The following is a 72089-nucleotide window of genomic DNA, read 5'->3' as shown; positions in this document are numbered from 1 at the left end:
AATAACTAGGTTTTGATCAAGATTGGGTTGAGGGATTATTCAATGCACACACTTTTATAATTTTAATTTTTCGTTGAGAGGTATTTAACTCTCAATGCTCTCTAATCTCTAGTTAAATGCTCCCATCCAATGTCTTTCTTATTCTAGGTCTTGTGTCCATTAGAGTCTCGTAGCCTCGTGAATCTTGTATATAAATGACACTCATTTTGCTAAAAGACTACTATGTGTCGCACGATCCTACAATAAAAAGGTGGACAATAATTGAATGACACTGCTACTTTTAAAGAATTTATAATAGAGGATTGTTTTTACTAGGCATTTGTTCCTTTGCACAACTTTGAGTTGCATAACAATGTGTTCTCGTTTCAATTTACAATTGCACTCATCAGCATCATGTATCTTCCCTTATTATTAATGTTGATATTTTGGCTTGCTGGAGTGTTCCTTTTTCTTGTTTTAAAGTTTGGAAAGTTTCCAATTATGAATAATTTATGGGATTTGAAATTTTCTTTGCATTCATTTAACTTGATCATTAATTCACTTTATCTTCTATGTGATAAATATTATTTATTTTCTGATGGAATAGCTGAAAAATAGCATCAGAGGTAAGGGCATGCATTGAGGAGTTACAGAAAAAATTTGTTTCCCTCTGACAAAATATCTGATTGAGATACAATTTTTGTAATTGATTAGTATAATTATTGACTTATTGTGGCAGTGAGGGGTAAAAGATATCAATTTTAGCTGTGCTTCATTCCTATTCCATTATGTTTGCTATTGTATCTGAGTATAATAGGCTTCTTCCATCGGTTTGCAGTTACGGCCTGAGCATGTTGATTGAACATAGCTGTGAGGATAGGGCTTCTGCAGTTGCAACTCTATAGGCTTGACTGCTTATTTAGGAAACAAAAAAAAAAAAATGAAAACTATTTTCCGCAGGTTTATCTCTTACACTGAAAAATTTCATCAGTAAGCATTTGTATAATTATCTATTGTTAATTGATTTTTTCTCTGTTCTTCATTTGCAGTGGGAACCTAAGACAATTAAACAGTGTGATGAGGCTTATTTTAACTACTTTTGTGGGGATTGTCTTTGGTTTCTTCTTAGGAGTATCTTTTCCTACACTCTCCTTGACAAAGGCATGTGGTGATCTACCTGAATATTTTATTCTTTATTCAGGTTTCAACTTCCATATACTTTTGTAACAACCTTTTATTTATATAGTGTTAAGACTGTTAACTTTATTTGTAACAGATGAACCTTCCTGCTCCTCTTTTTCCCTCAATTGATCTGACTTACATTGAAGATAAATATTCTGGCCTTTCAACACAAGCCCTGTTGAATGTTTGGTCTACTTTAAAAGGGAGAAAGGTTGGCCCATCACATGATCAGAATGACACAGCGGTATGTATTTATCATGATATGTCAGGACATATGCCCTATTGCTACAATTCTAGGAGTGTCACTAATTAACTATTGATGTAAACGTCACTCTACCAGCTTTAGAGAGTGATGACTTTGCTTCCAGTTCTGAAGAATGGAGCCCCTAGATTTATTATTGTTGCTAAAAATATTCACAAAATCTTAAAACTAATCTATTAGGGTCCAGATATCAAACTCCCAATGCAGGGGTAAAGCCCCCCCCCCCCCCCCGGCTTTCCCGGAACCAAAATTATTGTAAATACAGCAATAATTATAAAAACCTTGTTAATACCGTCACCTCCTCCTCGGTACTATCATCACTAGTTCACTATTCCTCCTCTTTCCCATCCTCTTCCTTTCCACTTCTGCAATGCCCCTCTCCACTTATTACCCCTTCCATCTCCATTGTGAGTGGCATCGCTTCCCCCTCCATTTCCCCCTTTTTGTCACCACAACCAGCCAACCACCAGGACACCCCTTCACCGTTGTTATCTTCGACCTTGACTCTCTCAGTTGCTACCGTGGAACCACTTGTCTTTGGTTAAATGCAACACCAAAGAAAAAAAACATAAAAAAAAATCTTTTTTTACCACCACAACCACCAGCCTAATCAGACCTAAATAGACAAATTGATCACTAATGTTCTAAATTGAGGAAGGTTGGAAGAGATTTTAGATAAAGTATTTTTTAGTGGTTGTTTATTGTTGTGCTGTGTTTAGTGTTTTTGATGGTTGTTGTATGACCGGTTACCTAATCATGATAATTTAAGCTACTGTCTATGATATGATTAGAACGATGTGAGTGGTTAAGCCAGTAATCAAAATGATACTAGCATTGAGGTCCACCCTATAATATGAGTGGTTAAACCTATAAACAATGTGATAATAGCATGAGCACCATCCTATGATATCATTAGTTAATCCTATAATCAAAGTGATACTAGCATTGAACACTATCCTATGATATGATCCCTGATGAGCCTCCTAGGATCCCATTTCAACAGTGGATATTCTAAGTTTATATCATATCATTCTTTTAACCTATCTTTGATGTAACATATGTTAGAGAAATTGCTTAAAGACAATGTTACAAGGTACGCGATTCGATTCGAAACGTGGTACGGAAACGGATACGCGGTACGCTACCCATGATGAACCCGGTACAATTGGGTACGAAATAAATAAAATAATAAAATATATGGGTGATTTTTATTAATAAGAATTTGATTTGGAAAATAATATAATATATATATATATATATATATATATATATATATATATATATATATATATATATATATATATATAATAAAAAGCCCACTTGGAATTTGACCCTAGCTGCCACCCTATGTAGTACAAATAAATAAATAATAGATATAAATAAAGACATCACTATAGACTTACTTTACCGGCTTAATAGTACTACCGTGTAAAAGAGGAGAGAGGAGAAAGAAAAAACTACTTAGATAAGTATAAAATCAGAAGAGAGAGAAACGCAAAGGAAATATCAGAAAAAACCATTGAACCCCTTCAGAGTCGCCTAGTTGCTACCAGAGTCGCCTCCTTCAGCGATCCTGATCGCGAACCGCAGCGACTCAAGTCACGTTTGTTCCGCGTTCCGATACGCGCGACTCAGTTCGCGATTCGTGGCTACGTACTGCGAACCTTGTAACACTGCTTAAGGATTTAAAAACATAAGATTCATATGCATTAGGATACAACTATCCATTACTATGATATTAGTGCCTTATTGACATAGTTGTTTGTCTGGTTGCTTATCACCTCTAGGCTTTCCTCAGATTGACAGGAACTTGCTGTATAATAATCTCATTATTACCATACCTCAAGCATTAAAGAAATTGATAAGTACTACACGTGAAATTATGAAATAAAATAGGGAAAAGGATAGATTCTATCAAGCTGCTAAACAACTATCTGAAATAAATCTATTAGTTCCAGGTCCTGGTATTTTATTTAATAGCCTTTCAACCACAATGTCCTTTAGATAATTTAGCTGCCCCAAATGCTAGTTGTATATGATGTACGTCCTTTGGTTTTTAATTTTTAATTGCACTATTTTTGTTGGGCACAAAGATTACAATAGGAATTAAATAACAAAAATGTCCATGGGATTACAAGCAAAGGAAAGAGAGTTAAAGTGAAGCAACAAGGGTAAATATCAAAACTAAAGGTAGGATGGATATTTGGTGTGTGAAGACTGTGAACACAAACAAAAGGTGTATGAAAGCATAAACAAATTAGAAATAGTGAAATTAATATGCAACTTCCTAAAAAGGAAAATGGTGTGTTTTAAAAAAGATGGTGGAAATATTAATTATAAACACCTCTAACTTTGTTCAGAATTCCCTCCAAAATTTCATCCAAAGTGTTGTCTGCACAGTTAGAGTTGGTGAAAAACTTCTTCCTTTTCTTATTTGCCAGCTAGAACAGCAATCTACTACTTGCTATTGTTAAAGGAACCTTTTAAACACTGCAACTATTTTGTCAGCTGTATTGGGTCTAGAGGTTTGCATAAGTATGGCTGCTCTTGGAAGTGTGAAAGACCATATTTTTTTTTTTATCAATATTGTTATGCTATTGTTCTATGTAGTTTAGTCCACCATTTTTTTCTGTGGTGTTGGCTAATATGGCTGTATTACCTAGGCTGTATGATTCACCTCAAGTACTCATTTTGGACAGAAAATTGCAAAATTTTCATAGAATGGCTTAGTTTGGCTTGTGGACAGTGCTTTTGCACGGAAATAGTATCCAAGACCAAGTAAATTAGGCTGTAAACTGGCTGCATCATTTGCCTTAATGTGGAAGTTCTCAATTGCTAAACAATTATATTCAAGTACAGCCCTGGCTGTATGCTGATGCTATTATCTAATTGTCATGAGATTGCAGGTTTGGTTGCCGACAAATCCACGAGGTGCTGAAAGACTACCCCCAGGAATTGTGGTTTCTGAGACTGATTTCTATCAACGTAGGCTCTGGGGTCTGCCTGAGGAGGTTTGTCTTCTATCTTGTGGAGTTACACATTTTGGTAGAAGTATAATTCCCAGGTAATTACGTGTATAAAAATACATGATTAAAAGCTATCTTTTCTTATAATATTTTTTGATTAATGTGTGTTAAAAAAGGCACTATTGGGGTTGAGCATGGTGTATTTGAGTCATCGAGTAATCAGAACTGATGTGATTGGTGTATGTGGTCCGTATGAAAATTTGTTTTTTGTTTATTGTGATGTTAAGCACTTACATGTGTTGATTGAGTGGAAGCGTTTCCTTGAGAAATGGTTAGTCAATATTAGAAAATTTGTCAAAAACCACATTTTATGTGAGAAACCACCTTATAAAAAGAATGGCAAGAAGAAACCCATGTACTTTTTTTTTTTTTTGAACTAGTCCTTTGTTTGTATTCCCCGATGTTGACTGCTTTTCAATTCCCATCCCACTCTCCTTAGCCAGGTGGTTTCCTCAAACTCTGCGCCTACATCACCTCCTCCTCTTATGGTCTTACCTCACAAATTTTCTCCTCTCCTCTCTCTAACTCCCAATGGCGACATTTTCCAGTCATGACAATGTATATGGTCATCCAAATTTAAACTCCTTTCTGAGTTGTTTTCCCTTCAATGAAATTAGTCTATTTTCAGTTCAACCTATTTAAGTTGATGTCAACTAATTTCAGAAATAATTAGATTAAACTAGTTGATTAAGTTTAGCACAAGCTTCAGCTGGCTTTTTCCAAGCTGAGGAAGGGCTTGACCGCTTGAGTTTTCTTGATGGCTAGCGAAAATTCATGCTTGCTATATTTCGTTAGCTCTCTCTCTGAAATAGAAGTCATCTTCTTATTTGCGATTATCTATTGTTGAATATCTTTATTTTCGGTGATTTAAAAAATTATGAAAATTTCATATTTGGAAAATACATGTTAATATAAATCTAATGACATCTCATTATATATATATATATATATATATATATATATATATATATTTTTCCCTAAAGATTAGTGTACAATTAAGTCAAAATTTGGTCAAATTTGGAAATGAAATCAGATAAATCAAATTAGATCATGTGAACTGAACATAGCCTTATTCCCTCCATATTACTTCCCAAAGGGTACTCACATAACCTATGATTGTCGCCAACAACAGCCAAAGTTTGGCAACAAAACTAAAATTAATAAAGGACAAATTCTATAAATGGTCCAACTTTAATTGAGCTAGTCCATCAAGTATCACCCAGTTTACATATCATGATTACGATCAAAAGCAACGGCATTCTTAAACCTCGAATCAAAATACAACCTAGAAAATGTATCATATTCTATTTTAGTTACTTTTTTGTTAAATCTTATGGGTTGGGTTGTTGCCTCGTTGCTTGCATTTGTTGTTCGACCACCACCTTTTTATTTTTCCATCTCTTTAAACTAACTTCAATCTTCTTCATCTCCTTATAGAATATTATCTCTCAAATCACATATTTTCACTTTTTTTTTTTTTGGAGGTTAAGGGTTTTCAAATTTCAAGATTTTTACAATTGTTAATTAGAGTTTAGTGCAGCATTTAGGTTAAGAGATTTTTTTAAATAAAACCCAAAAATTCTTGTGCGAAATTATTGAAGAATAAAGAGTTGCATAGGTGACTGAAATATGGAGGGAGAAGGCAAAATAAAGGATGAAAATGGATGGAAGTTCTGTCAAGTGCTTCCCATGGGCGTGGTCAAAGGTTGAAAGTAGAATTGGTTGGAATTTGAGCAATAGTTTAATGTGAATTGTCTATTATTTGTTTTTATATAAATGGGGTTCTTGCCAATTATATTTATAAGGTGATTTTATTTCTCACAAAAAGTCATCTATAAAAGGTGGTATCTGACAAATTTCCTTAATATAATGAATCATATAGCTTGTATATGTTGCCCATGAAGACTGAAAAGTCGTACTATTGGAAACATCAACATATCATCATTTGTATGTTGTAATCCATTAATGGTCCTAAGTCAGCAGAAGACAATTTGGAGTATTATCCTAGACTAATGATTTCATGGTATTTTATTTAGGAAAAATTGCAAAATATAATACAACCTTTGGCCCGTTCTTTTTTAATAATACAACCTTTGGATTATACATTAATATTATAACTTTTTACATTAATAATACAACCTTTGGATTATACGATTGACTTAAATAAAAAATTTATTTTTACTTTTTTTTTTTCTCTTCTTCCCCCAAACACCACCAGTGATCCACCTATTCCCACCACCGCTTCACCACTCCGGTTTCCATCCTCACCACCATAACCACCTCCTCCCCTTCCTGACCACTGCTGCCAACCCCTACCACCAGGTCGAAAGTCCCATACACCCCATCAAGGCACCAACCAGTACCTATTCCACCAGTCCCTATTCCACCAAACCCTTCTGCAGCCCTGATTCCACCCTTTCCCGATCACCGCAGCGAACCCCCACCACCAAAAACTCACACAAACCCCACCAACGAGCCTGAACTCCCCACCCCACCTAACCAGAGCTCCCTTCCCCTTCACAAACAACAGCGAACTACAAACTACAACCTTGCTGCCGTCCCTCTCCTTGCACCAACATGCAAGCCCCACCGCATCACCAATACCCTAATTGTGCATCAAATCACAACCAACGCCTCCAATTACCACCAATCCGCCGCCCCCAATAAGCAATTTGCCACCAATTTCAACATTTTCGCTCTCCACCGTTGATTTTGTTGAGATTCATGATTGATGGTGATGATGGGCATAATGCGCAAAGCTAATTAAAGAACAGAGCAACCATAACAAAGAAGACACCAACGAGTAGGGTCTTGGAGGAGAGTAAGGGTCGGGGATGGTCGGAGATTGGCTCGGGGTGAGGAACGTGGTCTGGTCACCGGCGACTTGCGGGGCAACTGGGCAAGGGCTGAACATGAAAGGGGGCTGGGGGTTTTATTTATTTTTTAAAAATAAAATTAATCAAAACTTATTTTTTTAAATAAAAAAATTAATGTTTAGACAAATTATATAATGACACGTGTCAAAGGTAACCTGTTCATCTGGTTACAAGTATAAAGCCTATTTAAAATGAACAAGCCCCAAAGGTTGTAATGTTAATGTATAATCTAAAGGTTGTATTATTAAAAAAGAACGGGCCAAAGGTTATATTATTTTTTGCAATTTTTCCTTTTATTTATTTCAGCTTCATTTGTAGTGGATTTAAGTACAGGCATGCCCTTGCTTGGGAATCCTTGTCATTTCTCATTTTCTAATGCACTTCATGGATTTGGTCGCATGCATAAACTCCAACATTGGTAGCGACTAATTGATGTTCTGATAATTTTTCAATAGATCCACTCCTTTTGAATGATTATTTAGTTGTCCTGGCTTCCTAATTTCCTGAAGGAACTGTCACAACAATTAATAATTAAATCATTGGTCTGTTATGCTTTTTGAGACATCCATTGACTGAAGAAATTTTGCAGGACCTGACGAGTAAACCTAAATATCTTGTTACTTTTACCGTTGGCTATGATCAAAGAGCCAATGTAGATGCATGCATGAAGAAGGTTAGGCTACTCTTTCACACTTTGTTTGGATAGAAGGAAATGGGAGGAAAGGAAGGGAGGGAAGAGAAAAAGAGATGGACCATCTCCCTTATTTGGATAAAGGATTCGGGGAAGGAAGAGGAAGGGGAGGGAGAGGTCCATTTACCCTCCCTCTATAATAAGCATAATCCCTCCAAAATTGGATAGATTTGGAAGGAAAATGGAACTCGCCTTTTTCCTCCACTTGTCTTTCCCTCCCCTTCCTTTCTCTTGTCTTTCGCTATTCAAACAAAGCGTTAATCTAACCTACTATACCTCTTATACCCATCTCCTGCGCTAAATATGGTACTGCAGTTTTCAGAGAACTTTACTATTATCCTCTTTCATTATGATGGGAGGACAACTGAATGGGATGAGTTTGAGTGGTCAAAGCGAGCTATCCATGTCAGCACTCGCAAGCAAACTAAATGGTAAGCATTTTACTTTTGACACTGACCATTTCAAGAAGTATAGGGTGCTATTTAGTGATTCATCAGAAGCAATTCTACAATTGTGATTGAAACTGTGCTTTTGTTGTAATGACTGATATATTCTATTTTTCTAAGGGGAATTACGGATTATACTATTTTAAGGTATGCCTTTTCTCAGTTGTCCACCTCGGTACATTGAGTATGTTGCTAACTTACTGTGCAAATGGTGTCATTTTAAAATCAATTGATGATACCTTCTTATATACTGGCTTTTGAACTTTGTATTTTTAAATGCTGAAATATGCTTACCTTTTACCTCCTATGAGAAGTATTTTTAACCATTATAATAGAACCTTTATCATGCTCACCTTCCTCCTGAAAACTAGACCTGTTTGAAGCAATAATATGCTTACCTTTGCCTTTGCTGAGAAATCATAATTGAAAGATACGATGGTTATATTGCTATGACAGCTGTATTATTTCCCTTCATTATTACTAGCTGTATCTGTTAGCATGGCTGGTCTTTTGGGATTTGAAAATTTTGGAGTCCTAGCTAGGGGAATGAGGTTGGGTATATCCCATTCAAGTAGAGGAGAGAAAGGGAATGATTGAAGGCTTATAATTAATTGGTCCCTTTCATTGAATGTAATCTACTAACATCAGTAAACCCAAAGACTTACCTTCTATAAGCTATACTTTTATAACATTTCTTATTTATTATCTTTTTATTCCTTCCCTTTTTTGCTGTTGTAGGTGGTATGCTAAAAGGTTTCTGCATCCAGATGTGGTAGCTGCTTACGATTACATATTTATTTGGGATGAAGACCTTGGGGTCGAACACTTTGATGCTGAGAAGTGAGCTCTTTGACAATATTATTTTACTCAATTATATGCTATTTAGGTGGACTATATCTGTAAGTTGCCATTCGCTATGCTGTAGATACATTGAATTGGCAAAGAAGTATGGATTGGAGATTTCACAGCCTGGGTTAGAGCCTGACAAAGGCCTAACATGGCAAATGACGAAGAGAAGAGGTGACAGTGAGGTTCACAAGTAAGAATTGTTTAAACTTATCCTTCTCCTGGCCATCTATTATATGTTAAGATTATTTTGTTGACTTAGTGGCTTATACTCTATGTGCTGCATATACAGAGTGACTGAAGAAAAGCCTGGATGGTGCCCTGATCCTGTGTTGCCACCTTGTGCTGCGTATGTAATATAATATAGTTATATATTCTTGGCTTTATTCGGATTATTACTGGTTCTTAATTTTTACAAGACCCTGATTCTCTTATGACCAGGTTCATTGAAATCATGGCACCTGTTTTTACCAGAAATGCTTGGCGCTGTGTTTGGAATATGATTCAGGTATCTGTTTAGTAATCTGCGGATTTTTATTTTCTATTTTCTATGATCATAAATTTATTGTGGTGTACTTTCAGAATGACTTGGTGCATGGATGGGGCCTTGACTTTGCTTTGCGGAAGTGTGTTGAGGTCTTCTGATTATTTTCGCATCTTTTTTTCCCATACTACATTAATTCAATTTCGTCATTTGATCCTATATCTTTCTCTCCAGCCGGCTCACAAGAAGATTGGAGTCATAGATTCGCAGTGGATAGTGCATCAAGGGATTCCATCTCTCGGTAACCAGGCAAGTTGTAGGCTTCTTTTTTGCCTTGTTTGAATTATCTTGTTGCATTAATCATTAATTGTTTCCTTTATGCTATTTTGGACAGGGTGAAGGCAATAATGGAAAGGCACCATGGGTAGGGGTAAGTTCTTGTTGTCTTTTTACTCTACAGTCTCATGCAAGCATCTCACTTCAAGGCATGCTGAATGCACATGAACGCTAGTGCATGAAGATTCATATATTTGTTTTGTGTTAAAAGTCGATACAAGTACATTAGTTTTACCTCTCATGTGCCAGGTTAAGGAAAGGTGCAGAAGAGAATGGACAATGTTCCAAGATCGTGTTGCTGTAGCTGAAAAAGATTATTATGAGTCATTGGGATTCCCCATCAATAACACAGCTCGATATCCCACATTGATGTAGATGCAAACGTTTTAGCTTGTTTTGCTTGATCCTTCGTGAGAAGAATGGTGCTTAGGATTTGTAGATTTATCTTTGCAACATTGCAAGTGATAAAGCGATTAACTTATTAGGGTTGCAATATGTCCCTAGAAAAGTTTTAACTGTCAAGGAAGGTTTCGAATGTAAAAAAATTAGAAAAAAATTTATTTAGTTGAACCAAGATTACATACAGAAGTCTTTCACACAAAAAAAAAAAAAAAAAAAAGATTACATACAGAAGGAATAGGGAAGGATTGTGTTTAGGATATTTTTTTTGTGTACGCATTGAGGTTTTTGTACTCAATTTAAATAAAACGAACCATGTACCTCTAAGGTTTGCAAAAGTTTACCGATTAGTATACAAGTAATGATTAAAAAATGAATTAGATTAGTATTCATTTGTTTTTTTACTCCTTTATTTTTAAAAAAAAGTTAATTAACAAAGCCAATCAGAAGGTGACACGTGGTAGTCACCTTCTAAAAGTGGTTATGAATTTTACAAACCAGTTAAGGGGTTATTTTGAGCAAATGAGGGTTAAATGTGGGATTGTTTTTTAGATTTTGAAAATATGGGATTGTTTTTGAGAAGAAGAGGCAAAGGTGGGATTAGTTTCAATTTTTCCATTCATTAAATCAATAGGGTATTTTGTTAACAAAATTTAGGTAGTTTGTGTTATGGATTTAAAAGTAGCCTTTTGGTCATTGCATTGAACGAGTTATTTTCTATGATTATTTTTTGAGGTGTGTTTTTAAGAAAATTAAACACCTCATTTTGTTATTTAAATTATGCAAGTTACGGAATACTTAGAGTCTTTAACTATTTAACATTATATGTTCTATATTTAATTTAATGGGAATGTGCAAGAAATAATGTTGATTACGTATAATGAATTCACATTATTGATAATTATAATATAATAAAAAAAGAATAAAAAAAAGTTAAATGGTAACTGTAACATGTGACGCTATTTTTGTGTGATATTTGTGTTATTATATGCTAAGTATAGATCGTTTAAATCAATACCCTATGTTTGGTTTATAAAAATGGTTGTTAATCACTCTCTCCGTGAGTAGTTCTTACACCAAGATTCTTTTAAACACGCCTCACACGCGCGAGTAACAAACCCCAAAAACTAGAGTTCAAGCCCCTAGGTTTTACAAATCAGCTTTTCTCCTGTGTGCCATGAGGCGGACCGCCGGCGATTGGAGTAAGAGGTCTTCCTTCTCGATTGTCGGTGAGTCTTTCTCTTACAAGGTCCGACTAGTTGTGAAAGGCCCCAATTTTCATGATACGGTTATTAACCGACTTTGTTAACAACCTCCGGTTGATACACACGTAGAACAACTTGTTTTCCACCTTGCTTGTGGTGGTGGTTCAAATTCACGACTAATCCGCCGTTTTCGTCTCCTCTTGTCCTGCTATTGGTAATCTGGCGCTGGAGGGTTTTTTCTTGGTGGTAGTGATGAGTGACATTCATGTCAATCTTAGGGTAATGTTTTTGCTTTGTTTTAGTTTGTGTTAGGCTGTTTATAGTTGTTTTGTTCAAATAATGCGTGCATTCATATCTCGATTTGTTTTTTTTATAAAATAACGTATGTGCTGAATTCTTGCCTTTATTGCGTGTTTGCACCGTTGCCCTACCTTATTGCTTCCCTTGGTGTTTGTGCTTAGGTACTTGAAGTCAAGAATTGCAAAGAAGAATCCAAGCAATTAAAAGAGATGATACGAAGAAAGCGAGGTGCGCTGGAGCGCAAAGTCGCAAACCTATGTGCAGGCGCACACAGAGGGCACAAATGAAGAAAGAAGGCAAAACCTTCGCGCGGGATGTGCGCTGGTCGTGCATGGGCGTACACCCAGCAGCACAAGTCGCGCATACCCACACAAGCGCGGGCGCGCGCCAAACCTCAGTTCGACTTATTTTAGCGGCTCTATAATTACCCGAGGCTTGGCTTTGTACGGATCAACTATTCTTTTAAGATCATTTTCTCTAGTTTTTAGGTTAGCTTCTCTATCTAGGTTTAGCTTAGTATTAGAGTAGTTTAGAGGGAGAAAGTGAGGGTTTCACCATTGATGAGCTTGGATTTTGAAGAGGAAGATTGATCATCTTGTCTGTAGACATTCATTATCAATTAATGAGCAATACTTACTTTTTCTTCTCTATTTTTATTGCTTTATTTTAATTTTTTCTTTGTTGATTGCTTGTTAATCATGTTGATGCTTATCTTGTTAATTTGTTGAGTAATCTTGTTATTAGCATGATTAGTGAGTAGTTCCAAAACTAAGGGGATGGTTGTGGTATAGTTGGATCTTATGCATGTTTTAGAGTTTGTAATTAACTTGTTTGTGATTAAAATGCTTTGTTTTCCAGGTATTAACAATTATTGCATTTGAGGGGCCCGTCATTTGTTGTAGTTCGGTGGATTGAACTAGGTTATGGCGATAGCGTGATCTAGAAATGTCCATTGAATGATTGTCTTGAATTTTTCCCCGATTCACATGACTTATGACGATAGTGTAAGCTAGGGATGAGTTGGGAAAGTAATTGACCTCGATAGGTGGTTAGGTTGTGCTTTTAAATCATTGACATGAGTTGCTTACTTTGCATTTCGATTCAATTCTATGCTTTGTTTATGGTTGAGTGAATGCTATGCCTAACCATTTCCTTAGAGTTTTAGCTCTTGTCTTAGTCTAGTCTAGTTTTGTATTGTTAATTCTCGTTTCTTACTTCTTGTTGGCCTAGTTTAGTTATTGGTAATGATTGTGGTGATTAGTCGTTCTCCGTGGATCAACCCTTGACTTGCCACATACTAGACTCTTGTTTAGTGTTAGATTTAGGTACTATAAATATTTGTTTGATTGAAGGTGTTTTAGAATTTAATGACCTAAAATAACCTTTATCAAAATGGCTCTGTTGCCGGGGAGTACTTCTAATATCGTGTTATTACCTTATTGAGTCTAGGCCTTTGTGTATAATTTTCATTTGGTTTGCTTTCTTTTTGTTTTTCTTTTGCTTGTGTATAGAGTTTGAGCTTTGTTGTTCGGTTGTTATTTGTTTGTCTTCATTGAGTCATGGATCAATTTGTCCAAAATTCACGTCTTGTTCTTCTTTGCCTCAATTTGAATATGAACCCTTTTGGGTTTACTTTAAAGGGCTGTTTGGTTGGGGGTAATCAGGAAAGGGAATGGGAATCAACTGGCTCGATTCCCTTTGTTGATGTTTGTTTAGCACTTTTAATCATTCCCTTTACCCTCCTCATTACCCCAAATCCTTCCAACTCCATTCCCCACCCATAGACTTTCCTATTCCCTTTCCCAACCCACCACATCACCACCTTCACACCTACAAACACCACCGGAAAACCAGCCCAGACCACCGCCGCCCCTACCCTGACCACCGCCGAGCCTCCCCTGACCACCGCTGCACCGCTCCTGACCACCGCTGCATCCCCTCCCCCACAAAAACCACCCTTAGCCCCGATCTCCCGTTCCCCCGAAACTGTCATCCCCACCCCAAACCACCGCCAAAAATCAACCCCCCTGCTCGAAAATGCCCCCTCCCCTTTTTTCCACCCCCCAATTTTAATTCCCCACCCAAAAACCCGTTAACCCAGAAAACCGTTTTTTAGGGTTTCGGATTTTTTGGGTTTTATGAGATTTTGGGTGCGAAATTAGGGCTAGGGGTGCCGGAAAACGGGGGAAGGGGTATTTCCGAGGAGGGGGTGGTTTTTGGGGGTTGTTTGAGGTCGGAGTCGAGGTGGGGTTGAGTGTAGGAGTCGGGGTAGGACTGAGTGTGGGGAAGGCTGGGTGGGGGTGGCCGGCGCTGACAAGGGGAGGGGGAAACCGGTGGGGGCGAGGGTGAGGGGTAGTCGAGGCTCACGCGGCTGAGAAAGATGAAATGTGTGGTGGTTGTGGTGGTGGTGGTGTGGTGGTGGGAATGATTCCTTTGTTTTAAAAACAAACTACAAAGCAAAAATAGGGTATTTTCATTCCATTCTTCTCCTTTCCCTTTGTTCATTCCATTTTGATTCCCTCGTGCGAACCAAACGACCACTAATAGGTTTGAAGACTTCTCTAATTTCCATGGTTGTTCCTTGTGGGAGGCTTGTGAGGTCATTTATTGGGGTTTGAATGAATATACTAAGGGGTTGATTAAAAACATGTGTTTAGACACCCAAATGTGTCTCCCCAAAAACCAAACCCAGTGATGAATACTTTTGACATTGCTTGATTATCGAATGAAGTGAGAGTGTGAAAAGTCTTGTGATGTGTTAGTTTTGATAAAAAAACTTTATTTCCGTTTTTGAAAATCTTCTCTATTTATGGAAATAGCCAGTCCAATTTAGCTTAGTCCATGATAAGGGTCCATTAATAGTGTAGTTGGTTTAGACTCGTAAAGAGCTTTCCAATGCTATATTATAAGCTCAATTCCAATGAATAATGAGGAAGTTATGGTCCAATCAATACTAATTTGGGTCTGAAATGGTTTTATGGCCCAATGATCGAGTGGAAGGCCCATTAATTATTATTCCTAAAATTATTAGGATTGATTATAATCTTCTAGAAGAGTCTAGAAGGTTATTTTGAGTTCTAATAGCATTAGGATTGATACCTAATCTTTTAGAAAATAATGAATTTGGTTTGAAATAAAACAAGTGTTTTATTTTGATAAAATCTGATTTAAAATTAATTAAAACGGAGTTTTAATTGCTTAATTATATTAAGAAGAGGATTCCGTACAAAAGCGCGTTTTATATTAAACCAGCGCCCAACGACAGAGCCTGTCGCCATGCGTGATCCTTGTCGTTTCGCGCTGGGCTATGTCGCTGGCGACAAGGATCCGTTTTATTCCGAATCAAATTCTGATATAATTCTATCGATTCCGGACTATTTTCTTATAAATAGGGGTCGTATTTCCCCGTTTTGATTCATTCACAACCATCTAATTCTATTCTTTCTCTATCTAAAAGCTAGAAGTCTATTCTTTTTCCCTTTTTCTAAACCTTCTCCTTTTACAAAATTCCACATTCACAAGTTCTAGACACACCTAGCCAAGTTCGAAGTTGCCTTCGTCCTAGACGTGAAAGGTTGATAATTTCTGAGGGTTTGGTCCCAAATCTCTATTTTAATTATTTAAATTAATTGTTTGATTTATATTTTCCTTGAAGTTGCTAACGCGTGTATTTTGTTATTAGAAAGAGATACGAGGCATCGAAGTAAGTAATTTAATTACTTTGTTATTCTTTTGATATAGAAATCATGCTTATATTATATTATTCCTAGTATCATGTTAGGATGTTATTAATTGCTTTCTAGTATCATGTTTAGGTTGCTTCCTATTTCTTTATTAATATCATGTTAGTATCATGTTAGGGCTAAACCTTTGATCTTTAATGTTTAGTGACATGCTATCATTTGTTATTAATCTTGTTAGTATCATGCCTAGGATCTTGCTATTATTTGCTTTATTGAGATTATTATTATTATGATGATTGTTGTTATGTTGCTCGATATATTATTATTGTTATTTCTTGATCACGCCTTTCATGCATGTTTGAAGTGATTTGTACGTGTAATAACGTTTAATAAGATAATTAATAATCTAGTTTAGGTTAATATGATTATAATTCAAGTGATCACCAATAATATATTTGTTTGTGCATTAATATTCAACCAACATAGACTAAACAGGTGTAGGGCTAATCTATTGATTGTATGTTAGTCAGAAAGCGCACATGAATACGAGACGAATAAAGCAGATGTCTATTATTAGGGCAGGATCAATCTCTTTTAGGTTGGATTTGTGCCTTCATCCCCGAATATCCAGTCATGGTTCCAGACTACTATGGAGTTAGCGATCTCATGGATCGTGAAGGGGTGTAACCTTCACCCTGTGAACGGTTTACAAGTTCCTAAAACTTGTTGGCAACTCTTTTGCTCTAGCTTCCTTCCCTTTGAACGCCACCATGCTTAAGTGTATGATCACATTGGGGCTCAAGTGTGGGATGCTTGAAATATTCCCTGCAATGTGTAATGGTAAATTCGAGCCAAATATTTGGATGAGGCTTGGGATTTCTAAATGTGGTTTGCTAAGGGTAGCTATGAGCAAGATGCTAATGCAAATTGTAATGATTTTTCTAGTTCTTGAATGATTTCTAATAATAAATCTTTTGTTCCCAAAGACGAATCCATAATGCATGATGCCAACCTTTCACCCATGTATGCCAATTGTGGTGAGATGCATTCCAATGTTGATAATATCCATGATATTTCACAATTTTCATCAAATATGTGCGTGGATCTCAATGATGCTCCCATACCCCAAATTCCCAATCGCATGATCTTCCCTATATCATCTCTAATTCTTACACGATTCCAAATGAGTTTGCCTATGTTTCTCATGAGCATATATATTCGTCAGGGTTAATTGACTGGATGTACAAAGAGAGAAGAGTTGATGGAGATGCTTGACGAGATGTTGAGAAAGCAAGAGGAAGAAAGTAAGGAGTTTAATGAGGAGATGAAAGCTAGGATGGAGGCACTTGGGAGACAAATTTCCCACCTAGCTCACAAATATCCTTCCTTCCTATTCCCCACCCATATGAGTAAACCCAATGGTAATTGTGAGAATGAATCACCTCATTGGACTTTTGAGTGCATGGTTGAAGATGATTACGATGATAATGTTGAAAGCCATAGAGGGTGTATGGAGGATGATTCATTTGATGATATTTTAAAAACCACCCCCTTTATCCAACTTTTCCCTCAACTCTCTTTGGAACCTGTTGATGAAGATCCCATTTCGGTGGACCTCAAGCCTTTTTTCTCCATGGTAAATTGCAAAATTTTGAATTCTCTTTGGTAATCTTATATAATTAATTTTTATTGCTAATAACATTAATGATTATTCTTTGTCAAAAAAAAAACATTAATGATTATTCTTTGTAAAAAAAAAACATTAATGATTATTCTTTGTCAAAAAAAAAAACATTAATGATTATTTTTTATTAAAATTTTAACTACAGTTAGAGTTGTTGGGTTAATCTAATTATTTTTTATTAATAAAATGATTTTTATTTGTTTTTTTTTTTAAAAAAACCAAAACCCTCCCCCTGCCTCACCTAGTCACTACCAGCCCCTCCCCTCCCCCCGGCCGCCGGTGCCCATGTGCGACACCTCGACCGGAAACGCCTCCCTTGTGTGCCAACCACGGAAACCCTAAACCCGCTCCCATGTAAGTCTACCATATAGGCTTCCCAATAACTTCCACATTTTGAAAGCTTGAATCGCCGGCACCGATCTCATGGCAACAACGAACCAGCCATTCTCTCTCCTCCGTTGATGCCAGAAAACGTAGTGAGAAAGAGGAGGAGAGAGACTTAAAAGCGGAGAATAGTGCAAATAACCACTTCTCCCTCTTTGCTGCTCCCATACCAATGGTGATTTTGCAGTACGTTGTTTTATTATATGTCAAAAACTAATTGAAAACCTTGATGATATTCCATTGATATTGAGTGAATTTACGATGATTTAGCTTGAAATTGATGGGGATTTGCTAGATTTTCTTCGCATTTGTCGTCAATTTTTATGAAATTTTACCTCGATTGATAATTTAGGGGGTCGGATTTGGAAACTGTGCTGAGTGGGGGAAGGGGGCCGATATTTGGGATAGGGTCGACGCGGCGGTGGGGCATTGTGTGGGGAAAGAAAGGAGGTGGAGGCGTTGATGGTTGGAGACGCTGACCGGTTGTAATACCCCGTATTTTCATACATATATTCTAATTAATTAATTAAGAATTATTTTATAAAAAGGGTATTTTAGTAAATTTATTATTTGGAGCCAAAACAATATTTGAATTTTGGCGCCAAAAGTATTTTGAAAATTAATCAATTTTTTTTTTGGATAAGATATATTATCCATTTATCCTATTTTAAAAACCGAATTATTTATATATTTCGGATATTTTAATTAAAGAAAAATAATATTTTTATTAATTATTTTATTATGGCTATTTTCCAAAAATTAGCTAGGATTTTCTGATTTTCCATGTATGGAAAATCTGATTTTTTTTTATTATTTATTGGTTAATAATTAATTGAATTAATTAATTATTTATTCTATATTATTTATACAATTATTTTATTCCTTAAAAACCGTGCAAAATATTCCTAAATATATTTATAGGAGTTCGAAAATATGAGCTATGGTAAGCTCAATATTTTCGGCCCTATTGAATTATTTTGGGGAAATTTAATTGGTAAAATTATAGTTTTAATTATCTCCCAAAATCTCTTATTTTCCTTAATTCTAATTCTCCATCTTTTTAATATCTAATCATCATATTTTCTTGTCAATCATTCTTCTTAATTATTCCCCAAGTAATTCTAATTTCCTTATTATTTTTCATGACATACATACATTCCATATTCAAGTATACACAATCACCTTAATATCCAAACTTCCCTTAATTCTTTTACTCACTTCTCCAAGTAATCTCATAAACCCCACTTGCCATAATTCTTTCCACATTCTCTTGCCATAATTCTTGAATGAGCTAGCCTATAAATACCCCTTCATACCTCTCACATTCTTCACACCAATTATCTTCCTTTCTTCTCCTCAATTTTACACAAATTATCCCGTTTATCTTTGAAGCCAGTTTTCGAGAACTTCTGTTCAGTTTTTAGGGTATTGATGTTTCACAAAAGATTGTTTCTCTCAAAAAATACTTGAGTTTAGGCTTAATAATCACCCAATTAGGAGTTATATTGAAGGAGTTATGGCCTCTGCAAGTTCTGCATATTCTTTCCAACGAAAATTCAATTCTCTTCAAACCTATTTCTTTATCTTCTTCATGGTTAGTTTTCCAAAATACAAATACCTATTTCAAAGCTATAATTTTATATAAAAGTATCATTTTAAAAGAGTTTTATAGTCCATGTACATTAGATTTGAGTTTATGTTGTGATAACCTTATGGTTATGTTATTTGCAAGGTATATTCGTGATTGAACTTTGAAAGTGCAAAGTGTTTATTGATATTCAGAATCAAGGTTCTTAAAGTTCTTTTTGTGTGGTTTTTCTTGCAAGGATCAAGGTACGTTTAGGTGGCTAGATACCTTTGAAACTAATTGGTTTGAATAAATGTTTTACATGATTTGATTGGTGATTGAATTAAATTGGTTTGAATTATGATTTTGAAATAAATTATGTTTGAAGGCATTGATTTTAATAAAAGTATTTTGAATGATTGATTTTTAAATCATGTTTTGAATGTTTTGAATTATTTATCATGTTTTAATAAAGGATTTGATTTTAAAAGGTTTGTTGAATTAAATAGAGGTTTTTCAAGGAAGAGTTGTTGATTTTGATTGAAAAGTTATTAATATGAGATTTTATTCTCAATTATATATTTACAAGGTTTGATTTTGAAAGCATGTGGAATTAATTAAAAAGGATTTTAAATTATATTGGAACTATTGGATATTAAAAGGATTTATTGAACCAATGAATTATTATTATTAATGCTTTATAAGCATGTTAGTAATCCCACTATGCGGATTTGGTTTATTGATAAGGCCTTGGACTTTGTATGACCGGGTCTTTCCTCAAGAATAGCCTTGTAATATAAGGAGACTAGCTTGGGGGTGTGCACACTTGGGTGAGGAATTGGATTAAAAGGAATTGGTTCTTAATAAAGGAATTGGTTTTATTAACTATTATTTTGAATATTGAATCATTGGAATCGGTTTTGGAATAATGAGTTTTGAATTTATTGAATTAATTATTGGAATTGGTTTTAAAAGCATGTTTGCAAATAAATTGAAAGTTTACACTATCTTGCACTTATCGTACTTAGCATAATTTGCTAATCCGTACTTCTTATTTGTTTTGGTTTGCCTTGTTTACCGTAATGGTAAGTAGTGTTGACTATTTTCAGGTGGAGTCATGAATGAGCATATGAAAGTCTAGGGATTTGTTTCACCTACTTTAGGAATGTTGGTCTTGTCTTTATTTTTGAGCACTCATAACAACGTTACTATTTTTATAAGTATTAATAAAAGAAAGTTGTGTTTTCGCTGCAAGTTTTGTTGTTGAGTTAAGTATTTTGAGTAGCCTTGCGTAACGCGGCGGTAATACCCCCAAGTCTATCTTTATGGTATAATTATACGTATTATACTCGTATTTCCGTAGCGGTAGATTTGGGGATGTTACACCGATGATGGGTTTGCCAGGCGTTGCCAGCTAGGGTGTGGCACCTAGCCGCTGGTACTTAAGGTTGTTGGTGACTAGGTTGGGTGGGGGAGGGGTTTTGGGTTGTTTTTTTAAAAAAAAAATTCATTTAAAAAAAAATTAATCTATACTTATATTTATTTTATCTATACTAATATATTAAAAGACGTTTATAAAAAAGTTCATGCGCCACGTAGACTCTTCCAAATTACGCCATGCACATTCACTAACAATTCATGATGCCACGTCACTTTTCCACGTCACCTACCCAATATCTCAAAATGCCACATCTATCATCACTAAATATAAAAAATATGAAGATAAGAGGATTTAAACCCCAAACCACTTACAATAAAATTTACTATGTAGCCATCTAAGATAATTATCAAACATGTTTTAAATATAAAAAAGAAATATATAAATTCATGATCAGTTAGTTTCATGTAATAATCCGGGACATTGTTCGGGCCCAAAAACTAGTTTTATACATTAAAAAGAGTTCCTAAAATCGTTTATGTGCCACATCATTCCCCTCTCATAGAATTATTAATGACACGTCATTACCAATTAACAAATCATTTTCAACTATTATTAATAAACTAATATTTAAAAAGCTTTTAATGGGTTTTGAACACTAGACCTCAAGGAAACAAGATCTAATCCTTACCGTCTTAGCTAATAACAATTTTTTGTCATCTGTACATATTAATATAACTTTAAATGACATGCACCAATTAAAAAGGAAATACGAGATAAGCAGTTTAAAAAAAAAATTAGAGGAATAAAATCAACATTTCTCAAACAATAGAGTGTTAAAAATTATCTTTCTTTACTCTTTGTTTATTAGTAACATTATGTTTAACACTTATGCATAACATACATAATCGATGATAATATATTTCATAAAGAAACAATTGAATCAAAGTGGTAACTCGGTGCAACGCTCGGGCCGCACACTAGTTTTATTATTTAAAAAATAAATAAAACTAACTATAGTTAAGAGTTTTTATTAAAGTAACACTTATCAATGGTAATCAATAGTACCATGTTACCAATGATATTATAAATTTTTGCAATTTACTAAAAAGAAAAAAAGAAACTTTAGTGTTACTAAAGAGAATTTGCCAAAAATGTAAGTTATGTAATTCACTGATTTTGTCAATTAGAAACATAGGAAAATGATAAAAGTAAGTTGAAATAAAAACAATTGGAAAAGTAATTGAAAAAAAGATGGAAATATTAAACAACTAACATCCTTAAGAATCGAACACAAGATCTTTGGTGCTCACTAGGTTATACGGTAGAATGCTAGCATTATGTAAAAAAAAAAATCCTTTTATTCTAAGAAATTAGGGGTGCCAGCCTTAAAGATAAAAGGGTCGCCAGTTGGGCCACGGGGGGTCGGGCCTCCACCAAACCCCCTCGGTGGCTCCGTCCTTGCACATTAGCACAAATAAATCACCTAAAAACAAATGATACCTTTTTTTTATCTACTTTAATTTGCTTAATAGAAAATTTTATATACATAAACTAGTTACATACTTTATATCCGTATAATTAAATCAAAAACTCATTTTTATGCAAGAATTGTGATAGGTATTGATAACTTTATGAAAAAGTAGATATTTTATCATCTATTCTGTGAGAAGATTTGATCAACAAATAATGTAGTTTCGTTTACATGGTAATTTAACTATCTATCGCTGGATCACAAATGATCTAAATAGTTGCAATGTTTATAGCACGCTGGTTGTGTACATGTTGGGAAAACAAACCAACTATGATAAAATCATGTTTTATGATGTTATGTAACAACACTACCATAGTTTGGTTCCCCACCACATTTACTTTCTATTATATGGACTAGTGATGCAAAGTTTTGGAGTGGGACTTGCATCCAAGGTATGTATCACAATTCATATTCTCCTTTAATCATCTACTTATATTTTGTGTAATGTATGACAGTTTTCTATTGATTTTCTCAAATTCTCAAATATTTATAATCAAGAAATAAATAAAGACAATGTAAGCAGAACATAAAGTAAAATATTAAATAGTATTTATGTAAAGTTAATTATTTGACCTTAAAATACAACTATATAATTATATATCAAAAACATGTTACAAATAATTAAAAGATAAAAAACGAGGATCTACTATTGGATTAATTAATACGGAAAAAATATGCAATGCATATATATACATTCAATATATGTACAATATATGTGCAAAATACACACACACAACTTAAAGTAATTTTTTAAGAGAACTTGTCTTAACTTTAGTTGACTCTTAGTAAGAAAATATGATGATGCAAGGAGGATTAAAACAATCATCCCTATAACGCCAAAAGATACTCCCAAATCACAAATATAATTGATAATTACCAACCAAGTACACAAACAACGAAGACAAGTAGTTATAACCTATATATATACTACCTTCGTAAATAATTATGTACACTAAAGGGGTATTATTTGGAGACACAAAATATTACTTTGTTGCACATAATAATTAACAAAGGTAGTATTTGCAATGTAGATTTGACAATTACCAAGAATGGATTTACTAATCTACAATTAATGCTACGATTATGATACATAGGTGAATATATACAAAGATCTCATGAAACATTAATTTTCTAGGCAATTTGTCTTCTTGGAGGAATATCAATAAGCTACTTCAATGCTACAATTTAGATGTATTGAAGACCAAACGTTTATTCCAATTGTATGAACATGGAGATAATATTTCCTTCACCTTGTACAGTTTTAGTCCCGACTTTGTATTTTAATCAACGAAAAGTTTATGAATCTTTTGTTACATGTTCAGTTATTTATCTTTAGCGATCCAACTTTCTTAAAACTTCTCCAAGGATAACTTTTTTACTGTTTTTTGTATTACTTTAGCGAGGTTATCATTTTGAAACTAGTAACAATAATAAGGTCAACCCTTTAATACTCTAAAACAAGATAGAATATTTGTAATACCCAAAATTTTTGAGCAAATTTAGTCAACGATTTTCTAGTATCAACTCTTTAATTTATAATTTATTTTCAAGTATATATTAATTATTTTCTATTTTCGGATTTAATATTTAAAAAAATGATTTTTTGATAATTATAGAAACTGGTTTGAAAACTGATAAAAAGGAAATTTTGGAAATTTGTTTACCGAGATTATGTAACAAACTCAAGATAAGTTTGACCCTTATCTTGTGAAATTTCTAGAGCCAAAGCTAAACAACTCAAATTATATAAACCCTCTTAACCTCAAATTTCATGAAAATTCTACAATGTTATTCTTTAAAAATGACACCACAATTTGTTGATGTGACAAAATCTGATTGACCTATATTTAGCATTTTTACTTTCATTTTGAATTATTTTTGATATCCATAATGTATTAAAATTGTAATTTTTTTTTGTATTCTTTTTGTAATACATGTATTTTTTTTTAGAAATATATAATTATAAATTATAAAATCTACTTTGTAATATTAATTAATTTTGAATTTATAGTTATAATTACAAATTGTTTAGGGTATTTTTACCCTAGACACGTGGACCAATGAGAGATCGCCACGTGTCGAGCTCAAGATGGCCCATGTGGCTCAACATCCTCTTGACACTTGGCGCCCTCAGATATGTTTATGAAATAACGGCTTTCAAAGGCCCAAACTCTTAGGAGCGCCGTAAAACGGCGCAACCCACTAAACCCTAGGTCAAGTGACCTAGGTAAGGGCACATTTTTCAACGACCCTATAAATAGGGAGATATTTCCCCATTTTGGGGACACATTCAATCATTTATTACACCCTTATTCTCTTACATCAGAGAAAGACCTGAGCTTGGAATCCAAGCAGATACCCACCTAGTTTCCGTTCCTTTTATTCCGTTTCAAGTTACTAACTTGTGCGTCAAAGGCAGAGCACCACCCAACCGGTGTCTCCGTTTGTTTTGCAGGTACAACTCAATGCGGATCAGTCTTCGTGTTGTAACTCTCCCAAGGGACAAAAACACCCAAAACATTTGGCGCCGTCTGTGGGGAGAGTACCTCGAAGATGGTTCAAGAGTCTGTACCACCCTCTAACCGTCTGGGCGATGACCCAAAAGTTTTTACAGATCAGGAGGATGAAGATCCTCAGGTTGAAACCTTTACAGCCGAAGACGGCTCTCTCAGAATCAAGCACATCCGGCCCAGAGAGACTCTGGAGCGGGGTGCCTCCCAGGCGGGTCCAAGCAGATCCACTGGGCAGCCGGAAGGGGAAACCCAAACGGCAGCCGAATCAGCCCCTGTCACCCGAGACGAACTCATGAGATTCATGACAAGTTTCAAGGGTGAAATTAAAGAGCTGATCATCAAAAGCCGGGCTGGCCCAAGTAAAGGTCAGTCGGCGAAGAAGACTCCTCCAGAGAAGGGGAAGTCAGTCAGAAACCGGCAGCCCACTCCTCATCCAAAGGAGAAGGCATCCGGGACCATTGATTGGTCAAGGATTCTCCTTCCTGGGAAGAATACCAACAACACTCGCCGGACTAAGCAGCCGGTGAGAAGTAAAAAATCAACTCTTGATGCCCGGGAGATCATTAACCGGAAGAGAAACCAGTTGCTGTCTGAGTCGGCTTCAACGTCGAACTTTCCAGACAACTTCAACAATACCTCAGCCGGGAATGCATCTTCCTTGCATGAGAGTCAGACGGGCGGTAATACCGTCCATTCTGGTCCTCATATGATTGGAGTTTTCCCGTATGTGCTTACTCAGGCTTACGAACAATATCGCCCTCACTTCATGCAGCCGGCCTTCTTTGGGGGTCAGGCGGCATATTCAAATGTCCAGCCATTGGACTGGCAGCTTCGTCTGCTACGCCTGGGTGAACAGCCTTCTGCGTTCACCCGGGAGATAACCGAGGCGGCTCAGCCGGCCAAGGTTAATAACGTGTTGGTTGGTACCTATGATGGTACCACCAATCCGGAAGACCACCTCATGGCTTACACCAACCTCATGTATCTGCAGGGGTTGGATGATGCCACTTGGTGTCGATGCTTCCCGGCTACATTGAAGGGCATTGCCCAACAATGGTTTGGCAATCTGCCAGCCGGGTCCATCGATAGTTTCAGGAAGCTTGCCTTCCTGTTTGCTTCCAACTTCTCAATGAACATCCCAGCTAAGAAAACAAGCCTTGATTTGAGCACTGTTAAGCAGGGAGAGAGAGAAGGGCTGCGCTCATATGTCAGGCGGTTCAACCTGATCAGAATTCAGATTCAAGGGCTGTCTGATGAGGTAGCTTTTACAGACTTTTTTCAAAGGTCTGAGAGACGGGTCGTGTTGATGTTTAAAGGTTTTGATGATGAGGAACTTGAGTTACAGCAAACTCATCTCATAAAGACTTTTCAAGTGTTTGTGCAGCCTAGGTGAAATTGATCTTGGAGATGGAAGAAGTAACTAAAGCTGAGAAGACTTGAAGGAGTTCTTTATCAAGAAAGTTATTCAATATAAAAGAAGAGTTCCCTAACAGGAACTGAGTTCTCTCACAGGAACGTTCCTTCACAGGAACTTGAAGATTACTAACTAAGATCTTTGGAGGAACTTAGTAAGCGTGAAGTCCAAGTAAACCTACCAGAACAAGAATACAACGCATCAATGTTTTAGTTAAGATTTTATCTTCTAGATTCATTGTTAAATATGTTAAGTAGGATATACATGAAACTTATTAGAAGCGTGACAGTTAGCTTGGCAAATAAATTAAAATCGGAAAAGATAAAAGATAGAAATCGGAAAAAGATTTTCTTTAAATATTTATCTTTTAAAATCAGTTTGTTAAAAAGATATTATGCTTTTTAATTTAATATTTCTATCTTATTTTCTGAAAAGATTTTCTTCAAAGGATTTAATTAAAAAACCGTGTTTTAAGATAAGTTAAGTTTTACTTATTTATCTTTATGTAAACCTACTGTTTGTACAGGTAATACTCGTATAAATAGTAGAGAATAATATGAGCCTAGGTTTTTTGTGAGTTTTATGCGTGAAGAATTTACAGAGCTATAGTTGCGTAAGTTGCCAAGCTTATCATACTGTCATATTAGTTTCGAGTTTCATGCATAGCTTGCCTATCATATACTAGGTGTTAATTCTTGTATTTGGTTTCGGGTTTATCAGGGTAAGAGTGTTTTTATCATTGCATATAGAGAGAGCTTCTAGTGAGAAGGGGAAAGATCTGTACTTAGGGAGTACGAGTGAGTTTGAGTGTGGGACTCAAACTGGGTAGAACAAGGTGTTGTTCTGTAGCAAGTTCATTCTCGAACTTGAGAGTAGAGGCTGAATTATAATAGGTTGTAACTTGGTGTTTGCCCTATTATAGTGGAATTGTTTGAGTTTGAAATCCCTAAGGTAGGGTCGAGGTTTTACTTCTAGTTGGGCACTAGAAGGTTTCCTCGTAAAATTTGTGTGCATCGCAAGTTCCTATTTTGTTCTGTTTTTTATTTGCAAAATTATTATTTAGGAACTCAACTACAATTCACCCCCCCTCTTGTAGTGTTCATCTCAGTTAACAATTGGTATCAGAGCACGGTTCTCACGTGCAAGTAGATAATTTTGCTGATTAAGTTCCTGGAGAGATGAATTACAAGGAGAACTTAGAAGAAGGGTACTCTACCCAACGTCCACCTATGTTCAACGGTAAGTTTTATGCCTACTGGAAGAACAGGATGGATATATTCATCAAGGCAGAAAATTACCAGGTTTGGCGTGTAATTGAAACTGGTGATTTTGAAATAACTCAAACCAATGACAAGCATGAGGTAGTCTCTAAATCTATTTCTGATTATGATAAAGAAGATTATCAGAAACTTGAAATGAACGCTTTAGCTATAAAGTATCTGCACTGTGAACTTGGACCCCATGAACATAATCGTATCATGGGATGCAAGTCTGCCAAACAGATTTGGGATATTTTACAGGTAACTCATGAAGGTACTAACGAGGTAAAACATTCTAAAATAGATTTATTGATGTCTAGGTATGAAAGGTTTGAAATGCAATCCAAAGAAACCATAGAAGAGATGTTTACTAGATTCAATGATATTATTAATGAACTGAACTCCCTTGGCAGGAAAATTCCTATTGATGAACAGGCAAGGAAGATCTTAAGAAGCCTACCACAAGATGAACGCTGGAGATCCAAGGTTACTGCCATGTAGGAAGCTAAGGATTTTACTAAGTTCAATATGGAACAACTAGCTGGATCATTGATGACTCATGAACTTCATCTGAGTTCCAACACTGAAAGTTCCAGAAATAAAGGTTTGGCACTCAAGGCCGAAGACTCAGAAGGATCAGATGTTGATGAAGAAGAGATGGCTATGCTAGTGAGGAAATTTAAGAAAATGATGAACAATAGGAAGTTTGACAGGAACAAGAAGTATACAAGTTCCAGAAACACAACGTGTTTCAAGTGTGGATCAAAGGATCATTTTATCAAAGATTGTCCTGTTCAAGATGGAGAGAAAGGAAAGACTAAAGGCAAGGAGCAATCCAAGGAGTCAAGAGTCTACAAGCCTTACTTCACCAAGGACAACGTTAAGAAAGCCATGCTTGCTGCTTGGGGAGATACAAATTCAGAAGAAGAAGAGGACGATCAACCATCAGAAGAAACTGCTCATTTATGTCTAATGGTAAAAACTGATGAAGCTGCCAAACTGAGGGAGCTTGAGTCTGAGGTATGGTTCTCTTACAATCAATTAAAACATCTGTCTAAAGAGAATCTAATAGATACTGTTTTGGAAATACAAGAAGATCTAAAAGAATTGCATAAACCAAACATCTAAGTGATAAAGCTTTGATAACTTACAAGGAGAACAGTGAATGGGTTGATAACATGAAGTTTGACATTCAATACAGGTTCTTCAGTCTGTTTGATGACAATAAAATTCTAAAAGAAACACTAGAGAACTTAAAACAAGATAACATACTCTTGAATGTGGAATTGTCTTTGTTAAAACTAAGTGTTGATACTCCTAACTTTGAAGTTCCTCCACCGACTGATTATCCGAATTTTGAAAAATTGAAACATGATTTGGAAGAGTTAAAAATGGATAAGGCACGTCTTGAGGGGGAACTTGAGAGGGCTAGGAAAGGTAAACAACCAATAGAGTATAGAGTTCCTGATTGGATCACTAAGGCTCAAACTAAGAATACTGAAGGTTTAGGTTTTAAAAAGAAGTTCTAGAAAGAAAAGAAGTATGTCAACTTGCCCAGTAGCATTGTTTGTTATTTCTGTGGCAATACAGGGCATAAGCAAGCTAAGTGTCCTAAGAAAGAACAAAGCACTCAGAAGAATATCAAACATGTAAAACAAATCTGGGTAAAGAAAAATGAATCAACCCATGTTACACAGGAACCTAAGGAAACCTGGGTTCCTGACTCTAATGTTTAAATTCTTCTTGCAGGTTCCAGTGAGGGGGAACAACACTTGGTACCTCGACATTGGTTGTTCTAAGCACATGACTGGAGATAAAACTAGATTTCTCTCACTGGATGCCTACTATGGTGGAACTGTGACCTTTGGTGATAACATGAAAGGTGATATAATTGCTATTGGCAAGATAGGAAAGTCACGTTCCCATGCTATTGATAATGTATTTTTGGTCGAGGGCCTCAAGCAAAATTTGTTAAGTATTTCTCAGTTTTGTGACAAAGGTAACTCTGTTAGCTTTACTTCAAATAAGTGTAGAATCATCCACAATGACACTGGGAACATTATTTTAGAAGGAACTCGAAAAGGGAACACATATGTTGTGGATCTTAACGAGGTTCCTAACAGTAGTTTAACATGTCTTAGTGTTATTGAGGATGATCCTCTTTTATGGCACAAAAGATTTGGTCATGCAAGCTTTTCTTTACTGGATAAATTAAGATCTAAGAACTTAGTAGAAGGACTTCCTTGCATTAAGTTCCTGTATGACAAAGTGTGTGAAGCTTGTGCTAAAGGTAAACAGACCCGAATTTCTTTCAAGTCCAAAAAGATGGTAAGTACCAAAAGACCTTTGGAACTCATTCATATGGGTCTCTGTGGTCCAATGAGAATCCAAAGTAGAAGTGGTAAGAAATATGTAATTGTTATTGTTGATGATTTTTCTAAGTTCACTTGGGTTTTCTTTCTTGTAAGTAAGGATGAAACGTTTGACGAGTTTGTTGCTTTTGTTAAGAAAGAACAGAGAAGAATAGGTAATCAGTTAATACATCTTAGATCTGACCATGGAACAGAATTTGAGAATTCAAAATTTGATGAGTTTTGTGCTGAGTATGGTATGGATCAAAACTTCTCTGCCCTAAGAACTCCACAACAAAATGGAGTAGTGGAACGCAAGAATAGGAGTCTTGAAGACATGGCAAGGACAATGTTGATATCAAGCAGGCTGCCTAGGAATTTCTGGGCTGAGGCAGTGAACACAGCATGTTATATACTCAACAGAGTATCTGTTAGGGTCATCACCAACAAAACTCCTTATGAACTTATGAAAGGGAGAAAACCTAATATTTCTTACTTTAGATCTTTTGGTTGCAAATGTTTTGTTCACAATAATGGTAAAAGGAACTTGGGAAAGTTCGATGAACGTAGTGATGAGGCAGTTTTCGTAGGATATGCCTCAAATAGTAAAGCTTATAGAGTTTATAATAAAAGAAAAATGTGTGTTGAGGAGTTTGTACATATTATGTTTGATGAGACTGAAAAGTTGGTTGATGTACAAGATTGTGATGATGATTTCGAAATTGGACTTGTGCGTAAGCAAAATCCAGATGAGGAACTAGCATCATCGCAGAAGCAGCATGGTGAAGTTGCAGAAGTAAAGAATAATGAAACAAATGCTGAACCAGAGTTGGAGAATGCACCAGGAACTCAACTTCAAGAACAGACTGAAAATCTTAATGAAGGCCAAAATGTGGAAACTCCTGAAGAAGTTCAACCTGAGTTCCAGAATCAAGTTCCTACATAAGAACCTTTCAACAATAATGAAGAGAGGATGTATCCAATCAAAGATTTCACTCCAAGGCCCTGGAAATATCAGAATTCTCATCCTGTTGACACAATCATGAGTGACATCACAAAAGGAACTCAAACCACATCTCAGCTTAGGAACTTATGTGCATTCAATGCATTCCTTTCTTCCATGGAACCTAAAAATTATGTTGAGGCTTTAACTGACGCAGACTGGATTAATGCTATGCAAGCTGAACTAAATAAATTTGAAAGAAATAAAGTTTGGCATCTGGAACCTAGACCTAAAAACAAGAAGTCCATTGGACTAAAATGGGTATTCAGAACCAAACTAGATGAACATGGTTTTATTGTCAGGAAAAAAGCTAGACTAGTTGTACAAGGTTTCAACCAGCAAGAAGGAATTGACTATGAAGAAACATTTGCACCTGTAGCCAGGTTAGAAGCTATACGTTTACTTATTGCTTTTGCTGCTTATATGGGTTTTAGGCTGTACCAGATGGATGTCAAATGTGCATTATTAAATGGATACTTAAATGAGGAAGTCTATGTGGAACAGCCTCCTGGATTTGAAAATCCAGAGTTCTCAAACCATGTCTATAAGCTTGACAAGGCTCTTTATGGGTTAAAGCAAGCTCCTAGAGCATGGTATGAAAGATTATCTAAGTTCCTTTTGGCTAATGGTTTTAAACGTGGCAAAATTGATAAAAACATTGTTTTTAAAGTCAAATGGAACTGATATTTTAGTTGTACAAATTTATGTTGATGATATTTTATTTGGTGCAACTAACGAATCTCTGTGCAAGTATTTTGCTGACCTTATGAGTGGAGAATTTTAAATGAGCATGACTGGTGATTAGGGGATTTTTATCCACCAAGCACCGTTTGACAAGTGGACCAACCAGGTTCCGCCACGCGTCCTCCACGGACCACTTAAGACACGCCACGTGTCCACCCATGCCAAATGGGACAACCGGCCATCAAGGCCCATTTCAGTCTAGAAGCCCGATCGGCCCTAGGTTTACCTTAAACCTAGAGAGTTGCACGCTTCCCAAGGCTATAAATACTCGATTAATCCTCATTAATCGAGGGACCGAATAATTAACGGAACGGAGGAGAAACATTACGGAACACACTAATAACCGGCTGATCTCGCTAGCAAAGCAGATTACCTACATTAAATACTCTCACCTAGAGAGACCTTATTACTTTAATTTCTGTATTAATTACTCCTTAATCAGGTACTAACTTGACCGTTGGAGGCGGAGCTCTCAGGAGTCTCCGTTATTTTGCAGGTACAGGCGTCCGGTTCCAGTCTCGGAATTGTAACTCTCCCGCAGGACATCAGAAAACCCCGAAACATTTGGCGCCGTCTGTGGGGAGAGTACTTCAGAGATGGCATCCAAGTCTGTACCGACCCCAGAAGAGAGGCGTCCCCTAGACGACCCTCAAGTTCAGTCGGACCATGATACCGAAAGTGAATTTGAAGTTGAAACTCATACAGCTCCAGACGGGACCCTAAGGGCCCGCCGTACCCGTCATACTGAAATAAGGGAACGGGAGTATCTTCAAACAGGAAGCGAGCCAGCAGGCGCACCGCTTGCTCGGCAACAGCCGACTGATGGGTCTGCTCCCATCACAAGGAACGAACTCATGACCTTCATGAGGGGATTCAAGGGAGAGATCCAAGAGTTGATCAACAAAAAACCGCCTGCTTCAGTCAAAGAGCAGGCGGCCAAAAAACCTTCCACTTCACTGAAGAGGAAGCCAGTTCAAGGGCGAGAGGCGACTCCCCATCCTAAATCTAAGAAGCGGGAGCCGTCTGCTCTTGATTTCACAAAACTCCGTTATCCTACGGGAAATAGGAAACCGGTTCGTCATATTCAGGCGGATGGGTCAAAGCAAACGTTCACAGATGCTCGGCACCTGCTAGAGCAGAAGAAGAGTGACCGGTTATCAGAGTCGGCTTCTACTTCAAATTTTCAGGACAGTTTGCGAAATGCCTCGATGAGGCCAACTCAGTCGTACCATGAGAGTCAGTCAGGCGGCACCTCCCGTCAGTCTGGCTTTCATAGTGCGCAGGCGGTACCAAATTTGCCATTTGTGCCGCAACAACAATATTTTATGCAGCCACCTCCATTTGGTGGACCTGCAGCAAAAAACGTCCAACCTATGGACTGGCAGCTACGGCTGCTTAGACTTGGTGAACAGCCGTCGGCCTTCTCCAAGGAAATTACTGAAGCCGCTCAGCCGGCCAAAGTAAAAAATGTTTTAGTAGGCGCCTATGATGGCACTACTAACCCGGAAGACCATCTGATGGCATTCACCAACCTGATGTACCTTCAAGGGTTGGATGATCCCACTTGGTGCAAGTGTTTCCCAGCAACTCTCAAGGGAATTGCACAGCAATGGTTCGGCAACCTGCCGACTGGTTGTGTAAACAGTTTCAGGACGCTTGCTTACTTATTTGCCTCCAACTTTGCAATGAACATCCCTGCGAAGAAAACGACCCTTGATTTGGGAACAATTCAGCAGGGTGAAAAGGAGGGGCTTCGTTCCTACATCAGGCGGTTCAACCTGATGAGAATACAGATTCAAGGGTTACCGGATGAGGTAGCTTATACTGACTTTTTTAGAGGTCTCAAAGACGGGTCTACCTTCAAATTTGATTTAGTTCGAAAAAGGGTGGCGACTCTTCAAGAGGCCTTGATTGAAGCAGAAGCCTATATACAGGCGACTGATCTGTGTACAATGAAACAGTCGGACGGGAAGAGGTTCGACAATAGAGAAGGACGACAGAAACAGTCGTCCAACAAAGATGAAAAAAGAAAAGGGGTCTGGGCGGCTGATTCCTCTAAACAGCCGGCCAAGAAGAAAAAGGAATTCAAACCATACTCCCCAAAGTATGTGTTTAACAAGGATAACCAGTTTATCCTAAAAGAAATAAAGGGACGGCTCTCAATTGAGAAACCGCTCCCCATGAAGGGTTCTGCGAGCAACCGGAACCAAGACAAAATCTGTGCTTATCATGATGACATTGGTCATCACACCAACGACTGCATTAGTCTCATGCGGTACCTAGACCGCTTGGCTGATCAAGGTGATCTTGACACTTATGTCAAGAAATCTACGGGGAATATTTCCTCAAAAAAGCAGTCGGCCAAAAAAGAATCAACAGGCCGACAGTTCCGATACAGATGATGCAGTCGTCTACACCATTGCAGGCGGCTTCTCAGGAGGCGGCCCCACTATTAGGGGCAACAAAGATAATATAAGGCGGTTAGATGTAAATTCCGTTCACCAAGAACGACCGTCCAAATATACATTTCCTGAGATTGTCATCACTGAAGAGGATCTAGGAGGAATAAGGGGGCCGCATGACGACCCTCTCGTTATTGAATGTAAAGTGGCCAACCAGAGAGTTGGTCGAATCCTCATAGATACTGGGAGCTCTTCAGATCTCATCAGCAGCAAATGTCTGTCAAAACTGAAATATCAGACGGACTGCATACATCCGGCCTCCCACCCTTTAATAGGGTTTGGAGGAGGAGTCGTCCACCCACTGGGACGAGTTGATCTACCCGTCCGCCTGGGCGAAAAAGGGGAAGGACGACACATGGTAGTCCGATTCCTAGTTGTAGAGGAACTCTCTGCCTACAACATGATTCTGGGTCGCCCAACCCTGAATAGTGCCAAGGCTGTTATAATCCCGTCACTTATGCTGCTTAAGTTTGAAAGGGACAATGGAACAGTCGGCTCCCTAAGGGGAGATCAGAGGATGGCCCGAGAGTGCTATCTCTCGGATGTCAAACCCACTGCTAAGGCCACTGGGTCAAGTGGAGAAAAAACAGACCTTGACAATGTCAAGGAAAGTGCGCCTGTTCAAGAAACAGGCGACAGAAAAAGAAAGGCGTCCCAGACAGAGTCCGCCAGAAAGGCAAGAAAATAGCAATCATTGGCAGAGGACCGGCCGGATGAGTTCCGCCCTCAGCCGGCTGGTGAGCATACGGACCTGATATTAGACGACTCCCGCCCTGACCGAACAGTCAAAGTTGGGACGACTGCTCTGAGAAACCTTGGTGATGACTTTCACAACCTGTTGAAAGAATACAAGGACATCTTTGCATTTGAAGTCCATGAAATGCCAGGCATTAGTCCTGATCTGGCAGTACACAAACTCGCTGTGGATCCGAAAAAGAAGCCGGTACGGCAAAAGAAGCGGAACCATGGTGAAGAAAGAGGTCAGGCGGCCGCCGCCGAAGTCAAAAAATTACTTGATGCAGGGTTCATTCGGCAATGTTACTTCCCAGATTGGGTTGCAAATGTGGTACTTGTTAAAAAGCCGAATGGCACCTGGCGAATGTGTGTAGATTACACAGACTTGAACAAGGCGTGCCCCAAAGACAGTTACCCTCTGCCCAAAATTGATAACCTGGTCGACTCAACAGCCGGCCATGCCTTGATGAGTTTTATGGACGCCTATTCTGGTTTTCATCAAATTCCTTTGTGGAAGAAAGATCAGGAGAAGACGGCCTTCGTCACTGATCAGGGATTATACTGTTATACGGTCATGCCGTTTGGTCTTAAGAATGCCCCGGCTACATTCCAACGAATGATAAACACAGTGTTCTTTGATCAGATTGGGAGAAACGTCGAGGCATACATTGATGATATGATTGTTAAGACTAAACTTCAGAAAGATCATCTGACGGACCTCCGAGAAACTTTCGCCACACTCAGGCGGCACCATGTCATGCTCAATCCCAAGAAATGTGTATTTGGAGTTGAGTCTGGGAAATTTCTCGGATTCCTTATCAACCAGAGAGGAATAGAGGCGAACCCTGAGAAGGTACAGGCGGTCATTGACATGCAGTCGCCTCGTACCGTCCGAGAGGTTCAGAAGTTAACAGGTTGTCTGGCGGCCTTGGGAAGATTTCTAAGCCGATCAGGCGACAAATGCCTATACTTTTTCCAGGCAATTAAGAAAAAGGCAAGGTTTGAATGGGGGCCGGATGCTGAGGCCGCCTTCCAGAAATTAAAGGTTCACTTGCATTCCTTGCCAAGGCTGGTCAGCCCTTTGCCCAAAGAAAATCTCTACATGTACCTGGCCGTCTCTGATCATGCGTTAAGCGCGGTGCTCCTTGCTGAAAGGGACGGCTGTCAACTTCCGGTCTACTTTGTCAGTCACGTACTGAAAAATGCCGAGTTGAGGTATCCCCTAGTGGAGAAATTTGGTCTTGCACTCTTCATGGCTGTTAAAAAATTGAAGCCCTACTTTCTGGCACATGCAGTCGTCGTGTATACCGACCAACCGATCAAGCGGCCCCTTACCACCATGGAGTCCTCCGGACGAATGATCAAATGGGCCATAGAAATGCAGAGTCTCGAAGTTACTTTCGAGCCTAGAAAAGCAGTGAAGGGGCAAGCCTTTGCTGACTTTATTGTAGAGATGACTCGTCCTCCTGACTCTCAAGTTCCAGACCAAGTCTGGAAGGTATATGTGGACGGAAGCTCTACTTCAAACGGTTGTGGAGCAGGCGTCGTATGTCAATCTCCAGAGGGCGACAGGTTCGAGTATGCTCTACGCTTCAGTTTCCAGGCTTCAAACAATGAGGCAGAATATGAAGCTTTACTAGCCGGGATCCGCATGTGTAAGGCGGCCGGGGCAAGGAAAATAGACGCCTGTTCTGATTCACAACTGATAGTGAGTCAGTACAATGGCGAATACGAAGCAACACATCCGGCCATGATCAAATATTTACAGGCGGTCCGACAAGCAGTCGGCTCCCTTGAGGATTTCCATCTGATCCAAGTACCGAGATCAGAAAACAACCAGGCAGATGCACTCTCGAAATTAGCATCATCCGCCTCCTCCGATACTCCTCGAACTGTGTTTTGGGAAGTAATGGAGAAGAGAAGCATCGAGGAAAATCCTATTGGAATTCTAGACAGAAGCTCAACCTGGATGGATTCAATCAGGGCATATCTGACAAACGGTACACTGCCGGATGATCCTCAACAGGCGGCATCACTGAAAAAACGAGCCTCCTGTTTTGAAATGATACAGGGGGAACTGCACAAGAGGGGGCACCTTCAACCCTTCTTAAAGTGTGTTACTCCTGAAAAGGGACGAGAGATACTAGATGATCTTCACTCTGGTTTCTGTGCTTCCCATATAGGTGGTAGGATGCTTGCTCAAAGGGCAAGGCGGCAGGGCTACTTTTGGCCTACTTTGGAAGCAGATGCAATGGAGATGGTGAAAAAATGTGACAAGTGCCAAAGGTTTGGCAAATTAATTCACCGTCCGGCTACTGACCTCACTACCATTCACAGCCCACTACCGTTTGCTAAGTGGGGCATGGACATTCTGGGTCCATATACGCCTGCTACAGGCGGCAGAAGGTATATACTTGTTGCCGTTGACTACTTCACTAAATGGGTAGAGGCGGAGGCTGTAAAGGGAATCAAGACGAAAGATGTAATTTCATTCATTTGGAAAAACGTCATCACTCGGTTCGGGGTTCCCATGTCTATGGTTTTTGATAATGGTCCCCAATTTGAGACGCCTGTTCTCAAAAGCTGGTTGGGAGACCAAGGAATTGGACATTACTTTGCATCTGTCGGCCGTCCACAAGCAAACGGCCAGGTAGAAGCCTTTAATAAAATCATCTCAGACGGTCTCAAGAAAAAAAATTGAACGAGCAGGCGGCCTATGAGCAGATGAACTACCACATGTTCTTTGGGCCATTAGGACGACTGAAAAAGGGGCGACTGGAGAAACTCCATTCCTCCTAACTTATGGTGCAGAAGCTGTTCTTCCAATAGAACACTACGAGCCGACTCTTCGAGTAATGCTATATGACGAAGAGGCAAACTGGGAAGCTATGCGCCTGGCATTAGACTCACTTCCTGAAAAGAGGGGCAATGCTGTTTTGCGCCATGAAATCTACCGCCTAAGAATGACTAGATCATACAACAAAAAAGTGCACAGGCGTCCACTCAAAGTAGGGGACTTTGTACTTAGAAAAATGGAAGCAGTTGGTAGGGCTAACGAGTCTGGCAAACTAACTCCCAACTGGGAAGGACCCTACCGAATCTATGCGGAAGTCAGGGACGGTACCTACCGTCTGGAAACACCAGACGGACAACCGTTGCCTCGAACTTGGAATGTAGATAACCTTAAGAAATATTTCTTTTGAATGATGTAAAGTAAAGAGCTACTTAATAAAGTTGGCACTTACTATTCAATTTTGTATTACGAGGGGCATGCCGTCTGTACCTTTACAGTCGGCTACTCTCCATTGAGTTTTTTCACTCTATCTTCAGAGGGGCATGCCGTCTGTACCTTTACAGTCGGCTACTCTCCATTGAGTTTTTTCACTCTATCTTCAGAGGGGCATGCCGTCTGTACCTTTACAGTCGGCTACTCTCCATTGAGTTTTTTCACTCTATCTTCAGAGGGGCATGCCGTCTGTTCCTTTACAGTCGGCTACTCTCCATTGAGTTTTTTCACTCTATCATCAGAGGGGCATGCCGTCTGTACCTTTACAGTCGGCTACTCTCCATTGAGTATTTTACTCACAATACTTAGCTAAAAAGATTAGGGCCTGGCCGACCCTGTGCCTAACAGGCGGCTACCCTTCTTTGACTTAGCACCTACGTTCACCAAGAACTTACCTAGGCCACCGGCCGAATGATCAGACCAGGCGCCTAGTCAACTGATCTAACTTTTAAAAACTAATCCGACCTGTCCCAACATTATAGCAGGCGTCCGGCGGCATCCATTCGGATGAAATTCGTCGCAGAGAGCAGCTCCCTTTTGGGTGGAACATTGTTCTATAAACTAATTACACGGCACCTATACGACTGTCCCAAAGGGCAACCACGTAGCCGTTTTTGAGACAAGGATAACTCTATCACTAACCAAACCAGTGGTAGCAGTTGACATCTGAGTCAGATGACCGCCTGTATTACTTGGGATAAATGCAGGGGGTACCTATTGAGATAATAGCCAACAAACATTGGCGAATCAAGGGGTCTAGCCGGCCTACGCCGCCTGGTACCTCTACTTCTCAAACAAAAGTGACGGCGACTGAGTAACTCCAAAGTTAACTCATAGTCACTCCTTCAAATTTGGTATGGAACCTAAAAAGTTTGAGTCGTCCGCCTGTTTTATACAAACAAGGGCACTCGAACCCCTATTCCTACTGGATAACCTATTGAGTTAATAGCCAACAAACATTGGCGAATCAAGGGGTCTAGCCGGTCTACGCCGCCTGGTACCTCTACTTCTCAAACAAAAGTGACGGCGACTGAGTAACTCCAAAGTTAACTCATAGTCACTCCTTCAAATTTGGTATGGAACCTAAAAAGTTTGAGTCGTCCGCCTGTTTTATACAAACAAGGGCACTCGAACCCCTATTCCTACTGGATAACCTATTGAGTAAATAGCCAACAAACATTGGTAAATCAAGGGGTCTAGCCGGCCTACGCCGCCTGATACCTTTACTACTCAATCAAGATTGTGACGAAGACTAAGTAACTCCTATGTTAACTTAATAGTCACTCAAACTTAGTACTGAGCCTAAAAGGTACGAGTCGTCCACTTGTTTTTAATAAACAAAGGCTCTCAACCAATACTCTTGCTAGGTTAACAAATAACAAATTAGAGGCCAACATTGGCAATAAAGGGAAACAACCGGTACCCGCTGCTTGTTTTCCTACTTAAATTCCTTGGCTACTTGGTAATTCTATTTACTTGGTCAAATTGAATAAAGAGTTCGAATACCGATTGATTAAATGGCCGACTGATCATCTATCCTGGAAACAGACAACCAGTCGTCCAGGGGCATAGGCGGCATACTTACTATTTGTACCTGTCTTAACGTTCGGCCATGCACAACAGTCTGTCTAGTGAGCAAATTTCAAATACTTAGACAAATTTGAACAAAAACAAAAAATTTGATTAAAATGAGCCGGCCATAAAGACCAGCAGAATATTCAAAACCCCGGCCCCCTGGCCGGGTAATTACAAAGCAAACGGCACGCAGGCCGTGAAAAGAAAAAATATACTTAAAGCTTAAGAAGGGGGCAGTTCAGTATCAGCAGCAGCCGCCTGGTCAGCACTCTTCTTGCTGGACTCGGCCTTAGCTGCATCATCTTTTGATGCCTTACCCCCAAGTGGCACAAGCGCCACAACAGGCTCTTCCTCCTCCAACGCAACGTCCATCGCCTCTTCTTCAGCAGCCGCCAGGATCTGTTGATTATATATTTCCGAACACTGGCGGTACGTTCTTTCCCATGAGGCAAAGTCGGCACTGGGGAACAGTCGTTCCCAGGTCATGCGTTGGATTTGGGCGGAGTCTTCCACCATCTCCCGGACGAGCTCTTGTTTCTCTTGCTCGGCCTTGTCCGAGAGCTCTTGGGTAAGACTCTTCTCCTGGTTCACCAGGCGTTCTTTTACGTTAGCCAAAGATTTCTCCATGGCTTCGTAAGAGTGCATTTTCTGACGAAGGGGCTTCAGCTCGGCTTTAAGTTTGGTGACGGTCCCCTCCAGCTCGTCAACCTTCTTTTGGGCCGCCTCTAGCTGAGCCCGAACAGCGGCGGTCGCCTGCGCCTGATAATAAAGAAGATCAATGGTCAGTACTTCATTTTGGGCAATTTGAAACATTGCTTTATCACAGCTGGAGGCGGCCATAGCCTTTGCGGCCTTTACCTCTTTGTTTTTCCGATCAATCGGCTTGCGAAGGCTGTTGACTCGGAGCAGGGCCTAAGTACAAAGAAAAACAGGCGTCAGTTTCCAATCAAAAGGGTTAACAGGCGTCCTGGAACTTCAAAAGGGTATACCTCAGCTAGGATCCCCGAAATTCCATCGAGGTCAAGGGTGCCGGCACCCTTGACCGCCTCCCTGTCAGAGGGAGGAACTACTTTAACCATTGACTTGGCTACCTCAACCAAGTCAAGTCCCTGGGGGCCGGCTGCATTAAGCAGAAGGAAAAACAAGTTAGACCTAATCAAGAAGGAAGCAAGAGTGAGTTTTTACAAGCAAGGGTCCATACATCTAGGCGGCCCCGCTTGGGTTTTTGAAGAAGTGGCCGGCTGCTTCTCAGCCGCCACTGTTTTCCTGGAAGACCCAGGAGAGCTTGCAACAGTCGTCCTCCGGGCCTTGGGGTCCGGCTGTTGCGAGGAAGAAGCCTTTGGAGTGCCAGACTGAAAACAAAAAGAGTTAGTATATGCATAATACAACTTAAAGGGGAAGAGTTTTCAAAGCTTACCAAGGGTGCCTCCTTGCTGGGGGAGTCGGCGTACGACTGCTTCATTAGCGAAACCCGCAGCATGGCCGCCGCAGTCTTAGATGCTGTTATTTTACTCATGGCGTCGGCTGAAAGAAATAAACAGCAAAGTTAGTAAAAATCCCAAGTAAACAAGGCGTGAGAAAACAGAGTATTCGTCAGGCCGGCTACCTCTAGAGCACCGACTGCCGAGGCCACAGGCGGCCAAGAAGTACTCATCATAGAGCCACTTGAAGCTCGGGACGCAGTGTAGGGGTACTTGCTCTCGTACCCCTGAAGTAGAGTTCACCCTAGTCTCTACTTTGAAGAGTCCTTTGTCTAGGATCTCTCTTTTAGCCTTTGGGGGAACAGGCGGCATGCTGCGGCCGCCTGCAAGAAGAGGCGGATCTCTGTTCCACTTGTTAAAACGTTTGTTCAGCTCCGTGTCTGAACTCTCGATAATAAGGAAGGTGTTCCGCCAATCCTTCCATTTGTTTGCCTTACCTCTCGTCATGAGGTAACCCCTGTGGCTTGTTAGTTGATACCAGCCGGTACCTCCCGACTTAGGGGTCCGGCTGAGATAGTTCATGTGGGCGAAAGCCTCAAAACTTGGCTCCACCCCGTTCAGTTCGCACCCGGCCACATAGCCGAGTACGTTTACCCAAGAGTTGGGGGCTAACTGCCATAACCCCAGATCATACCCATCTAAAATCCGCTGAACAGCCGGATGTAATGGGAAGCGCAGACCAGCTTTGATGGCCGCCACATAGCAGCCAAAACAGCCGTCACCATAGCTGGTACCAGCCGGCCAGACGACAGTATCTTCTGGATCCGGCACAAACAGTAAATATTCCGGGCTCATTTTGTGGTTAGCAATAAAGCTCGCCACGTTGTCTCGCATGGTTGCGATCCGGCCCCGGGGCACCCTGCAGTAGTAGGGGGTGTTTTCCTCTCTGTAAGAGGCGGACGGCTCTGCCCAATTATCCCCCTTCTCCACTGCATGGGAACTTCTCGCCTCTTGTAGGCGGTTATGTTTTTCTTCTGAGTCAGAAGAACTATGGTCAGAAGAGCTGGAATCGGACTCGTCCCCTGACGAGTCCGAAGAGGACGACTCCTCCCCTCTCCTAGAGGGGCCCGCCTCCTCTCCCTTAGAAGGAGCAGAAGGTAAATTAGACATGTCCACGGTTAGATGAGAAGGGAACACCTTGGTCCCTCTCTCAGAACTGTCAGCTTGACAGTCGCCTCGTTCCACATCTGGCGCCTGGTCAGATGTTTCGCTAAGGAGTACCCTTTGGGAGGAGCCGTCTGAGTTTGATATTCTAGCAGTCTTTTTTGTTCTGGCCATCACGTTCTGCATAGACACAGATTCAGTCGGACTTTGTATAAAGGGCAAAGATGGGTCCAGAAAAGGGCAGGCGGCACTCCTAGTCCTAGATTCAGCCGTTCCCGGTGACCGGCTGATCACTAACTTGGGGCGTGTCGTGTGCTTCCATGGTGCCATTTCAAAAAATAAAAAGAAAATTAAGAGTAAGAGAACTGAGTTACCTGAACGGATGACAGTTGATGAAGTCCTGAAAGTTCGGGTCAGTCGGCTTGTCAGAACAGGCGGTAGGCAGAAAAAGTCCGAAAATGTCAGAGCAAGTTCAGGGGTCCGAATGTTCTCGCAAAAATTCTCAAATGTGAAAATGACCGAAGTCAGCACTTCCTTTTATAGGAAAAATGAGAAGGCGAAGGGTCGCTTCCGAATTCAAATTTGGGCGGGAGAATCTCCCGGCCGTCTGCAAGGTGACGCCTGTAACGGGCCGTCGCCTGTCACCGTGCGACACCTGTCACAGGCGACACGTGACCAGTCGCGTGCCACCTGTGAGGGGCAAATGATTAGGGGATTTTTATCCACCAAGCACCGTTTGACAAGTGGACCAACCAGGTTCCGCCACGCGTCCTCCACGGACCACTTAAGACACGCCACGTGTCCACCCATGCCAAATGGGACAACCGGCCATCAAGGCCCATTTCAGTCTAGAAGCCCGATCGGCCCTAGGTTTACCTTAAACCTAGAGAGTTGCACGCTTCCCAAGGCTATAAATACTCGATTAATCCTCATTAATCGAGGGACCGAATAATTAACGGAACGGAGGAGAAACATTACGGAACACACTAATAACCGGCTGATCTCGCTAGCAAAGCAGATTACCTACATTAAATACTCTCACCTAGAGAGACCTTATTACTTTAATTTCTGTATTAATTACTCCTTAATCAGGTACTAACTTGACCGTTGGAGGCGGAGCTCTCAGGAGTCTCCGTTATTTTGCAGGTACAGGCGTCCGGTTCCAGTCTCGGAATTGTAACTCTCCCGCAGGACATCAGAAAACCCCGAAACAACTGGAGAATTAAATTTCTTTCTTGGGTTGCAAATTAAGCAAACTGAAGAGGGAATTATGATTCATCAGCAAAAATATATTAAGGAACTGATCAAGAAATACAAGTTGGAAAATGCCAAAACCAACAATACTCCTATGGGAATTGCTACTAGATTGGATGAAGATCCATCTGGAAATTGCATTGATCAATCTATGTATCGAGGTATGATAGGTTCACTACTTTATCTAACAGCGAGTAGACCTGACATATCTTTTAGTGTGGGTCTGTGTGCCAGGTTCCAAGCAAATCTAAAGGAGTCTCACTTGTCAGCAGTAAAAAGAATCCTTAGATACTTTAAAGGAAATGACGATTTGAGTCTCTTCTATCTTAGAAGTGATTCTTTTGATTTGAATAGTTTTACAGATGCTGACTATGCAGGTGAATTGGTAAACAGGAAAAGCACTTCAGGTATGGTACAATTTTTAGGACCTTGTTTAGTTTCTTGGGGTTCCAAGAAGCAAAACACAGTTGCTTTATCTACAGTAGAAGCTGAGTATGTAGCTGCAGCAGCATGTTGCTCACAAGTTCTATGGATAAAACAACAGGTCAAAGATTTTTGTATTATTTTTAAATGTGTACCGATTTACTGTGATAATACAAGTGCTATATGTATTTCTAAAGATCCAGTTCAACACTCAAAGGTAAAACATATCCACATTAGGCATCACTTTCTAAAAGATAATGTGGAGCAAGGGAATATTAAGTTAGAATTTTGCCAAACTGAAAATCAAATTGCATATATTCTAACCAAGCCCTTGAACAGAGAAAGATTTGAGAAATTGAGACTGGAACTTTGAATGATCAAGCTGAAGTACTAGCCTCTGAAGTTCCAAGATATGGCAAAGTCAAAAATATTGTAAATAGAGCAAAAAGAACTTCTACCACAAACTTGGTGTGATAAACATAGCTAAAGTGTCACCGTTGTGAACTACCAAAGGTAAGTTCATTAAATTGCTCAACAGTATAAGTTATTAAATTTGTACATTGCATACTTGTTGAAAGCGTGTTCCAATTGTGTTTTATAGAAACTTCAATCAAGATTAACTGAATTTGGAAATTTAAAATCTTTGAAAGATTCATCCAGTGTTTAAATTTTGAAAAATTAATTGAATTTGTTCAATTAATAACTAAACAGTGAAAAATTCCTTAATTCTCTCCCACCGCTTCATTTATTATAAAAAGCAAATTTTCACCCACTTCTTTCACCTCACTGTCACATCAAATTTACTCCCTCTCAGTAAAACTTTGAAAACCCCTTTAAAACCCTTCCTTAAGCTTCAATGGTGATCATTGCTGAGTTTGTTTCCTATGAAGAATCCCAAAGTCCAGAAAACTCAATTCAGGAAGAATCATCTCCTTTAGCCATGGTAAACTACAAAGCATCTTCTACCTCTCGAACACCTTCTGAAAACCCTAAGAAATCTCCTCCAAAACCAAAAGAAGTAGAGAGTACAATCGATCAAGGGGACTCCTCTGTCTCGAATGTTCTTCAAAAATTAAAGGAGTTGAAGGAAAGAAAACAAAATGTGAAGTCTCTGGAAGAGAAAATTGAGGAAGTTGATGAATTTGCAAAAATGAAGAACCCAGAAGAGACAACAGAGGAGAACAGAGAAGAAGAGGAAATAAGCGAGGGAGAAGAGGAAGAAAAAGAAGAGGAGAACAACTCAGAAAAGGAAAAGGAAGATGAAGAAGAGGAGGCAACTGATCAAGACGAACTTGAATCAATGGCAGGAAGGTATGTAGTAGGTCATCATCTTGACGCTGTGTGGTGTAGAAAAGCAAGATTTTTAGAGTTTCTTGATTTAATTAAATTTCAAGGTTGGGAATTTCTGTTGACTAGGGTTTCATCAAATTACTTGTATCCTGCTGCTATGAATGAATTTTGCAAGAATTTTCAGGAAAAATTGGGAATAATAACGAGCATGGTGAATGATGTAAAGATTGAATTGGACCTAGAAACTCTAGGTAAAATTCTAAAAGCTCCTACTGAAGGTTATGATACTTACTTGAAGGGAAAGGGTAGTATCAATGTAGGAAATTTCATGGCTGGGGATATAGTTGAAGAATTAGGGGGTCAGAGGGGTAAGAAGGTCATGAGTCATAATGATCTAAGCCCTTTAAATAAGATGCTGTTTAATTTCGTGAAAAAGACTATTCTGCCTAGGACTGCTAAGAAGGGGGAGGCATGCTTAATGGATATGGCTGTAATCTTCTGCATTTCAAAGAAGATTAAGGTGAACTTTCCTTCTTTGATGTATCAGCATCTAGCTCATTGTGTTCCAAGTAGGACAAAAGTGGGGTATGGAGCCATTTTGTCTACTGTTTTTGAAAGTGCAGGAGTGATCTTAAAAGGAAAATATGGGGCTTTGAATGAGAAGCTATAAAATGTGATCAATGAGGAAACCCTTGCTGGGTTAAGTCTGGAAGTAGTACAGGGAAAAATTCAGAAATTAGAGATCGAAAGGAGAGAAAAAGAAAGAGAAAGTGACAGGGAAGAGGAAGGAAAAGGCTATGTCAGAACAGCCTGTCAGGAAGAGTAGGAGGATTTCTGCCAGTAGTGTTCCTCAAACTATCATGGAACAACCACTGGAATTGGATGTCGAGGAGAATATCCTTGAAGGGCAAGTTGCTGAGTTGGCTGACAGAATGGAGAGGGTAGAGAGTCAAATGAAGGACTCTGCTGGAAAACTTCATGTGCTGACACTTGAAAAATTGGTCCAGGAGCAGGGGAAGGAGTTGAAGGAACTCAAGAGAATGATGCTCAAACAGACCAAGGACCTTCAAGAACAGAAGGAGTTCCAGGAGAAAGAACTTCACAAGGCTCTACGGGAACAGAAGGAGGAGTTCCTAGTGAAGCTCAAGGTGGTTGAAGAAAAGTTGGAGGCCTCTGCAAAGCAAACAAAGGAGGACTTCAACAAGATTCTGGAGTTTCTTGAAACCTAGCCTACTTCATCTCAAGTTCAGCCTACTCCATCTCAAAATTAGCCTAGCTTTTTCTCTCACTGTCTTAGTTATGAACATATTTAATTTTCGTTTTTAAATGTTTGAACAATTGATTTTGATTGTAAATTTTTAAAATTTTTTATCTGGATGTTAAATATTTTGGTTTATGGAATGAATAGTTGGAACTCTGCTTTTACTAGTGTGTTTTTATATCTTTTGAACACTTGTACTGAAGAGTAGATCTTACTTGAGGTTGTTTAGCAGCGCTGCCTTTAGTTTCCCACACTCGATGAATTTCTTGTGGGGCTGTTGGTGGATGTTTAATAAACTTGAAAATACAGGACTTTTTGATAATGCCAAAAGGGGGAAAAGAAGAAGCAAACATGGTGGCTTAAGTTGTTCTGGGTTCCAGTTGAGAAAGTATCATAACTTTCTCAGTTTCGTTTACTTTTAGTTTACTTAGCTTACTTTTTGTTTTTGTTTTATTTCTGTTGTGTGTTTATTTTCTGTCAATAAATTTAAAATACAAAAATACGACCTTTTATTTTGTTTTAACTTTCTCAAGAGTTTGCTTAGTTTGTCATCATCAAAAAGGGGGAAATTGTTGATGTTGAAAGGTTTTGATGATGAGGAACTTGAGTTACAGCAAACTCATCTCATAAAGACTTTTCAAGTGTTTGTGCAACCTAGGTGAAATTGATCTTGGAGATGGAAGAAGTAACTAAAGCCGAGAAGACTTGGAGGAGTTCTATATCAAGAAAGTTATTCAATATAAAAGAAGAGTTCCCTAACAGGAACCGAGTTCTCTCACAGGAACGTTCCTTCAAAGGAACTTGAAGATTGCTAACTAAGATCTTTGGAGGAACTTAGTAAGCGTGAAGTCCAAGTAAACCTGCCTGAACAAGAATACAGCGCAACAATGTTTTAGTTAAGATTTTATCTTCTAGATTCATTGTTAAATATGTTAAGTAGGATATACATGAAACTTATTAGAAGCGTGACAATTAGCTTGGAAAATAAATTAAAATCGGAAAAGATAAAAGATAGAAATCGGAAAAAGATTTTCTTTAAATATTTATATTTTAAAATCAGTTTGTTAAAAAGATATTATGCTTTTTAATTCAATATTTCTATATTATTTTCTGAAAAGATTTTCTTCAAAGGATTTAATTAAAAAACCGTGTTTTAAGATAAGTTAAGTTTTACTTATTTATCTTTATGTAAACCTACTATTTATACAGGTAATACTCGTATAAATAGTAGAGAATAATATGAGCCGAGGTTTTTTATGAGTTTTATGCGTGAAAAATTTACAGAGCTATAGTTGCGTAAGTTGCCAAGCTTATCATACTGTCATATTAGTTTCGAGTTTCATGCATAGCTTGCCTATCATATACTAGGTGTTAATTCTTGTATTTGGTTTCGGGTTTATCAGGGTAAGAGTGTTTTTATCATTGCATACAGAGAGAGCTTCTGGTGAGAAGGGGAAAGATCTGTACTTAGGGAGTACGAGTGAGTTTGAGTGTGGGACTCAAACTGGGTAGAACAAGGTGTTGTTCTGTAGCAAGTTCATTCTCGAACTTGAGAGTATAGGCTGAATTATAATAGGTTGTAACTTGGTGTTTGCCCTATTATAGTGGAATTGTTTGAGTTTGAAATCCCTAAGGTAGGGTCGAGGTTTTACTTCTAGTTGGGCACTAGAAGGTTTCCTCGTAAAATTTGTGTGCATCGCAAGTTCCTATTTTGTTCTGTTTTTTATTTACAAAATTATTATTTAGGAACTCAACTACAATTCACTCCCCCTCTTGTAGTGTTCATCTCAGATAACAGGTCGACCTTTAAGTTCGACCTAGTCAGAAAAGGGGCTTTCACCCTGCAGGCGGCCTTGAGGGAGGCGGAAAACTACATTCAAGCTACCGACCTCTGCTCTCCTGGAGGCCAGTCGGACTCTAAGAAGTCTGACAAGAAGAAAGAAAACTGGCCTGCTCAGCCAGCCAAAAGGAAAGAAGAGAGCAAGAAGAGGAAAGAGGTCTGGGCGGTTGGTGACTCTCACCAGCCGTCCCAGAAGAAGAAGAAAGAATTTAAACCGTACGCCCCAAAGTACGAGTTTAATAAGGACTGCAACTCCATCCTCATGGAGATAAAGGACCGGCTGTCCCTAAAGAAGCCGAATCCTATGAAAAGTTCCCTTCAATCAAGGAATAAAAATAAATTTTGTCAATACCATGAGGAAGTTGGCCATGACACCAACGACTGCTTCAGTCTTCAGCGGGCATTGGACCGTCTGGCTGACAAAGGGCTGTTGAAGTCCTACATTTCCAAGTCCCCAGCCGGGGCAAAAAAGAAAAACAAGGGTCAGTCCTCCAAGACTACCCCCAAGCCTGCTAGTAGCTCGGATACTGACAAGGAGCCGGTCTACACTATAGCAGGCGGGTTCTCATGTGGTGTCCCTATCATCCGGGGCACCAAGAGCCATCTTCGAAAGATAGACAAAGAAGATGATGAGCAAGCGTCTGCCAGCTCTTCCTTCCCAGACGTCTTGATCATTGAGAAGGATAGGGGCAGCGTCCGCCGCCCTCATGATGACCCAGTGGTCATTGAATGTAAGGTTGCCAACCTGCTGGTTGGACAGATCCTTATAGACACCGGTAGCTCATCAGACATCATCAGCCTCCGGTGCCTGCAAAAGCTGAAATACAATGTCAGCAGCATGCATCCGGTCACACACCCCTTGGTTGGTTTTGGGGGTGGGATGGTCTACCCAGCCGGTAGAATTGACTTACCCATCCGGCTGGGGGAGAAAGGCTAGGGACGACATATTGTCGTCAGATTCTTGGTCGTTGAGGAGTTGACTGCCTACAACATCATCCTTGGCCGGCCAACTCTCAACGTAGCCAAGGCAGTAATCATCCCATCTCTCATGCTCATCAAGTATGAGAGGGATGACGGCACTGTGGGTTCCCTTAATGGGGATCAGAAGACGGCCCGGGAGTGTTATCTCTCAGCCGTCCGAGATACCGTGGCCCCAGGCGGTCAGGAACCCATAGACCTTGACAATGTCAAGGATGTCGACCCAGCTCCTGCCCCACCAGCAGCCGGAAAGAAAAGAAAAGCACCTCTGCGGGTGGAGGTGAAGAAATAGAAAAAATAGCAATCACTGGCCGGTGAACGGTCAGATGAGCTCCGTCCCCAACCGGCTGGTGAAAGCATTGATCTTGTTCTGGATGACGGCCGTCTGGAACGTACTGTAAAGGTTGGGACGGTTGCTCATGCTACTTTGGGTGCAGACTTGCACCTTCTGCTAAAAGAATTCAAAGACATTTTTGCCTTTGAAGTGGAAGAGATGCCAGGCGTTAGCCCGGATCTTGCTGTCCACAAGCTCGCCGTGGATCCTAAAAAGAAGCCCATCTGGAAAAAGAAAAGAAACCACAGCGAGGAAAGAATTCAGGTGGTAGCTGCCGAAGTCAAAAAGCTCCTAGACGCCAGGTTCATTCGGCCTTGTAATTTTCCCGACTGGGTGGCCAATGTGGTCCTTGTTAAGAAACCGAATGGGACCTGGCGCATGTGTGTTGATTACACGGACCTCAACAATGCGTGTCCATTGGACAGTTATCCGCTTCCAAAGATCGACAGTCTGGTCGACTCTACAGCCGGTCACGCCTTGATGAGTTTTATGGATGCCTACTCCGGCTTCCATCAGATACCCCTGTGGAAGAAAGATTAAGAAAATACGGCCTTCGTCACTGATCAGGGGCTATTCTGTTACATGGTGATGCCGTTTGACTTAAAAAATGCGCCGGCTACATTCCAACGAATGATTAATACTGTCTTTGTTAATCAAATTGGGAGGAATGTAGAGGCATATATTGATGACATGATAGTCAAATCCAAACAGCAGGCGGATTACCTTGCTGATCTCCGAGAAACCTTCACCACACTCAGGCGGCATAAGGTCATGTTAAATCCTAAGAAATGCGTCTTTGGTGTTGAGTCTGGGAAGTTTCTCGGATTCCTGATTGATCAAAGGGGGATAGAGGCAAACCCTGAGAAGATACAGGCGGTGATTGACATTAAGTCACCCCGCACTGTCAAGGAAGCACAGAGACTAACCGGTTGCCTGGCTGCTCTGGGGAGGTTCCTCAGCCGGTCAGGTGACAAATGCCTTTACTTCTTCCAAGCAATCAGGAAGAAGACCAGATTTGAATGGGGAGATGAGGCTGAGGCGGCCTTTCAACGGCTAAAAGAACACCTCCACTCTTTGCCAAGACTTGTTAGTCCATTTCCTAGGGAGGTGTTATATATGTACTTAGCCGTCTCAGATCATGCTCTTAGTGCCGTTCTCCTTGCTGAGAGAGACGGTGTTCAGCTTCCGGTCTATTTCATTAGCCATGTCTTAAAATATGCTGAGCTCCGGTACCCCATGGTAGAAAAATTTGGACTGGCTCTGTATATGGCCTTCAAGAAATTGAAGCCATACTTCTTGGCTGATCCGGTGGTAATCTACACTGACCAACCCCTCAAGCGACCAATGTCTACTTTGGAGTCATCCGGAAGACAGTTGAAATGGGCTATTGAAATGCAAAGTCTTGAAATCACTTTTGAACCTAGAAAAGCAGTGAAAGGTCAGGCGTTTGCCGACTTCATTGTTGAAATGACTCGACCGGTGCAACCGGATAATCTTGACCAGGTTTGGAAAGTGTATGTAGACGGAAGCTCAACCAAGAGCGGCTATGGTGCAAGAATTATATATGAGTCCCCAGAGGGGGACAAATTTGAATATGCACTGCGGTTTAAGTTTCAAGCCTCAAATAATGAGGCGGAATATGAAGCCCTGCTAGCCGGAATCCGCATGTGTAAGGAAGCAGGGGCAACGAAGATTGACGCCTATTCTGATTCACAATTGGTCGTTAGCCAGTATGAGGGAGCATATGAGGTAACTCATCCGGCTATGATCAAATATCTTCAGGCAGTCTAGGAAGAGACTGGGGCACTTGAGGAATTCCGTCTGAATCAAGTGCCCAGGTCAGATAACAACCAGGCGGATGCCTTATCCAAATTGGCTTCATCTGCCTGCTGTGATACTCCTCGGTCACTCTTTTGGGAAGTTCTTAAAAAGAGAAGCATACATGAAGAGCCCATTAGAACCTTAGACCGAAGCTCCACCTGGATGGATTCCATCCGGGCCTATCTTTCAAACGACACACTTCCTGATTCACCACAGGAAGCAACCGTCCTGAAGAAGCGAGCCGCAAGCTTCGAGTTGAAAAATGAAGAACTCTTCAAGGCAGGATTTCTTAAGCCCCTGTTGAAGTGTGTCACCCCAGAAAAGGGGAAGGAAGTTCTCGAAGACTTGCACTCGGGATTCTGCGCCTCTCATATAGGCGGCAGGTGCCTAGCCGTCAGATCCAGACGACATTACTTTTGGCCCACTCTTGAGGCAGACGCCAAGGAATTGGTGAAGAAATTTGACAAGTGCCAAAAGTTTGGTAAACTCATTCACCGTTCGGCTATTGATATGACGGCCATCCACAGCCCAATCCCGTTTGCAAAATGGGGCATGGACATTCTAGGTCCTTACACGCCTGCTCCAGGCGGAAAGCGTTACATCTTGGTGGCTGTGGATTATTTCACCAAGTGGGTGGAGGCTGAGGCGGTTAAAAACATCAAGACCTCAGACGTAATTTCCTTCATTTGGAAGAGCATCATCACCCGGTATGGGGTACCTATGTCTATGGTGTTTGATAATGGTCCTCAGTTTGAGACGCCTCAGCTAAAAAATTGGTTGGGGGATCAGGGGATCTCAAGCTATTTTGCATCTGTTGGCCGACCCCAAGAAAACGGCCAAGTTGAGGCCTTCAACAAACTCATCTCAGAAGGCATTAAAAAGAAAATAGAAAGAGCCGGTGGCTTATGGGCAGAAGAATTAATCCATGTCCTATGGTTCATCCGGACAACAGCCAAAGGGGCAACCGGTGAAACCCCATTTCTCATGGTTTACGGTGCTGAAGCTGTCTTGCCCATCGAACATTATGAGCCGACTCTCAGAGTCATGCTGTATGATGAAGAGGCAAACTGGGAAGCAATGCGCCTGGCATTGGATTCACTCCCAGAGCGCAGAGGCAATGCCGCCTTGCGTCATGAGATTTACCGTCTGAAAATGACTAGAGCCTACAACAAAAAAGTACACAAGCGTCCTTTGAAAGTTGACGACTTAGTGTTACGAAAAATGGAGGCAACCGGTAGGGCCAATGAGCTGGGAAAGCTAACTCCAAATTGGGACGGCCCCTACCGGATCTATGAAGAAGTAAGGGATGGCACCTACCGCCTGGAAACTCCAGAAGGCAGGCGCCTGCCTAGAACTTGGAATGTAGACAATCTAAAAAAGTACTACTTCTGAGAATGTAAACTTTTTGTAAACAGTGAGTCAATTAATGAAGATTTAGACTTTGTTTGCAAAATTGAGTTATCGTTTGATTATCCATCCGGGTAATATCCAGGCGGATTCCTCATTTGCCTAACTAAGTTTGATACTTAGTGAAGATTACATTTGTTTATCCGCCAGGGTAATACTTGGATCTATTGTTTATTTAAGTTTGATACTTTGTTTATTCAACTACTTGACTATCCCCTGGGTAATACTCAGACGAATTCTCCATTTATCTAACTAAGTTTGATACTTAGTATGATCAAATATTTGCCTGTCCGTCTGGGTAATACCCAGACAGACTTGTTTGCTTAAAAAACTAAGTTCAATACTTAGTGTAAATTCAATACTCTGACTAAAAACTAAGCGCAAAAATGTTTAGTGGCTATACAACCGGTATCAAACAAGGCCAGAGGCTAAGATGGCCAGATGGTTGCTCATTTTATAAAATCGCCTGTCCCAACATGGACAAAGGCGTCCGACGACACCCCTCCGGGTGCAATCGTCGCAGAGAACAGACTATTTGTCGGTTCTACCCATGCAGACGACAAAAATTGAACGACCAAATTGGTCAACTCATAGCCGTCTGACAAAAATAACCTAGGAAGAACGAATAAGTTTCCAGATACCGGATGCCCATAGGCATCAGTCGGTCATTGATAGAGATTCTTGGGTTATTTATTCCAATGTTGCACTCACTTCCCCTATTGGGGAAAAGGATTGTGTAATGGCTACGCGTTAACCCCAGACGGAATATAACCGCCTGGGTAAGAAGCTCAAAGCACCCGCTTTTATGGCCGGCTGTGCACTTGGTTTGGGGCAATCACCATTGTGATTGATTGGCCTAAAAACACTCCATACTTCTCCAAGTATCAAGTGTTTTCATGCCAATCAATCAGCTTGACATAAAACCAACCACACAGCCGCCCAGGGGCAAGAGCACCCGGATTGCAAATTGCCGCATGCTTTTTTAAGTTAGGCAAAATACTAAATAATTGCATACATATAAAAAATTCAAATTGAAAAAACTCAAAACAGACATATATAAAATCCGACTGAGTCGGAATACTTCATTTATATTTGAAATGGCACAAAGGCCAGAATAATTGTTAACCGGACACATCCGGTGAAGAAAGAAAGTGGAAATGTTAATCCAACCCCATGGTTGGTAAAAAGATAAAACAAAACACGACATGCAAGCCGGTAAACAACATTGATTGGCATATTGTCGCAGAAAGGTGGGAGGCTCGCCTAAGGCTGAGGCAGAGTCTTCTCCGGCTGAGTTTGGCTGGCTTGGCCCTCTTGATGATCATCCGCCGGCTCCTCATCATCCGAGACTTCATATCCCTGCTCAGCAGCCCAGTCTTGGAAGCGAGGCGGAGGAGCATCACCTAGTTGCTGGGCATCATACACCTTAGTGGCATAATCATACCTCAGCTTATAGACCTCAAAGTCTATTTCTGGGTAGAGGAGGCCCCAAGTGATCTTCAGTCGGGCCAAGTTTTCCCGTTCATTCTCCTCAGTCAGCCAGATATGCTCCCGGGCCAGCTCATCCGACTGCTTGTTGCGCAGGGTCATGAGCTCAAGCTTCAGGCGGTCGTTGTCAATCCGGAGTTGGGAATTCTCCTTGTCAGCATATTCTAATTCCTTGAGATCAGATTTGGCATCTTTCAGCTGCTTATCAAGGTCATCAGCCCGGCTGTTAGCTTCATCGTTTGCAGCCGTCAAACTCCGGATCAGCTCCTCCTGTTTCAACTCTACTGCTTTAATCTTTAAATTACACATATAATCAGAATGATCAGCAAAGTTGAGGTTTTCTAGGGCCCTCCGTTTGGCGTCATTTACCTCTTATTGCTTCTACCTGAAGGGACCCCGGAGATTGTCCACTCTCACCATAGCCTGAATCAATAACAGCCGGTTTATGAGTTACTTAGTCAGAATAAAGATTAAAGACATTAAGATAGAGGAATCTTGTACCTCAGCCAGAGAGCCCATTATCCGGTCAAAGTCCACGACCTGCAGATTAGGTATGGAGGCCTTCTCAGACCGGGTGAGGGTCCTCACCATCCGCTTCGCGAAGCCGGCGAGATCCGGCGGGTTAGGAAGCAGATCTGCATCAAAAGTAGTTCTTTGTGAGATAGAAGGAGCGTAGCTGGCATTCATCCGTTGCCGGCTGCTGGCTGACCCTTTTGAAGAATCAACCTTAGTCTTAATTCTCATAAAATTAAGTGGCCAAGGTATTTCAGTTCGTTCCTTACCGTGAACTTCCGGATGGGTCTCCGGCTTGTCCTCCCCCCGGCGGTTGCCGCACCGCCTGCAACCTTAGGTGGCTCGCCACCCTTCGAAGCCGTAGAGGCTTCCGGCGCTTTATGCTGTTCTGAGCTTTCACTCAGTTTCTTCAGAACAGCAGGGGATTTGCCCCCAGTCGTTGGACGACCAGATTGGGCAGAACTTTGCTTCTGGGAGGGATCTTTCCTTGCGGCTTTAGCAGCCGGAGCCTTCTCCAGATCATCTCCCTGCCTTTTGAGAAGCTTGGAGAATGATCGAGGGATTCTCTTGGCGGACTCCTGAGAAAGAAGCAAAATATAAGTATACCCAACCGGTATGTAAAAAAAAAATGCAAACATAAAGTCAGGCGGTCTTACCCCGCCTTTCTTCGTAGCCTCGACGACTGCCTTTTTGACAAGGGCCGCCTCCTTGCGCAGTTGCGCCGCAGATTTAGCAGGAGTCTTATCCTGGTCAACCATCCTCAGGGCTTCTTCTGCAAAAACAAGAATGTCAAGTTAGAAAGAATTAAGGCAAGTTTGCAATAAAAATAAAATGACAATCATTCCGGATGAGAAGTATTCTACCCTTGGAAAACATCGTACTCAGTCCGCAGGCGGACAAGAAGCACTCATCTTTGAAGAAGTCCGGATGGGGGATCCTGTTCTTGGGAACTATGATGTGAGTCCTATCCCCCATGGGCTCAGTTGTTGTCTCAAAAAATCCCGGCTCCATGATTTGCTCCCGGGCTTTAGTAGATAGTGCCGGGAGAGGGCATTTACGTCCAAGAAGAGCCGGCTCAGTGTTGTACTTGCGTAGTGTCCGGTTGTGTCTTAGGGTTGGAGAGGAAATCAAATGAACTTGTCCTTCCACCCGGACCACTTGGACACTTTGTCCAAAGTCATTAGATATTGGGGCAGGGTAGTCAGCGTATACCATGCCCCATGGCCGCCTGGAGCCTTGCTCAAGTAGTGCATGTGAGCGAAGGTAGAGAAGCTGGGGTTCAAGTTTTGGAACTCGCAGGCGGCAATGTAACTTAATATGTTCACCCACGAATTAGGGGTGAGCTGCCAAACCCCCAGATCATACCTCTTAAGGATTTTCCTAATCCCGGGGTGGAGGGGGAACTGGAGGCCGGCTTCTATTACCGCCTCATAGCAGATGAAGTAGTCATCTGCATGGTCAATGTCATCCCCCCAGGCCATCACAGCATCAGCCGGAGGGACAATAACCTCCCAACCCTTTCCAAATGGATGTTTCTCTTTAAAAGCCCTGAACCCGCTATTAAGAAGGGCAATGTTACTCGGCAGCATCCGGGTTCTTTTGGGGTTGGGATGGTCAGCAACTTTGGGGGGTTGCTGATAGTCAGCCGCAAAATCTCCTTGGTCAGAGCCGGAGGATTCCGCTCTTGGTCCCTGGCCGGCTTCCGCGTGGCCGGCTTCATTTGAGGAGGCGGCTCCTTCGCCGTCCACCTCTTTTACTCCCGAGCTCCGGAGGTAGAGGGAGCCTCTTCGTCAGATCCGCTCTCCTTCAAATTCCTCGGATCCCCTTCCGAGAAAACCTCATCGGATGGCACTCTCATGGTGCGCCGGCTTTTAGTCCGCCTGGATGTTTGTTTCGTTCTGGCCATTGTGTCCTGCACAGACACAGAGAGGGAGGAATTCGGAGATGAGCATATTGGTTCCGACAGTCTAGAAGAGGCACCCCCTGTTCTAGACTCAGCCGTTCTGGGGGATCGGCTGAGTGTCCTAGGCAGTGCCGAGTGGTTGGATTGGGAACTCATTTATATTTTCTATTTTCTAAAGAAAGCCGGGCATACAGGCGAAAAAAAGAAAAATGGTATGTAAATTGAAGGGGAGGAAAGCTAAAATGGTACAGGCGGTTACCTTGCTTTGACTCAGGAAAATCTGAAAACCGCTACAGCCGGTGAACCGGATGATGTACTGCTAGCACTCGGAAGCTTGAAACTTGCTGTTATGCAGGCGGGAGCAGAGAAAACTCTCTAGAAATCTCTCTCTTTCTCTCTCTAAAAAGTCAATATGAGCGTAAAGTGTGAAAAGGAGGGGGGGTAACTTTCTATTTATAGAAAGTAAAAGCGGGGGGAAAATTTTGATTTAAAATTTAAAATTTTACCCGTTACTGTTCACCTATGAAAGGTGGATACGTGTCACAGGCCCCACGTGACATGTACGTGCGACCTGTGAGGGGCAAATGTTTAGGGTATTTTTACCCTAGACACGTGGACCAATGAGAGGTCGCCACGTGTCGAGCTCAAGATGGCCCATGTGGCTCAACATCCTCTTGACACTTGGCGCCCTCAGATATGTTTCTGAAATAACGGCTTTCAAAGGCCCAAACTCTTAGGAGCGCCGTAAAACGGCGCAACCCACTAAACCCTAGGTCAAGTGACCTAGGTAGGGGCACATTTTCCAACGACCCTATAAATAGGGAGATATTTCCCCATTTTGGGGACACATTCAATCATTTATTACACCCTTATTCTCTTACATCAGAGAAAGACTTGAGCTTGGAATCCAAGCAGATACCCACCTAGTTTCCGTTCTTTTTATTCCGTTTCAAGTTACTAACTTGTGCGTCGGAGGCGGAGCACCACCCAACCGGTGTCTCCGTTTGTTTTGCAAGTACAACTCACTGTGGATCAGTCTTCGTGTTGTAACTCTCCCAAGGGACAAAAACACCCAAAACACAAAAATCACAAAATTAAAATCATTCAACAATTGTTCATACTTCATATTGTTCATCAATCATGTCATAGATTAACCCCTTATTCCTAAAATCAATGTTAGTTGTTGATGAATTTGCAAGTCCGGACAAAAATTGGGATAGAAATTCGTAAATAAAATTGTGTTTTTTGTAGGTATTGATTTTAGGTTTTCGTTCATAAAAAATCTCAACAACAATCTTATTTATAAGTATTTTCAAAGGACGAATTTCGCTTTGAATGGTTCAAAAATATGATTTTTGTGACCCAAATTGTGTAATTTTGTCACAGAACAAGGAGTATCAAGTTTGTATGTAGAAGATGAAGTGGCCGCATTTTGATCCGATAAATGTAATTAGGTTTTTCTCGAACTTATTTGTGACCCAAATTGTGTAACTTAAACTATGTTTGGTCATTACATAGAAAAACAATTTTTTTATATTCTGGTATTAATCTTATTACATTATGAATGTGACAAAATATTAAATTATGATATACTTTCTCCTATTATACTATAATATACTTATACTAAATATGTTATTAGAAAATAAATACTCCATATGTTTCATAATAATCACAACAGTGGGATTGGCTAAAAGTTTTTTGAAAAATTATAGGGTTGTAATCAGAATGTGAATTGTTTGATATAAAGTATGGTTACTAGAGATATAATTAACTGTTAGTAGGTGAAAGAAATCTATCTATCACTATACTAAAACAAGGGGCACTCCAATCAAAAGCTCCCCATGTCACTTTCATAAATAAAGTTTTCACGCTCTTTTCCACTAGTCTATATAAAGCAAATATTCACTAAATATTCGAAGACTCCTTCTATTTCCTTTAACAGCTTGTTTGGATGGAGGGAAATGGAGGGAAGGGAAGGGAAGGGGAGGGAAAGGAAGAGATGAGTTTTCCTCCATTTAAATAGCAAAAATAGGAGGGAGGGAATTAGGAGGAAGAGAAATGGAAGGAAATAATTTCCTTCCACAATTAGGAAACAAATCTTTCTAAACAAGAGAAGATTTGGAAGGAATACTTGTTTTTAATAATATTCAGCACATCTGTTCGTTTGTTACCTCTAACACAAGCTATCATCTTCCACTGTCATCTTTCGCCGACATATCCAAACTATTCTTCGCCTTTTTAAAAATTCGATAAGAAATTTTGTTTTCCAAAATTGATTTTAAAGTATTAAATTTTTTAGTGTTGAGATAACATAATTTCTTGTTTTTATTTACAAAAATCGATTTTTCATGAAATCTGGTTTTTAATTACATGAATCAAGTTTCACAAAATTGATTTTGATCTTTAAAAATCGATAATCTGGAAAAAAAAAAGGTTTTGATATTTAGAAATCAATTTTCAAAAAATACAATTTTTTCTAAAACCAACATTCAGAAATTTTGGTTTTAATTTGGCAAAAATCAATTTTCAGAAATTTTGTTTTGGAAAATAAACAGTGAAGAAAATTTGCTTTCTAGAATTTTTTATTTTGGAAAATTTGTGGATGAAAGAATTTTATATTTCGAAATTTTGATATGTGAATTATTGAATTTGAAAAATTGAAAACTTCAATTCATATTATCTCAAGAACAAACACAGTAATTCAGTCATGGGTAAAATTCACAAGAACTAGCAAATTCCCTCACTCTTTCTTCCTTCATTTTCTCTGTTATCCAAATGAGGGATTTGGTTTTCTCCAGCCCTCACCCTCCTTCACCTCCCCTTCCTTCATCTTCCTTCCCTCCCTTTCCTTCCAAAAGTTCTATCCAAACACAGTGCAAAATGTTACGCATAATATAAAAAAAATTTATCACAATCTATATATATCAAAATAATATTGCTTATACTGTATATAATTTTTTTTTCCAAAACAATAATAACAAAACTTTTGGAGCAAGGAAGTATATCATACAAAATTTTAATTAGTTAAAGTAGAAATTTTTTACAAAATATTCCAATTACACATCAAATCATTGACGCATTTGATATCTAAATATTTTCAACATATTTCCACTATACTTAATTTAATGGAGTAACTATTCTTATTGATGGTTCGTGGAAGAAGAACACTGACAATGCAGGGTTAGGTTGGGCCTTTTCTTTAGATGTCAATACTTTCCAAGATGGGGGAGGCAATTTCTGTAAAGCGGTTTCCGCTCTACATGCAGAGGCCCTTGCTTGTTTAATGGCAGTAGGATGGGCTACATTGATAGGTTTTCCCCATGTCTTTCTGCTCTCGGATTCTGCTAATTTGGTTCAAAGCCTTGATAATCCTCAGTCAGTGGATGTTAGCATTTGGTGGACTATCTGGGACATCCAGCAGTTGGCTTCTACGTTAAGAACATGTGTTGTTTGGAAGGTAGGAAGAGACCAGGTCGGAATGGCCCATGATCTAGCTAATACTTGTCGAATTAGTTTTTATAGTTTTGCTACTTTAGTGTTTTGCTGTTGTAAAAAAAAAATTCCATTATTATAAAAAATTTTGTCCGTACTTAGATATTTTGATATCATATACTTTGTATATAACAAAGCTATGTTTGTATACAAATCATATAAACAACTAATTAGGAATATAGAAAAATTATAGGAACTAATTAATTTATATGCCCAAGATTTCAATTTTTTTAAAAGAATATAATAACATGTTATTCCCATAAATCTTCTTTTGACGAAAATTATATGATAAGAATTTCATAAATCTTTTTTTTTTCGTTATGTGATTAACGTAAAATTGTGATTTCCTCTTTTAAGTAATGTCCAAAACTAATACTAATGAATGCCACAAGCTGATTTCAATTACAAATTAAAACTAATTTTTTTAGGTAATGACCAAACTAAATACATGTAATTATTTAACCACATATAGATTAGAATGATAGCATACCTCGATTATGAATCTAACTGGTTTGCAAAAATGAAATTTATATTACGAACTCTAAATCGCAGAGCACACCTTCATTATACATTGATCCGTTAAAAAAATTAAAAGATTTGTGTTTTAGATTGTAGGGAATATTTCAAACATCCCACACTTGAGCTCCACTGTGATCATACACTTAAGTATTTTGGCGTCCAAAGGGAAGGAAACTAGAGCAAAAGAGTCGCCAACAAGTTTTAGGAACTTGTAAACCGTTCACAGGTGAAGGTTACAACCCTTCACGATCCATGAGATTGCTAACTCTATAGTGGTCTGGAATCATGTCTGGATATTCGGGGATGAAGGTACAAATCCAACCTAAAAGAGATTGAACCTGCCCTAAAAATAGACCTCTACTTTAATCTTCTCATATTTATGTGCGCTTTCTGACTAACATACAATCAATATATTAACCTTAAACCTGTTTAATCTATGTTGGTTTAATATTAATGCACAAACAAATCTATTATTGGAGATTACTTGAATTATAATCATATTAGCCTAAACAAGATTATCAATTATCTTATTAAGCGTGATTTCAAGTACAAATTCCCTTTAACGCTGTAAGATAGGGTGTGATCAAGCAATAACAATAATAATATATCAAGCAACATAATAATAACAAATCATCATCATAACAATTTCAATCTCATCAAAGCATAATAATAATAGCAAGATCCTAGGCATGATACTAACATGATTAATAACAAATCCTAGTATGTCACTAAGCATTAAAGATCAAAGCCTTATCCTTAACATGATATATACTAGCATGATAGAAGAAACAGGAAGCAACCTAAACATGATACAAGAAAGCAATAAAAGCATCCTAACATGATACCAGGAATTAATAAAATCTAAGCATGCTTTCTAAAGATATAAAACAATTAAAACAACTTACTTTGTTGCCTCGTATCTCTTTCTAATAACAAAATACACACGTTAGTAACTTCAAGGAAAATATTAAATCATACAATTAATTTAAATAATTGAAATAGGGATTTGGGACCAAATCCTCATAAATTATCAACCTTTCACGTTTAAGGCAAAGTCAACTTCCAGCTTGGCTAGGTGTGTCTAAAACTCGTGATTGCGGTATTTTTATTTGAAAAGGGAAGGCTTAGAAAGTGGAGAAAGAAATAAGCTTCTAACTTAAGATAGAAGAGAATAGAATTAGATGATTGTGAATCTTGAATAAAAACGGGGAAATACGACCCTATTTATAAGAAAAATAGCCCGAAAATGATCAGAAACAGACCGAATCCTATTAGGAGTAAAACTGCCCCTGTCGCAGAACGACATGGTGTAGCGCGACGCGACAGCCCTGTCGTTGTGCGACAGGCTTGTTGTGGCGCGCTAGCTTTGCCGTTCCACGCTGATTCACGCGTTTTCAAAAAACCCGTATGGAATCCTTAATCTAACTAAATTCGATTAATAACGTCTGTAGTTATCTTTGAAAACCAGATTTAATCTCTTTAAAACCACTTGTTTTAATCCAATTAGAATTCTTTATTTTCATAAAAGAAATAATTATCATTTCTAATCTCATTAGAACTCAAAACAACCTTCTAGATCAATTCTAATAACTTTAGGAATATTAATTAATGGGCCCTTCACTAGATCATTGGGCCATAAAACCATTTCAGGCCCAATTTAGTACTTTAGCCATAACTTCATCATCATTCATCGGAATTCAGCTTATAATATATTGTTGGAAAGCTCTTTTTGAGCCCAATCCAAATACACTATTATTAGACCCTTATCATGAACTGTAGACATCCAAATGTGTCTCCCCAAAAAACAAAACCCAGTGATGAATACTTTTCACGTCACTTGATTATCGAAAGAGGTGAAAGTGTGAAAGTCTTGTGATGCGGTCATTTTAATAAAAATCTTTCTTTAAGTTATAAAAAATCTACTCTATTTAATTGCTTATTATATTAATAAGAGGGTTCCGTAAAAAAGCACGTTTTATCTTTTAATTAGCGCCAAATGACAAGTCTGTCGCCATGCGTGATGCTTGCGTTTCGCGCTGGATCCTATCGCTGGAGACAGGAGCTAGTTTTATTCCGATTCAAATTTTGATTCTTTTCTATAATTTTCGGACTATTTTATTTATAAATAGGCTCATATTTCCCCCCCTTTTTTTTTTATCAAGATTGACGATCATCTTTAATTCTCTCAAACAATAGCTTATTCTTCTTTCTCTTTTTAAACCTTCCCTTTTACAAAATTCCGCATTCACAAGCTCTAGACAATATTCGGCATTCACAAACTGTAGGGAATATTTCAAGCATTACCTCAAACTTGAACCCCACTGGTGATCATACACTTAAGCATGGTGGCATCCAAAGGGAAGGAAGCTAGAGCAAAAGAGTCGCCAACAAGTTTTAGGAACTTGTAAACCGTTCACAGGGTGAAGGTTACACCCTTTAACGATCCATGAGATCGTCAACTCCAATAGGTTTGGAACCAAGACTGGAAGTTTGGGGATGAATGTACAAATCCAATCTAAAAGAGATTAAACCTACCCTAATAATAGGCCTCTACTTTATTCTTCTCGTATTCATGTGCACTTTCTGACTAACATACAATCATTAGGTTTACCCTAAACCTGTTTATTATGTTGGTTGAATATTAATTTACAAATAAATATATTATTGGCGATCACTTGAATTATAATCAAATTAACCCTAAACAAGATTATTAATTATCTTATTAAGCGTGATTACAAGTACAAATTCCCTTTAAACATGCATAAAAGTTGTGATCAAGAAATAACAATAAAAATAAGCATCAAGCAACATAATAATCAAAATAACAATCATAATCGTAATAATAATCATAAAAATAATCATGTTAACAATAAAGCATAATAATATCAAGATCCTAGGCATGATACTAACAAGATTAATAACAAACCCTATCATGTCACTAAACAATAAAGATCAAATATTTAGCCCTAACATGATACTATTAGGAAAGACAATAAAAGGCATCATAGATATCATAATTGATATAAGAAAATTATTGTTGTCACCCTAAAAATCATACTAAGAAAAGCATCCTAACATGATACTAGGAAAAAATCCTAACATGATACTAGGAATCAAAATAACAACCTAAACATGATTTCTATATCAAAATATTAATAAAACAATTAAAGCACTTACTTGGATGCCTCGTACCTCTTTCTAATAACAAAATACACGCGTTATTAACTTCAAGGAAAATATAAAAATTAAAGAATTAAATTAAATAATTGAAATAGAGAATCTAAAGAAAGATTAGACTAGATTTGGGACTAAACCCTCATAAATTAAACCTTTCACGTCTAGGGCGAAGGCAACTTCGAACTATGCTAGGTGTGTTAAGATCTTGTGAATGCGGAATTTTGTATTTGAGAAAAGGCTAGTTTAGAAGAGAGAGAGAGAGAGAGAGAGAGAGAGAGAGAGTATCAAGAATTTCTTGATGAGAGTTGGTGATTGAAAACAAAGGTTTTAGGAGGCTATTTATAACGAAAATCAGCCAGATTGTGATAAAAAGAATCAGAGTTTCGAAAAGAATAAAACACGACGTTGTCGCCACACACCTCTGTCGCCAAACGATAGAGTATGTCGACAAGCGACAGACGTGTCGCCGCAACGTCAGGCCTGTCGGTAGGCGACAACCTGTAGTGTGGCGCTACTGAGAGTTTTTCCACGCGTTTTCATATTTTGATAAAATTTAAGCGTACGAAGGGTAAAACTGTAATTTCCTTAAAACACTTTTTTTATTCTAAATAAAACTCTTAAAACTTAATTATCAATGCTAATCACATTAGGATTTCAAATGAACCTTCTAGAAGATTCTAGAAGACCATAATCAATCTGTAGGGAATAATTTCAAGCGTTAATCCCCTAGCTTGAACCCCACTGTGATCATACACTAAAGTACGGTGGCGTCCAAAAGGGAAGAAGATAGAGCAAAAGAGTCGCCAACAAGTTTTAGGAACTTGTAAACCGTTCACAGGGTGAAGGTTACACCCCTTAACGATCCAAGAGATCGTCAACTCCAGAAGGTCTTGAACCAAATAAGGGTTCGGGGATGAAGGTACAAATCCAACCTAAAAAAGATTGAACCTGCCCTAATAATAGGTGACAGGGTAAAGTCGTATCCCCTAATCAAAAATAATTCCTAAGTCCTCTAACTAAAGCAGATAGGGAAGTAGGGTCGATCTCCACAGGGAAACAAGTCTTTCTATTCCTAATTACCTAAAATAATCTAGATTATGAAGTAACAAATATTTATATTTAAATATGAAACTAGACTACTAAGATTTAGAAAAGGGAGAAGACAATATATAAAAGGATCTAGGGCATAGGTTCACCAATAAATAATATTCCAGGGTAAAATATAATAATCATTCATCAATGCATACATCAATCAGATTATAAAGGGCTTTCGCTACGTATTATAATCACACAATTAATTTACCGGTATTAAATCTCATCTTTCGAATCTCGACTTAACCATTTATAAATTAACCTGCCTATTGAAACTAGACCTAAACATTAATTCTCATCTTTCGAATCTCGAATTAACATTGCCAAACTCATGCATAAAAGATCAGGCCTAATCTAGTCACAGAGCATTAATTCAATCAATAGGAAATTAATCTAGCATTGATAATCAACAACAATAAATTACCCCTTCATATTATTTATGGATCCCCATAAACCCTAGAAATAAAACTACTCACACATTGTAGAAATTAAACTAACCAAAGCCATAAAGCAAGACATGATAAAAAGAATAAAATAAATAACTGAGATCAAGAGAAGAGAAATCGCTACCAAAATAAATCTGGAATTAAGAGTAGAATTAAAGAACAAAGGTTTTTGAGAAAAGAAATCTAAGAGAATAATTAAGAGAGTAAAGAAAAAGTAAAAAGGAGAAGAAAAGATACTAAAATCGTATTACGGAGGAGTATTTATACTCCGTACAAAATCCTAAACTAAAACAAATTAAAACGACGCTAATCGTCAACTAATAAATACACGCGCCCGATCGGGCGAGGCACCGCCCGATCGGGCGCACCTTTTTTTCTCATAATAATAATCTCGCACCTGGCCGGGTGCGTCACCGGGCGCTAGCCTAAGCTTCTCCCGCCCGGCCGGGCGCGCCTCCGGGCGCCAGCCTCTTTGGCCGGGCGGCTCATTTGGGCCACTATTTGGACTACGATTGGGCTCCAATTCTTCGGGACAATCTGGGTTTCCTCTTCCGGTCTTGAATACTCGGTCCAAATGCTCCGGTATCACCTATACTGAGCCCTTAATCATCGGTTCGATGGCTCTAACCGGCCCTGGACTACAAAAATCTGGTCGTGCTTCTCCAATGTTCGTGATTGCTCCAAAATTTCTCGGGAAAATACTCCAAAAGCATAAATCCCTGCAAAAGTCAACCAAATCTACGAAAACACTAGAAAACACCAATTAGTAATAAAAGTGGCTCTAAAGAGCCAAAAACACTACTAATTACGACCAAGGGACGGGGGTAAAATACTGTATAAAGTAGACACATCAAACTCCCCCAAGCCAAAACTTTGCTTGTCCCTAAGCAAAGATCTCATCAATGAATCAATAAATATGCTTCACCCCAAAAAATAGAAATCAAGCACAAACGATCCAGGGTAAATCAAATAAACATGCTTCAAAGTCAACCAATCACATCCATCTAATTACCAATCTCCCTAACAATTGTCAAACAGAGCAAACCACAAGAGCATATAGAATTATTTTTAGAAGAGTCAAATGGTGGGGACTCTTAGGCTATGTAAGCTAATGATGTAGGGATCAAGCCCCCAAGTCTAGATCTAAATGAATAGGGGTGAGCATAGGGGATCCCTTGATATAATCATGGTGTAAGTGTGTGAATGTGAATACATTTTTATTACGGCCGCACCTCGATGTGAGGTTGCATACGTATCCGTTAGGAATCAGGCCGAACGTAGCTCTAGCCGAACCTCGCACAAGTGTGTGTATACCTCAAAAAGTTCTTTTTAAGGGTTGTAACGTGGTTAGGCTAAAGGCTATAGAAGAAGGGGATAAAGGCTCAAGACCCTAGATAAGCCCCCAAGGTGTGCAACCTTGCTTTTGAATCTTTGGATTTTTGTGCTTGAGTTTCTACTCTCTTTTTTTTTGCTTTATTGTTATTTTTTTGTTTTGCTTTAGCATTTATTTTATTTTAATAAGTGTGGGAAATCCCGATCATGCGGTCTATCACTCACTTGGCATTCATTTTTTCAGGCACGGTACCGAGTACTCGATAAGAGACGCAATCTGAGACGTGTTCTTATCGAAGATATTTTCATATCAAAGACATCGGAACACTTACCCTTTTGTAAACTTTTATTATATATTTTTTTTGCTTAATTTTTTTGCTTATTTTAATCTTTTGAATTTACTCAAGCCTTTTTTAGAATTGCATAAGTTCGCACCATCCCATCCCAAGGTTAGGTAGATGTAGGTTGAAAAAGAGAGGTCCATCGTTAGACGAGGCTCAAAGTGGTTTATGAAGAAAGGATTGTAAATTTGAAAGGTGAAAGGAGATATGATGTGGTTACAAGGGGTGCCTCAAATCATTGGTATACCTTGTGCTTAGTTCGACATGGTTTTTTTTTTTTTTTTTTTTTTTTTTTTTTTTTTAATGCAATGTAATGAAATGATCATATGCAAGAGAATAAATGCTCCTTTTATTAAAAGAAAACATATAATGATCCTACAAAATAAATCTAAGGAAAGTAAAAGGTGCCTATGCTAGACTTATTGGGGAAAGGGTAAATAAAAAAGAAATAGAAAAACAGAGGTCACGGAATCTTGTCGTTGAAGCTCGCCTCTTGTCTTGTGTTGTTTCCTTTATCGTCACTCGCTCTTCTTGTTAACTAGAGGCATGGGAAGCTTGTTATTATCAATCAAATGTTGGATAGCCTCCTTTAGCTTCCAACAGCTCTCAGTAGCATGACCCCTACCTTGATGGTACTTGCAGTGTTCGTTTGGATTCCAACTAGGCACTCTCTTCCCAGGCGGGGGATCTTGAAGAGTTCCAATAAGAGTAATGATTCCCTTGGCATGGAGTCGATCGAAAGCATCATCGTAGCTAATTCCAATAGGGGTAAAATCCCTTTTTTGTTGCTTTCTAAATCCTAAGATCTCATTAAGATCGAAAGTACCAACACTGTTGCTAGGGTAGGTGTTTTCGGAAGGAGAAGGATAGTCGTTCTTCTTCCCTTTACAACCACTGTTACTATCGTTACTAATCTTGGCCTTCTTTTCGCGCGGAGGAACATGAAGGAGATTTGAATCAATGAAGTCTTGAACACGATACTTGAGGGCGAGACACTTTTCGGTAGTGTGACCGCGACCTTTATGGTATCGACAATAGGAATTTGGATCCCAATTGGGAAAACGTTTTTCAGATGGAAGGTCTTGATTGGGGCCAATGGAGTGAATATGACCTTGATCATGAAGACAGTCAAAAGCTTTATTGTAAGTTGTTCCTATTGGTGTGTATCATTCAATGGTCCGTTTTGCCCGTGGCTTAGGAGCATTAAGTTCTTCATTTAACTCTTGGTGAGAATTTTGTTCGATGACCATCACCCAATTTGCTAATCCTTCTACCACATTCAAGAGCATGGCAACGACATCTTGCAATTTTCGAACGTCCTCTTTTAGACTTGACGAGTCCTCCCTGGTATTATCTAAGAAAAGACTTTCATCCTTCCGAATCATGGCCACTTCATCGAGAGAGGTCATATAAGCTGTCTCGATCATGGGCTCTCCTACAGGTGTGATAAGAAGTGATGGATCGAAGGATGCTTGGTCATCTTCGATGACTAGAATTTCGGAAGTTTCATTGTTATCGATGAGATCTTGAATAGCTACTTTGAGTTTCCAACACTCCTCAGTGTCGTAACCCTTTCCTTGGTGATATTTGCAGTGCTTATTAGGGTCCCACTTAGGTGGCCTGGTTTCTGGAACTGGATCTTTGATGGGCCCTATGGGCATGACTAGTCCTTTGTGGTGTAACTTCTCGAAAGCTGTTTCATAACTCAAACCAAGTGGAGTGAACACCCTTTTTTATCTTTGGATTCGTGGTTTAGAGGCGTTCGTGGCATGTACCTCATTAATGGGAGAGGAAGAAGAAGGACTATCGTTCTTCTTTCCTCTCGCACTATTATCTTTCAGAAGGTCATCTTCAATGTCAATGCCTATATTATAGACAGCCTTGAAAGTATTCAAGTTGTGTTGGTACTTTAAGTGCTTTTAATACTTCCCTTGGAGATTCTTAATAAACATCCTCACAGATTCCTTTTCGGTAGGAGCCTTGACCATATTAGCGGAAGTTTCCCTCCATTTATTGAAGAAAGACGTGAACCCTTTGTTTTCTTTTTGTTTTAACATCTCGAGTTGTCTACAGTCTGTTTCAACTTGGATGTTGCACTTATATCTATCTATGAAAGCGTTTACTATCGATTCCCAGGTAGAGGTTTTCTCTTTCTTGAGAGAAAAGAACCATTGTTGACAAAGGGTTTCGAAAGATAGTGGGAACAGAGAGGGGAAAACCTTATTATCGATACCCTTAACGCTCATTATAGTTTCAAAAGCTCTTAGATGGAAGTAAGGGTTATCTGACGCCTTGAATTTAGGGATGTCAGTGGCGTTGAACTTATGTGGAAGAAGATTCTTGTCCAGCGAGACCCCTTGTGAACTCATGCCCTGAAATTTATAGTCACTAGACAGCTTTCTCAAACTTTCTTACATAAGGTTCATTTGTTGTTGCTTCACGAGATCATCGACCTTAAGTGTGAGGAGCTTCAGTGTTTCAGTCATGGTAACCAGTTGGTTCCTAAGCTCATTGACTTCTTCTTAAGTTGCCATTATCTTTTTAGCCTTCCTCTTTTGACGAATTGGTTTATCAAAAAGCGAAAATTAAATAAAGAGATTATCCTCGATTAATCGCCCTTCTCTCCTCGACCAAGTACTGTGGAAAAGAAATTTGGGGATATTCATTATTAATTATTTGACTCAAACTTTATTCAACATGCAAGGGGTGGAAGAAGTGAAGAGAGATTGGAATAGAACATGAAGAAAAATGATGTAGATGGAGGGATATGAAGAATTAGGAATATAATGTACCCCCAACTTAAATGACGGAAAAAACTGACTCATGAATGAACCTAAAACATGGTCATGGTGACATGTGTACTTAAAGTGTGTGCTAAGACTAGTGAGTGTAGGTGATATGTTAAGACTCGTTTCATGACCATGTGGCTAGACTATGTGACTAGACTCAATTAATGACTTAACCAAGTGTTATTGACAGCGAAATTTAACCGAATTAATTAGCAAACCGGTTAATTAGACACTAGATGATGACTCGATCAATAAGCCGAACTGTCGGCAAAACGACAGGATTTGCGTCGCACTGTGTAGTGTAGCGCTAGACAACAGAGCTGTCGCCAGGAGCCACACTCCACAGAGTGGAGCTACAGTCCAGACTTTGGCGCCAATGCTGGAGCTTCAATCTGGGACTGTTTTCGGTGTTATTAATCAACAGGGGTATGCCTAAATTCGTACTAGATCAATTCTGATTAAAATATTAGACTTTATTGACTCAAATTAATTAATTAATTAATTAGGCAAAGTTCTTTAAGTCATTAATTTATTTAATCTCAACACAAGTCAAACAAACGGTTAAGAAAACATAGAATATATGCACAACAAATAATGCACAATTAGTCAAGTAAGCACAATATGATGCAATGAGTTTGCAACCTAACCATGGCTCTAGTTCTCTAAAGTTCAGGATATGGTTTAGTCAATAAAGGGTCCATGGTTAATTGTCCGGATGCACCGCGTGGAAGCCTAACCGTGAAGGGTTGGCGCGAGTGGATGGGACACCGCGAGCTTTAAAAAAACTCGCTTCCATTGTTTGGTGAATTCAACAATCTCGGATGTACCCTTTGTTGCTCAGAGCGTTCAATCAGGTAGATGGAGCATGAATTCCCAGAGGATTATGTCCATATGTAGAACACATATGGGTTTCAAAAAAGTGAGAAAAAATTCAATCAGGAAGTAGGATCGAGCAAACAATACGAAAAACTGGTCGAAATTAGAACGCATATTTCTGGCTCGGTATTGGAAGAATTTGGCGCCAGCAAACAGAGACTGGCGCCAGGTTTTAGCTGTAGCACTTGGCGCCAATGCTGGCGTCTGGCGCTACGGTTAAAAATCTGGTGCCAAAGCTCTGGCGCCTGGCGCTAATTCCTACATGCCTCAGCAGCTTTCTGTGCTCGATAAAATTTTCCAGTTTCGCGCAGTGTTATTTCGGTCCTTGTTGTGAAAGATATTTCTCAAATTTCCTACGCGTAAAATTCCTATGTTTTTAACTCATTACGGATGGTCTTTCCAATGAGATCTTTTTTATGCATTTGACAATAATGTTAATCAAAATTACGCACATGAAATACTTAGAACGTTTCGAGTCTCATCCACTCATTCTAAATCATTGCCGAAAAAAATTCAGGAATTAAAATAGAAATCCTCCCCAGCGGAGTCGCCAAAAAACTGTAGGGAATATTTTCAAGCGTTAATCCCCTAGCTTGAACCCCACTGTGATCATACACTAAAGTACGGTGGCGTCCAAAAGGGAAGAAGATAGAGCAAAAGAGTCGCCAACAAGTTTTAGGAACTTGTAAACCGTTCACAGGGTGAAGGTTACACCCCTTCACGATCCAAGAGATCGTCAACTCCATAAGTGATTTGGGTATTTAATACCCGGCCAGGTGGCCCAATCAGAAAGTGCCATGTGTCCTCCAAAGAGGTGCCAATTGGACCTATGGAATGATGACACGTGGAAGGCGGACACTCTTCTGTCCTACGCAGGCTGATGATCCAGCATGGACTATTCAGATGGCGACACGTGTCACCTAAAAGATGCCCAAAGGCCTTTTGGGCTCAGTGACACGTGTCACTCAGGCATTGCCCCTGGGATGGCGGCCTTCAAAGGCCTAAATCCCGAGGCGCCGCAAAACGGCGTGACCTAATTCCTAGGTCACCAGATCCTAGGAGGGGCACTTTTTTCAAAAGGACCCTATAAATAGGGACATTCTTGCATTTATGACAAGGGGGAGAGAATATACACGTAATACGAGACAACACGTCACTTATCACAGAGCTGTCGAACACACAACACTTTACTTGAGCTTGGAATCCAAGCAGATAACTTTACTTCCGCACGTTTTATTACTGAACGTTTACTAATTTAATCTTCGGAGGCGGACCACCGACCATTCGGCGATCCGTTTTCTTTGCAGGTACAGACGCACGTTGT

The 72089-nt window shown here is 39.4% G+C and overlaps 2 protein-coding genes across 2 annotated transcripts in view; both read left to right on the top strand.

The window, feature by feature from the left end:
- LOC110709187 overlaps nt 1–10851 on the top strand; it is an 11628-nt gene extending 777 nt beyond the window's left edge. The window contains exons 2-15 of the mRNA XM_021887401.1: nt 818–939; nt 1029–1140; nt 1256–1405; nt 4330–4434; nt 7915–7998; nt 8332–8447; nt 9201–9302; nt 9388–9501; nt 9601–9657; nt 9750–9816; nt 9891–9944; nt 10027–10101; nt 10187–10222; nt 10378–10851. Coding sequence (XP_021743093.1) covers nt 920–939; nt 1029–1140; nt 1256–1405; nt 4330–4434; nt 7915–7998; nt 8332–8447; nt 9201–9302; nt 9388–9501; nt 9601–9657; nt 9750–9816; nt 9891–9944; nt 10027–10101; nt 10187–10222; nt 10378–10503 — 1218 coding nt within the window. The 5' untranslated portion in view covers nt 818–919 and the 3' untranslated portion in view covers nt 10504–10851. The remainder of the gene's footprint in view (nt 1–817; nt 940–1028; nt 1141–1255; nt 1406–4329; nt 4435–7914; nt 7999–8331; nt 8448–9200; nt 9303–9387; nt 9502–9600; nt 9658–9749; nt 9817–9890; nt 9945–10026; nt 10102–10186; nt 10223–10377) is intronic.
- Nucleotides 10852–43537: 32686 nt separating this feature from the next.
- LOC110709196 (uncharacterized mitochondrial protein AtMg00810-like) lies at nt 43538–44533 on the top strand. Its single transcript, XM_021887407.1, has 2 exons — nt 43538–43987; nt 44468–44533. The coding sequence occupies exons 1-2, from the start codon at nt 43538–43540 to the stop codon at nt 44531–44533; spliced, it is 516 nt and encodes a 171-aa protein (XP_021743099.1).
- Nucleotides 44534–72089: the final 27556 nt, after the last annotated feature.

Source organism: Chenopodium quinoa, unplaced genomic scaffold (assembly GCF_001683475.1).
Source record: "Chenopodium quinoa cultivar QQ74 unplaced genomic scaffold, ASM168347v1, whole genome shotgun sequence".
NCBI lineage: Eukaryota > Viridiplantae > Streptophyta > Magnoliopsida > Caryophyllales > Amaranthaceae > Chenopodium > Chenopodium quinoa.
The sequence above is the reverse complement of the archived record's forward strand: the minus strand, read 5'-3'. Positions and strand labels throughout refer to the sequence as shown.

Bases quoted from the DNA above. Each gene is read 5' to 3' on its own strand.
- LOC110709196 (XM_021887407.1), top strand. From the start codon at position 43,538: ATGGGAATTGCTACTAGATTGGATGAAGATCCATCTGGAAATTGCATT. The intron at 43,988-44,467 runs GTCAAAGATTTT...TGTGTTTTATAG, and splicing joins TTCTATGGATAAAACAACAG to AAACTTCAATCAAGATTAAC.